At 39.1% G+C, this 72,089-nt stretch overlaps 2 protein-coding genes across 4 annotated transcripts; both read right to left on the bottom strand.

The window, feature by feature from the left end:
• Positions 1–24,746: 24,746 nt before the first annotated feature.
• Positions 24,747–46,830, bottom strand: LOC143025216 (uncharacterized). Of its 3 annotated transcripts, XM_076184676.1 has the most exons (5): positions 46,425–46,830; positions 42,915–42,980; positions 38,980–39,100; positions 36,858–36,938; positions 24,747–24,930 (listed from the first exon to the last, which is right to left on the bottom strand). In XM_076184676.1, the coding sequence occupies exons 1-5, from the start codon at positions 46,580–46,582 to the stop codon at positions 24,835–24,837; spliced, it is 522 nt and encodes a 173-aa protein (XP_076040791.1). In that variant the 5' UTR covers positions 46,583–46,830; the 3' UTR covers positions 24,747–24,834. The 3 variants fall into 3 exon arrangements, with proteins under 3 accessions (XP_076040791.1, XP_076040792.1, XP_076040793.1); XM_076184677.1 differs by lacking the exon at positions 42,915–42,980; XM_076184678.1 differs by lacking the exon at positions 36,858–36,938.
• Positions 25,469–27,071, bottom strand: LOC143025304 (uncharacterized). Its single transcript, XM_076184778.1, has 2 exons — positions 25,747–27,071; positions 25,469–25,699 (listed from the first exon to the last, which is right to left on the bottom strand). Exons 1-2 carry the CDS (start codon positions 27,069–27,071, stop codon positions 25,609–25,611), a joined length of 1,416 nt encoding a protein of 471 aa, XP_076040893.1. The 3' UTR covers positions 25,469–25,608.
• Positions 46,831–72,089: the final 25,259 nt, after the last annotated feature.

A 72,089-nucleotide genomic window follows, 5' to 3' on the forward strand; every position in this document is an offset into this window, starting at 1 on the left:
GGTATGAATCAAACTTCACGCTATTAAGTTTCTTACTATTATGTTATTAATGTAATAGACTTATAGTTGAATTATTTGAACTATTTTCTTTAAAATGTGTGATTTTCATGTAATATGATCAAAGAGAAGTTACGTTTTTATCCTCCGTAATATTACGGACCACAGCTACGATTCGTCCTGCCCGCTATCTATGATCATTGGTGGTATGGATCAAGCTACACTAAGTTTGTTACTGTTGCGTTATTAGTGTAATAGATTGCATATAGTTGAATTCAAAATATTTTCTTTAAATTGTGTGATTTTCATGTAATTTGACGGTATTCGTAGCTGTGGTGGGTAATTTTACAGAGGATGAAAACGTAATTCTTTGATTAATTTTCATGGAAATCCCACATTCTAAAGAAAATAGGTCAAATAATGCAACCATATGATAAATTCTTATATAAAATTGTGCCTGTCAGTAAAAACCGTCATTGTTTACGTTTGATCGGCGATTAGTTAGACCGCACGTTTCGGCCCGATTTTCCCTTCAAAATGCAATATCTAGAGAACTAGGACAGCTAGGTGGATAATTCAAATTGCATTGTACTCAAAGCGACTTACTGCATCCCATGAGAACTACTTCAGCTCAAATATCAGGAATTCCATTTTCGTGTTGACCTAGCTAACCTGGTCTCGTCATCGGATAATCATGCAAATGTGAGTGCATTCAGAACTGAACATTTTCGTTGTTGAATGAGAAAAATCGGTTGGGATTTAGCAAAATTACAAAAATGAATTATATATTTTTTATTTTGGTCGGTGAAATCAGACCACCTCCATGGACGGTCTGCCCTGCCAATACCCCTATAAAACAACAAACATGTTACGGGAATTGTGGGAAATAAAACCAACAGTAGCAGTTTATTCCCGGAATTCTCTATTCTCTTAAAAACACAAGATTACAAATGAAGGTAAATTTTTAGTTTCGACCATGGGCGCAATATAGTAATAGAAAATTAATTATTAATTTTGTAAATTATAATGTATCAACGTAATATGCAATTTTGTGAGCGGAAATAAAAAACTAAAAAATTGCTGAAACGGATTTCGTAAGTAACGGAGTCGTGTCGGACGAATGATACGCCATGTTTGTTATGATAGATGCAGACGTCGAAGAAATGAAAGGGTGATAAATTCGTCTAACCTAATCTAACCTGTGTTTAATAAATCATTACCTGCAAATTAAATGTCATTCGGCTCGTCCTCGTTGTCGTCGTCGTGAGAGACGTTGGCGTCCCGATCCTATGCTACCGACTTCTTTTGTTAGCATATTACATTGATACATTTTAATTTATAAAATTAATAATTAATCTTATATTGCTATATTGCGCCCATGATCGAAACTAAAAAAATACCCAAATGACTACAGTCTGAGTGGAGCGAGACTAGACCAATACAAAATGGCTGTCTGTGTTGTGGACGCTATCACGTCATAGCCATGAATGCGGTGGCATGGACCCGAAAACTGTCGAAGTTTTCGCAATTTTCTTGTCAAGATACATGCACCTTGGTTATAACTTGGTTGTAACTTTTGTTAAGCCTATGCACTGTCGCCGTCGGCAGGCTAGCTACAAAACGTGTCAAAATAGTACGTCACTATCCGAGGCATTTTTTTGCACTGAAGCCACACATAAAGCGCACCGCACGATAAGGCGCACCACCCGATTTTGGCCGATTTTAAGGATTTTGCCCGCGCCTTATGGTCCGAAAAATACGGTACAGTTGACAGACACTATACGTATAAATAAGGCGCTCACTTGTGTTAATTATATGAAAAATACATACCAAGGCTTTTCCCCCTTCCAAGGGAGGTAGCCAAAAAGGGAAAGGCATAAAAACACCCACCCATTTCACCCCTAAATACACTCCACACCCCTCCCACCCTCCCTCTCATCTGAGCACCTTCTGGATGACGGGTCATCCCTGCACTCTGCCCACCGCCCTGGGTCAGAAGCAGTGTTGCAAGACATAGCACATCACAGCTAGGCCGCTTCATTTAATCGGCGACCCCCCCCTCTCCGTACCCCCTTGCATATAAGGAGAGGACGGGGAGAAATCCCTTCGGGCTGCGTCAAAATTTACTCACGCATACTACCCCCCCCCCCACACCCCGCCCATTCCTCCTCATGCAATCACAACATCATCCATATACAACCATTCTCCACTCACCTCTGTCTTCCGTCCTCTCCCTTCCTTCCTCAACAGACATTCCCCTCTTCCCCAAAGCCCCCTTCACCCCATCCATCCACCTCATCCTAGGACGTCCCCTCATGTTCACTCCCTCCACATATGCCTTCCATACCTCTTTTACTAGTCTTTCTTCACTCATTCTTTCCATGTGTCCAAACCATCCTAATATTCTTTCATCAACCCTATCTCCCAAATCCTTTTTCACCCCTGTTCTCCTCATTTCTCACTCTATCCAGCCTAGTAACCCCCACCATACTTCTCGGACACCTCATCTCAAACACATTCAAACTCCTTCTCTCTTCTTCTCTTATGTTCCACGTTTCTGCCCCATACAGTGCTGTTGGCACAATCACTCCTTCATACAGTCTCCTCTTCGCATCCATTCCCAAATGTCTATTCCTCATTACACTCTTTAATCCACCAAGGCATTTACTCGCTTCTCTCAATCTACATTCTACCTCCACCTTCACTCCACCTTTTCCTGCTACACTTGCACCCAAGTATCTAAAACTATCCACTTCCTCCAGTTGCTCTCCCTTAATGTTCACTTCCAGTCTACTGCCACTTTCACCCCTTGTACATCTCATCACCTTACTTTTACTTAAAGAAAATGGAGAAAAGTGGGAGGTGAGCCAGCTGTTGTTTGCGGACGACACTGCGCTTGTAGTAGAATCAGAGGAGTAATTGAGGAAGTTGGTGACAGTTTGGTAGAGTGTGTGAAAGAAGAAAGCTGAAGATAATTGTGGGTAAAAGTAAGGTGATGAGATGTACAAGGGGTGAAAGTGGCAGCAGACTGGAAGTGAGCATTAAGGGAGAGCGACTGGAGGAAGTGGATAGTTTTAGATACTTCGGTGCGAATATGGCAGGAAAGGGTGGAGTGGAGGTGGAGGTAGAATGTAGATTGAGAGAAGCAAGTAAATGCCTTGGTGGATTAAAAAGTGAAATGAGAAATAGACATTTGGGAATGGATGCTAAGAGGAGATTGTATAAAGGAGTGATTGTGCCAACAGCACTGCATGGGTCAGAAACATGGAACATAGAGAGGAAGAGAGAAGGAGTTTGAATGTGTTTGAGATGAGGTGTCTGAGAAGTATGATAGGGGTTATTAGTCTGGATAGAGTGAGAAATGAGGAGGCGAGGAGGAGAACAGGGGTGGAAAGGGAGTTGAGAGATAGGGTTGATGAAAGAGTATTAGGATGGTTTGGACACATGGAAAGAATAAGTAAAGGAAGACTAGTAAAAGAGGTATGGAAGGCAGATGTGGAGGGAATGAACATGAGGGGGCGACCTAGGATGAGATGGATGGATGGGGTGAGAGGGGCTTTGGGGAAGAGGGGAATGTCTGTTGAGGAAGGATGGGAGAGGACAGAAGACAGGGGTGAATGGAGAAGGGTTGTATATGGATGATATTGTGATGCATGAGGTGGAATGGGTGGAGGGATGGGGGGTGAGGTAGTATGTGTGAGAAAAATTTGACGCAGCCCGAAGGGATTTCTCCCCATGTCCTTTTCTGCATGGGGGGACGGGTGGGGTCGCCGATTTAATGAAGTGGCCTTACTGTGGATGTGCTGTGTCTTGCGACACTGCCTCTGACCCAGGGCAGTGGACAGGATGCAGGGAAGACCCATCATCCAGGAGGTGCCAAGATAAGAGGGAGGGTGGAGGGGAGTGGAGTGTATTTCGGGTTGGAATGGGTGGGAATGGTTTTTATGCCTTTTTCTTTTTGGCTACCTTCCTTGTAAGGGGGGAAAAAGCCTTTGGTATATGTATGTATGCACAAGGGATAGCCAAAGTCAAAGGCATAAATCCACTCCCACCCATTTCATCCCCACATACTCCACTCCCATTCACAACCCCTCCCTCCCTCCCTTCATCTTTTCTTGGCTCCTCATGGATGATGGGTCATCCCTGCATCTCACCCACTGCCCTGGGTCAGAAACAATGTAGCAAGACACAGCACATCCACAGTAGGGCCACTTTATTTAATCGGCAACACCCCCTCATCCAGAAAAAGAGAAGACAGGGGAAAATCCCTTTGGGCTGCATCAAGATATCATTCACACATACTCCCTCACCCCCCACCCACTCCTTTCCATGCATCGCAGCATCATCCATACACAACCATTCTCTACTCACCCTTTGTCTTCTACCTTCCTTCCCCATCAGACATTCCCCTCTTTCCCAATGCTCCTTTTACCCCATCCATTTTATCATCCTTGGTCGCCCCTTCAGGTTCACTCCTTCCACAACTCTTTTACTAATCTTTCTTCACTCATTCTTTCCATGTGTCCAACAAACCATCCCAACACTCTTTCATCCATCCCAGCTCTCCTTGTTTCTCACTCTATCCAGCCTTGTCACCCCTACCATATTTCTCAGGTGTTTCATCTCAAACACATTTAAAGTCTTTCTCTCTTATGTTCCATGTTCCTGCCCCACACAATGCTGTCAGCAAAATCACCCCTTTGTACAATCTCCTCTTAGCATCCATTCCCATAAGTCTATTCAGGTAGCAGTACATTGCCAAAAACATATACTTTCTTGAAAATCTTCATGCACGAGACCCATCCTACACTGACGAGGGGTCACAGATGCAGATATATTCAACTGTGAATAATTTTTTGATGCTCCACCTCCATTTTATGTTATGACACATGCAAAAAACAAAAAATCGATATTGAGCCTATGCCAGCATTTGAGCTAAACACTGTGCCAACAATTTATGGGTTAAGCTGTTAGTAGACAATATCAAACATATGTTAAAGCAACTTGGTGCCTCCCCACACACACACACACACAAAGAATAGGTCTTAAAAAAAAAAAAACTTTAACAATGCATAATGTTAATTGTTACTGACCCCATCTCCCAACTCCTTTTCCACCCCACTCTCCTCATCTCCTCGTTTCTCAAGCCCATACAGTTTCGTAAAACTAAGAATACTTGGAGTAAAAGAAACACTTAATTGAAGATGCTACATACAGTATATATCAAAGTTTCAAAACAACTAATGAATTGATTTATCCACTGGTGTCTCCTTTAGCTGCTCACACAGTTCAAGCAGCTGAGTCGTTCCCGTAACTTCTGGAGACGCTGCAGATGATTCTCCCTGGAAAAAGAATTTTTTTTAAGAACTTTGCTCAAGAGTTTTGTCATAACAAATGAAATCTTAAAGAAATGTGGAACAGATGAAACAGTTCAAAAATGGCAAGACTGGGACAAAGCAGACTAGTAGATTTACATGTGAGCAGAAACAACTATGCAAGTTTTAGCAATAAAAATACAAACTATATGGCTCTATAAAAAAAAAAAAAAAAATCACCACTCTCAACACTACGCCAACTGCGCAATAATGACTATTTTTAGTACCAACACTGTCAGACAAGAACCTTTGAGTGACTTATGGGATGAACCAATGAACATGACTAGCTTCTAAAGAGAGAACCAGGAACACATTGACAGATTGCACTATTAACCTCTTCAATACAAGTCGAATACTCATGCACAGCTGCCTGACTGATATACGATGATACATCACAATGCACTCATTATAAAATATAAAGTTATGGCTGTAATACTTGTTCTCTTCTACCCTGAAAACAAGATCAAGTCTGTCTACAGAATACATGGGGTCACTCAGTTACAATTACAAAATAAATATAATCAGGACCCTGACACCAGTATCCTCATATACATTCTCATGCCTCATGATGCCAACACCAGAGTCATCATATGCTAACTGTTAATCTCGTTAACACTGGCACACTTTACAGGATCTTATCCCAGGAAACACATTGGTATTTTATACATAAGAGGCTCCCAAGTACACTCCATAGTAGAGGCTTTCATTTGAATGGAGTTTGCACTAAAGTTAGACAAGAATATATCTTAGCCAAACCCTGCATGAGTGTCTGAAATTATTCTGTACAAATCTTCCAAGTCCACCATGGCCAACATTTCCAAACAAGTCATTACTTTCGCATGACAATTATCATCATCATCTGGCAATCAAAATATGTTCTCAAGAACTACCTTTAACCATTACCTGCATCACTTTACCAGTAACTACAAACACTCCCACTTGGTATACACCTGTTATTACTACTTTGGCTACCTCTCTTGTAAGGGGGAAAAAGCTCCTGAACTACTTACAGCTGGTGAAGTGACTGTGTTGACCACTGGGTCTCGATGCGTCCAGGGTCCCTGACGTATTGATGGGAAGTCTGTGTGTTGATATTTGCGGAGACGCTCCACTGGGTACCCTTATCGCCCACGCATGCATCTACTCGACCCATTTTGCAACTAGCTCCTCCCCATTCAGGTCATGGGTGTTTATATACTCCTCTCCTCCATTTACTGAAACCATAGGTCTAAATAGTAATATGCCATGAGTAGAAAAAAAAATAATGACATTAATAATAAATCCAGAAACAAATTGTCAAGATTGTATATTCTAGTTACATTTTCTTTAGAAATATGTCTCAGTCATAATCAAATTGTAAATAGATTTCTTGGTTTGCTCAATTACTATGCTGCAGGACAAGTGGGGTGCAGGGCAATGTTCCCTCTAAGCTGTGTGCATGTGCATGCACACACGTTTTACAAATAGTACATAAAGGAAAAAATGTGCGCATACATGATTTTCAAGATGAAATTGAAATTTTCTAATTAAAGAAATTGTATAATTTCATAACAGTGTAAAACAAAAGAAAGTTGATTTGGAGAATTTATCAATTTCATAAAATCACATGTCTTGAGATCCTTTGTATTGTGTTCTGCAGTCAGTATGGTGACCCACATAAGAACACACTTACTTTGCAAAGAAGGCAAAATTTGCAGACAACCAAATTTCTGTGCTCACTCACAGCAAACAATTAAGAGGGAACATTGGTGTGCGGGCAGGGTTTTAGAAGTGAATTCTCTGCAAATGTCATTAAATATAAAATCTAATTCAGGCTAACACCAGACAATTTTATTAAGCTAAGAAGAACTCCAGCTCTTCAAAGGGAAGAAAATTACTTTTTTCAATAATGCAGGTAACAGTGTTTTTGTTACAAGGGATTAGGGGGAGAGCTGTTACTGTACCAGGAGTATGAGGGTCTTAGGTTTGCCACTGCTACAGGCGTGGGGCCCTCATGCTTTACAAAGTTCCTGAGGTTAAACTCCAATGTAAAAGAGGCTAACCTGTTGCAAAAGTCAAACTTACAGTACTCTGCTTTGATGCAAGGTGATCGATGCCTCCGAGGTTTTAGGTACACCACCATGCCAGGGTTGTTGTTGGGAAAGTTGATCAAATCCTTCGCGCTATAATCTCTGCAATAAAACAAAAAATGTCTGCAGTGGATGATATAAAGAAAAATGGGATCGCATGAAGAATTATCACCCCAGTCTTCGACAGGGTGACAATTCTTCATGTGGGCCATCCTGGGTTTACGATTCTTCGGTTGTAAAGTTGATAACAATAAGCATAACCCTCATTCAACCTAACCTAACGAAATTTTTATTCCACTGTTGATATTTGGCATACTGGGGTGACAATTCTTCATGTGCCCCCAAAAATGTAACATTTGCAAAACTTGGTTGTCCATATTAGATGGAGGCTGACTGGATGCCTCATGACCATGGGTCTTCTGCAAGAGAGACCAGGGCCAATGGACTAATTGATTGATTACAAAGGCGGAGCATGCCGACAGGAGACCTTTTGATCCATATCTAGGTCGGATGAAAAAAAAAAAAAAAAAAAATCATATTAATAATAAATTAAAACTATAATAATGTAAAAATAACAAATAAAATACATAAATAAATGCATAGGTATAGTTGAATAACAAACAAAAAGGTAAATAGTAAATGATTATAAATTGACATATAACTAATAATAAATGAAAATCAGACAGACAAATGATAAAACAAAAACAAATAATATAACAAATTATAATCATTACAGCATCTTACTTAGGTATTTATCTAAATGATTCTTAAAGCTTCGAACTGAACTACATTGCACTACCTGTGCAGGAAGTTTATTCCATTCATTAACTACACGGTTGGCAAAGTTGTTTCTACCTACTTCCAAATTGAATCTATTTCCGGACAGTTTGAGACCATTGTTTCTTGTCTGATTCTCATTCAATGTGAAAATTTGGTCACTTTTGATGTCAATTCCCTTTAAAATCTTAAAGACCTGTATCAAGTCACCTCTGAGTCTACGCTTTTTTAGGGAAAACAGATTCATGTGCTTAAATTCGATTTTCGTATGATTTATTTTTGATATTTGGAATCAGTTTTGTGGCTCGCCGTTGTACTTTTTCCAGTCTGTCAATGTCTTTAATGAGATTCGGTGACCATACGGAAACAGCATATTCCAAATGTGGACGAACAAACGATTTATATAGCTTGTTAATGAGTGATGGACTTTTGAAATCAAAAGATCGCACAATCAATCCCAGAATCTTATTTGCTTTCTCAGAGGCTGAAATACACTGCTTGGATGATTTGAGGTCGTTACTGATAATTACGCAGAGATCTTTTTCACTATCCACTTTTGTTAACGAATTTCCAAATAACTTGTAATCGTACTTACTGTTATTTTTACCTATGTGCATTACCTTGCATTTACTTGTGTTAAATTTCATTAGCCACTTTTCAGACCATTGCTGTAATTGATCTAAATCTTCTTGAATATCTAATTGGTTTGAGTGATCATTTGCCACTCCGCACAGTTTTGTATCATCAGCAAATTTGGAAACAGTAGATTTTAGTCCATTGTCTATATCATTTATATATACTATGAATAGAAGTGGCCCAAGAACGGAACCCTGAGGAACTCCACTTGCAACATTTTTCCATCCAGAGGTTTTTCCATTTAAAACAACTCTGTTTTCGACCTTTCAACCAATTACTAGTCCAACCTAATAGGCTACCACTTATTCCATGCAAAGCTAATTTAGTAAGTAGTCTTTCGTGTGGGACGGTATCAAAAGCTTTTGCAAAGTCTAGATATATTAAATCTATATTGTTTCTTTTGTCATAATTCGAGATAACTGTGTTGTAGAATTCGAGTAAGTTAGTCACGCAAGGACGTTTCCGTCTGAAACCATGCTGGCTATCATTTATCAAACGGTTACTTTCTAAATGATATTCGATATCATCTCTGATGATAGTTTCCATTATTTTTCCTACGATCGAAGTCAAACTTATAGGCCTATAGTTATTTGGTTTCTTTTTGTCACCTTTTTTGAATATGGGAGTAACGTTAGCTAGCTTCCATTCTCTTGGGACATCTCCGGATATGATGGATTTCTTGAAAATAATTTCTAATGGAACAACAATCTCATTTTTCATTTCCTTTAAGATTCTTGGATGCCTACCGTCAGGCCCTGGTGTTTTATTAACTTTGAGTTTGTCTATACACCTTTTAATTTTTTCTTTTGTTATATTTACCGTAGTAAGTTTACCCCAGACTTTTCACAGGTTTCAGTTTGGAATTCACTTTGAGGTGTTTCGTTTACGAATACCGAGCTAAAATAATTGTTTAAGATATTACACATTCCTTCATTTGAATATTCAAGTTGACCGTCAGCAGATAATAGTGGACCAATGTGATTCCTAACAACCTTTTTATCTCTAATGTAACTATATTATTCTTTGGGATTCTCTTTGGATTTCTCAGCGATGTTCATTTCGTATTGTCGTTTTCTTTTTCTTATTGTCTTTTTTAAATCTCTCTGTATTGATACATAACTTTCATAGTCATTAGATGCACCCGAGCACTTATATTTCTTATAAGTCTGTCTCTTTTTAGCAATACTTTTTTCAGTTTCTTTGTCGAGCCACTTTGGGCGAGCCTGATTTGGGGGACGTCTGTCCTTAAAAGGAATGTAAGTTTGAATCATCTTAGTGAGCGTATTTTGAAATATTTCCCACATCTGATCTACAGGCCTTTCGTTTAATTTTGCCTCCCAATCTGTAAGCTGAAGCTCCTGAAGTAGTTCTATGAACTGAGCTTTACTGAAATCGGGTATTTTAGAAGCACAAGTATCTATTCTAAAATGGTTTAGGAGTTTGAATCTGACTAAATTGTGATCGCTATTTGCAACAGATTCACCGACTTCTACATCAGTTACCATGCTTTCGCGGCTAGTGATCAATAAATCGAGCAAGTTTCCATATCTTGTGGGCTCTTTTACATGCTGAATTAAGTAATTGTCACCAAGAAAATCAATCAAGCGACTACCTATATGGCCATGTTCAAGGGTCATCCAATCAATGTCAGTAAAATTGAAATCACCCATTATCAATAAATCCCGGTTGCAGAAACTAGACAGTTTGTCGTCTGCTAATGATAATGTCTTTGGCCTATATATTACACCTATATTCATTTTTTGTCCATTTGTTAGGGTTAACTCAATTATAGATGCAACAAAAAAAAAAAAAGTGCTGTTGTTTTTATAGAAATGTTTTTTTTTATAAAAAAAAATCTAATATATATAATATATATATATTTTTAAATAAAACTTGCTATAAAAAAAAACGTTTTTATGCATCACTAATCTCAATACAATGTACACATGACGCTCATCAATGTGGAATTTATGAGAGTAATTTCAAAGCAATGAACAAAAAAGGTAATAACCATTGCTGCCGTGAAAAGGCAGAACGCATTAACTCCAAAATCCTTGTTTTGAGAAAATCGATATTTAATATTCCAGTGCTTATTATTTCTTTTCTATTTATATCTGGAGCCTATAATTTTGCTGACTTAAATTTTAACACTTATTTTATTGCTCTATGATAATATATTCCTTGTATCGAGTTATACATTGTCACACTAGTCACACAATGCATGATAACTATTTCATGATAGGAGATAATGCGTTGTGGCTTGCAATTATTCTTTTTTAAGAATTTCAAATTGATTTGGCAAAATGTTTTTTTTTTCTGCTGAGAGTGCAAAACAATATTGTAAATTATGGCAAATGAATAGTTTATTGTTTTTATTGCGTTTAGTAATTTCAAAATAATACATTATTTTTTTGAACAGTAAATTTGGCCATGATAAAGGACCTAAAAGAGAACTTCTGAAATAGAAACGATTGGTTTTTCCTTTTTATAGTGCTGGTGCATACAATTATTTCACTGAAAACATGGATTGGATAGACTAAATTCAGACATAACTCCAAATAGAAAATAATTCCTGTCACAAAATAAAGCTGTTTTAGTGATAGTGCATACAATTATTTCACTAAAAACACGAGTTGCATAGACTAAATTTAGACATAACTCCGAATATAAAATAATTCCTGTCACAAAAAAAGCAATACAAATTAATGTTTTGTTTTTACATTCTTCATATACTTATGAGAGAAAGACATGATATTCCTGCACATTATGCTAAACTGCAATTTTACAAATTGAAAAAAAAATGATAATACTTAATCACACCAAAATAACAAATTCCTACGTTTGTTGCACAAAAAACAAAAATAAGTGCTGCACTGTATTATTCAAATACTCAATAGATTCCACCATACTCGTACATAGATATCTAAAAAAAAAAAAGATAAGGTCACATCAATTATTATGTCTATTTTGTGTCAGCATTATTGAGCAAATCTTTGCTATTAGGATTTTCTGGCATTTTTAACCAGAACTCTCGTCTGTTTGGAGGCATCTTGCATACCAGTTTCTCAAGTATTTTCTTCTTCTTTGTTGAAGATATACCTCTGGGACAATTTTTCAGAGGAGTCTCTAGCAGTTCACTTGATATATCAACATTTCTTTTCAGAAAATTATGGTATATTGTCAGCACCCTCCTGGGACCTTGTTTTTCTTTTATTGTTGATTTCTGGAATGTTGTGGAAGTTTTCCTTCTTGTTAATGTCAAGAATAGATAGTCTCTTGACAGAACTTTCAATAGCATTTTTCAAATCTTCAAAGTCATACATGTCCCCTTTTCGTCTAAGGACTCGTTCAATATGGCCATGGATACCATCAGCTGCCATGAATGTATGACCTGAAGTTAAGTACTTAAAACTGACACTGTTGATTTGGTTCTCACTGTTGATTAGAATTGCAATGGCATTATAAAGGCACCAATTTTTGTTTTGTGCTGCACAATTATCTGTCCAGAAAACAAATTCTTGGCCATCTCTCTCTTTCTTGATAAGGGACAAAAATGTATTGGCAACATGTTCCTTATTCCTGCCCGCAGTTGACTCGTCCCACAACACAGCATAATGTTTTTCTCTTGCTGTAAAGATTCTTCCTTCCTTCACTTCTTTTTCTTTCATGCTGGCAAATGTTTCATTGAAAACGATCAATCGAGGTGTAAATATGCAGCTTTTTAATCCATTGATCATTGGCAGCAGTAAGACTTTCTGCATATCAACAGCATAAACTCTGCTGACAGAGCTCCATGCTTTTAAACTGTCTTCTTTATAGGCGTGACGAGCTTCTTGAGCCTTTGCAATGTGGTTTTCTTGTGCCATTTTTAAACTGTCAGTAATTTCATCCTCTTTGAGGTGTTTATAGGCTGCACATGTGTCACAAATATCTTCCTTTGGTTCTCCAAAACCTATGTTTTCTTGTTTGAATACCTTACGGTATGTTCCGTATGTGCAGTAGCTAGGATTATGTACTAAAAAGTCATCATACATATCCTTTAATGATGTTTCACATGAGATGCACCCCCCGATTGCCGCATGTTCCCTTCTATAGTGAGATATTTGTGGGTTATATTTCTGTATGTGCTCCACAATTATAGAGTGATCCTTTTTATTAGCGGGGATGTGTCGACCCCTCTTGTCTGGCTGTACTGTGGACATCCCACCAGTTGAACTTCTTGCTTTTTTCACAAGTTCAACAATGACTCGGTTACTGCTGTATCCGAGAGTACGAACGAAGAATGTCTGGCAAACCCGTATTTCCTTTCCAGAGCTTTCAAGGAAAGTATAAATAAGGGAACAAGTTTTTTCGGATTGCTCTGATGTAGAATCTACATCTGATGGCCTCTTTCTTTGGACTGTTTTTTTTTTACAAATTCTAGAAAGAAGCCATTGTTTTTGTATGTCATGAGTCATGTTCCAAAACATGTCATAGATGTTTTCTCTGTCCTCATTAAGAAATTGTGTTCTGCATTTCTTTCTGCAACTGTCTCCACAAGGTGAGAGAAGTGGATGTTTGTTTCTTTGATTGTCCAGCCTTTCTGCAGAGGTTCTAGGTCTTTTTCTTGGATTGATATCCTTGACAGGTTATTATATACTAATACGGCATTGTAGAGGATTTCATGTTTCAACTTGCTGCAGTGTGCAGTCTGGTAGCGTGAATGATCGTGTTGACTTCATGGCATAACGCATCAAGTTTATGACATAAAGCATCAACTCCCTCAAGCACACACAATATTTACAAGCAAGACGCATCATGTCCATACAAGGAAGGAGTTAATGCTTTCTGACACGTAAATATCGATACAGTGCGTTTTGCCTTAAAATGCTTGAAAAACGCCGTGGAGTTAATGCACTCTGCCACTTGAGATATCTGTATCATGACAAGATAGACGTAAACCACTGTCATAGACATTTTCGTCTCATTCTGCTGATTCCGTAGGTATCAAAATTGGAAAAATCGCGTTTTTGGAGTTAATGCGTTCTGCCTTTTCACGGCAGATTGGAAGGGGCCAAAATAATTGTCAACACCCCCTAAACAAACAAAAATAATTTAAAAATAAATTATTTTCGACACAAAATGTGGAACTGTTACATCTACGAGTATGCCAAAGATAAGAATATGTGAACCTGCAGTTGTGGAACGGCGTGTGTTGGGGGGGGGGGTGTCGCCTTTACATGCAGCCTTTAGTTTGATTTTCTTTATTATTATTTTTAACATTTATAAGCAGAACAAAACTGAGATGGGCTGCAGGGCATGTGGCACGTATGGAGGACCATAGAACTCCAAAAACGAGTTATGATGGGTAGAATGCCTGGAAAGAAGAATTATATTGAACATATACATATCCATCACTATGGAATGAATTAGTCAAAACTTACAAGAATGTTAAAATGGATCTTGTGTCATTACTTTTCATTCATTTGACCAACTGTTTGTCAAACATTCCCACGGTCAAACATCACTTCAAATATGTTTGACGAATCATTTGACATTCACACGGTCAAATGTCACTTCAGACACGTTTGTCAAATGTGTTTGACTAAACGTGTCAACTAAACGTATCGATGTGAAATGTTTGTGTTGATTGATTGATTATAAGCGTTAAATCTGGTGTCGTAACTACTAGGTTATTGACACCGAAAGTAAACTCAATATATATCAACTACTGGATAAAATAAAATATGTCCTATATATTAAAATCAGATCAAGTTAGAGAAACCAACATCTTCAATGAAATTGAAAAGAGAGTCTTCGTCCAAGTCTTTTCCCAAAATGAAACTCAAATTAAAACTCCCAGCCCTGTCCCTGTTAAAATGTCTCTCTCTCTGTTCCACCAAGCTAGGACATTCGACCAGCAAATGTCTAACCGTTAGTGTCACCAAACAATCGCTGCAAAAAGGCTGGTAGTTACCACTCATTAAAAAGCCATGAGAGAAGTTCGTGTGTCCAATTCGGAGGCGACACACTGACACTTCTCTTCTACGACAGCTGGATAAATATATCCATGGATTAACAGAGTCTGTGATTTCTCTCATCTTATTAAATTCGATCAAAGACCATGAGAACTGCCAGGAAGATTTTTATTGCATTCTTAATTTCAGGCTGATAGTCGGTATCTGGAAGGGCCTTGTTAATAGGATGTTTTAATGATCCTTCTTTGGCTAACCTGTCAGCCTCCTCGTTGCCTATTATACCGACATGGGACGGAACCCAACAAAACCTAATTAATTTTCTTTTACGACTTAGTAAAAACATCCATTCTAAAATTTCTGAAACTAATGGATGGGTAGGATTATAAGAACTCAAGGCTTCCAACACACTCTTAGAATCGCTAAAAACTGTGAAACTAATACCGGCATGGTTTACTATTATTTTTAAAGCCATTAGAATTCCATGCAGCTCAGCTGTAAAAATTGAAGCAGAGCTAGGCAATGCTCCACTGCAATTAAAACTGGGAAAAACAACTCCAAATCCAACGCCAGCATTGGATTTGGAGTCATCTGTATATATACAAACTGAATTTCTGTGATCTTCAAAGTGGGTGAGAAATATCTGTTTGATCACAGGCTCCGGTATTCCAGTCTTAGATACTTCTAAGCAGCTGCAGTGATCTACATATGGTAGCCTCCAAGGAGGAAATGCTGAATGCTTTACTGGAAGAACTTGAAATTGGGGTAAACCTAATTCTTCTAAAACATGTCTTACTCTAAGCCCAAAGGGAAGTGGACATGAAGATTTATTATTAAAAATATTAAAATTGCCATTAAAAATAATTTTAAAACTTAAGGAGTTAGGAAGTCTTTGAACTCTAGTCCAGTACTTAATCATCTGGGACTGCCTCATTAAAACTAGGGGTAATTCCCCAGCATCAACAAGGAGACTTGGAATTGGTGAGGACTTGAATGCTCCTGTAGCAATCCTCACCCCAGCATGATGAACAGCATTCAGTCTCTAGCTTTGTGCTTCTTGCTGACGAGTATATTTCAGATCCATATAAAAGTTTAGGTAAAACCAGTGCCTTATGCAACTGAAGTAGGTGCTTACGATCAGCCCCCCATTTGGTACAGGAAATAACTTTGAGAACATCCAAAACTTTCATGCATTTTATCTTAAGGTTTTTAATATGCGGCTCCCAAGAAGATAGTTTTGGATCAAATAGCAGACCCAAAAATTTTGCCTCCACGCATGAAATTCTCTGACCATATAGGTATAAATCTGGGTCAGGATGGTGACCTCTAATGCGGCAGAAATGCATCACTACTGTTTTTGATGGTGAAAAACGAAATCCATGCTCAGAGGCCCATCTAGCTACTTTATCAATTGTCAACTGTAGTTTCCGCTCTGCTACAGACATTCTAGATGCTGCAAATGACAAGGACAAATCGTCAACAAAAAGCGTAAACATTACTTCAGGCGGAATAACGGAAGCAATACCATTGATACTAAGGGCAAACAGGGTTACGCTTAACACACTACCCTGAGGAACTCCTTCTTCTTGTACCGTTAATTTGGATAGAGTATTACCTACTCTAACTTTAAAAAGACTATTCTTTAAAAAAGCTTTGATAAAAAGTGGCAATTCACCTCTCAACCCAATGTTATGAAGAACTTTTAAAATGCCATACCTCCAAGCAGTATCATATGCCTTTTCAAGATCAAAAAAGACAGTGATATGATGCTGCTTGGATAAAAAAGCATTGCAGATCGAATCTTCCAATCGAATCAGTACATCAGTACAAGAGTGCATTCTACGGAATCCACACTGAGCAGAAGAGATCACCCCTCTCCGTTCTAGAAACCAAACCAACCTGGCATTGACCATCTTCTCCATTAATTTACAGAGACAAGATGTCAATGCAATCGGTCGATAACTCGAAGGGATGGAGGAATCTTTACCAGGCTTCAGGAAGGGTAAAATTAAAGCTATTTCCCAAACATCAGGAAAATCGCTATCCTTAAAAATTCTATTTAAAACATCCAAGATAAAAACTTTAGTATTATATGACGAGTTCTTTATCATATCATATATAATTTCGTCAAGTCCAGGAGAAGAGTTTTTACTTTTAGATAAGGCTGATAAGAATTCTTTCATGGAAAAGGGTATATTGTATGATTCACTTACATTAGCAGTGAAATCAAGACAACGAGCTTCCTCATTTGAGCGTAATTGATAATACGGTGAGTCAGGGTTTTTGCTAGATACTTTGGCAAAATGCCTTGCAAAAGCTTCACTTACAGTTTTTGGATCTGAAACAAATAATCCGTTAATTTTCAAAACAGGAGGAGGGGAAGGTTTGAATTTCCCAGCTATCTTCTTGATCTTGGCCCAAACCAACGTCATTGGAGTTTTCCATGTGATACTAGAGAGAAACAGTATCCAACATTCTCTGCGAGCTTTCTTTATATGCCATCTAAATTGGGCTCGGGCTTTCTTGAAGCATATAAGGTAAACGGTGCACCTATGCCTACGATATCTGGTGAAAGCAGCCCTCATTGCTTTATGTCTTATAGTACACTGTATATTCCACCAGGGAACAGGCTTCCGACGAAATTTTCCACTGGTCTTGGGAATTGAATGATTTGCTGCATTTATTAAAATACTATTCAAATAAGAAATAGCTTCACTAACTGTTGGCAAGTCATTTACATCTGCCTCTATATTGCTTAGTTCTTTAAAAAGAGGCCAATCTGCCCTATCAGTACACCAACGGGGAGCTCTAGCAACAGGTACTGAATTCCCATTTGAAATGATGATTGGGAAATGATCACTTCCAAAGAGATCATCAAGCACATCCCACTCAAAATCCATGAAAGCATTAGGACTCGCAAGGGATAGGTCAATGCAAGAAAAGGTCCCTGTTTGGATATGAAAATGAGTAGGTTTATTAGTATTAAGAACAGTAAGATCTATATTCTCAATGATTTGCTGAAGCTGTTCCCCTTTTGCATTTGATGTCACATCACCCCAAGACTGGTGCCTACTATTCATATCTCCCAAAATTAAAAACGGTTGGGGGAGCTGATTGCATAAACTAGTAAAGTCACTACTAGAAAATTCTCTATTAGGCGAGAGATAGAGAGAGCAAATGTTATATACTCTAGTTATATTAATCTGAATTGCTACTGCTTCCAAAGGAGTATTCAAGGGTAATATTTTATGAGGAATATCATTTCTGACAAGAAGAGCGCTTCCACCATGGCTTCCTTGTAAAGGGTTGATAGGAGAGTGATGCATAAAGTACTCTCTAGGACTAAATATTTGGTTTTCTCCAAACATGGTCTCTTGTAAGGCTATGCATATTGGTGAATGAGAATATATTAGATGTTTAAGCTCTTCATATTTAGCTCTATACCCTTGACAATTCCACTGCAAAATGGCAGAGAATTTATCTTATTTTATTTGGAAGACTCTTTAGTCTTCCTTGGACCAGGATTTTTTACATTTTGATCTTTTTCTGGTGCCTTCTTGTTCTTAATTGGCACCTTTATGTTCCGCCTTGAGTTACTTAATGTTCTTTGTTCTTTAGGAACTTTTACCACAGATTTTGGTATGACTTCAGTATTCCCAGCTGAGACAGATGACTTCTCACCCTGGACCACTGTGCCATCCAAGGTAGGTTTGTTAGATAAAACTGAAGTCTTAGGCTGAGCTAGAGCACAACCTAGGGCAGAATTATTGGCCTGCACTGGAGCGCAAGCCATTATAGAAGTCTCAGCTTGCTCCGGAGGGCAAACCGAGACAGAAGCTCCAGACCGCACAGGAACGGTAGCCGGAGCAGAAGTCCCAGCCTGCTCCAGATCACATGCCGAGACAGAAGTCCCAGCCCGGACCGGGGTCCCAGCAAGCACCAAAGCACTTGCCGAGACAGAAGTCTCCACCTGAGATACAGGACAGGTAGAGACTAGGGAATGTTTGGAGGATTTGGGATCCTCCAAATCCATTTCATCATCCAACAAGTTTAACGTATTTTTAAGACAGATTTTTGATGAAAGAGATTCTTCTCTTTCATCACTCAAGCGTCTCTTCATAAGTCTATTATTTGCAGGAGTAATTTCGGAGTTTTTAGGAATGGTCAATTTTGAATTAAGGCTCTTCTCATGTGTAGATACGTCATCTGATGTGTTGGGCATTCTATTATTCAAGGGCTTATGCTTATTAATGATGGAGGAGAAACTTACCCCTGGTCGAATGAACATAGCGTTTACTCGTTGTCTAGCCTCTTTAAAGCTCAAGTGTTCTTTTGCTCTTAGTATCTGAACTTCTTTTTCAAAAGTAAATTTATCACATTTCTTTGAGCTTGCGGGGTGATCTTCACCACAGTTGATGCAGTGTGGAGAATTAGAGCATTCACCATGAGCTTCTAAACCACAATTTTCACAGACTGCATTTTCACCTTTAATTTTTCTCCTACAAGTCCCAATCACATGACCAAATTTTTGGCAATAGAAGCACCTTCGACATGATGGAATATATGGTCTAACATTTAGTCGAAGCCACGCAGCCATTATCATGTTAGGTAGCTTCAGGAGATCAAATGTTAGAACGTACATGGGCAAGGGTGTTAATACACCACCTATGTTCTTCTTCATTTGTTTCACATCTACTACTCCCTGGTCTTTTAGCTCCATTTGGATTTTTTCTTCAGAATATCTAAGTAATTCTGTAGATCTTATCACGCCTTTAACTTGGTTCAGTCTCTTATTGTATAAACAATCTATTTCTTGACCATCTAGCGACGAGATATTTTGGACTTTAGTGCTATCATCAGGTGATGCAACTTCTACCAGTAAACTGCCATCATTCATGTAAGAAATCTTTGGTTCGATGCTACATTTCATCTTGATTTCGCGATTGACAGAAAACATGTCAAGGTCCCTCATTTGTTGTCCTTCTCTCATTTTCAGAATCAAAAACTTGGCATAGTTGTTGGGTTCAAATTTTCCTGGCGTTATCTCAATTTTTCCTGAATTGCCTTTCCCTGTCCTCCTGATCCTAGACCTAGTGTCAGTATTTGATAGAGTAGGGAAATAAGGCTCTAATGTCATAACATTAGAGGTCTTGGAAGAGTCTAAAACTGTGTTCCTATTCAAACCAGAGTCGTCAACAGAAGGGGGTGTATTGTTCTCCATAAGAACGGGTTTTCAAATATTCGACCAAGTAGCCTTCCACCCACCAAAAATCCCATGATTCGGAGCCCAACAAGGGAGGGATGTGGCTTGTCATGTCATGTAACCATCCCTAGAAGCTACTACCCGGCTATACACATGATCCCCAGCACCTAAGGCGTCCTCAGTCCGTCGAGATCGGACCCAGTGCTGGGAACCATGTTTGACATAAGACTTTCCCCTCGCTCGCGCACGTCGGGTACTCGAATTCTAAGGGTGGAGAGGCATGTCAGTCCTCTCCACCCTCCAACAAATCCAAAGAGCAGTCCAAGCCATAGTCGAAAAGGGAGCAGGAGTCGTACACCGTAAATCAATTCAGAAAGAAGAAGAGGAGAAAAGGAATAAAAATTAGGAGGAGGTGAAAGGTCCTAACAAAATTTGTTGAGCAAGCAACTGAAGTCCAAAAATAAAGCATCAGACTCCAGTTGCTTGCCCCTAAGCCCCTCCACTGCGGCAAAGAGTTAGGAATTGGAGGGGAAAAATGTTTGTGTACAAATCGACATGTCGAAGGGAGATATTCACGTATAAAAGGACCATTCACACGGTCAAACGGTTTGTCAAACATTCCCACATTCAAACATAACTTCAAACACGTTTGACAACCATTCACACGGTCAAACACACACTTTTGACAAACATGTTGGCCCGCAAATAATCAACGACGTTGCTATATGAAGGATATCTTTCTACAATTTTTTTTTTTTTTTATCCGTTCAGAAGAGTCACGATATTTCTTTGTGGTTGAGATGAAGTACCAGCCAAGTATTGATCGACTTTGACTTCATTATAGTTTTGTTCATTCTTCAGACAGTCGAAAAAATTCCAAATATTAGGGCGATGTCCAGTAACCTGTCTCAAATGTCCTACGCCATAATACTATCAACATCCCGGAATATTATGTGAGGGATTATGAACAACAGGATGATATTGACTATGGCATTTTGATTTGTGGGATTTTGATATATGGTTACAAATTTTAATTGTTCAAATCTCCAAACAACAAATTATCTTTCCATCATATGCTGTTGAATATGTCCTCAGAGACGTCTAGATGTCTACAACGGAAGTCATATTGTCGTTATTCAAATGGAGGTTGGAGGTACATTTGCTATTGTGTTTGCGAATTTTGATGATTAACATTATATCATCTTGATACTTGGTATCTTTATAATTACTTTTGTCGATTAATTTGCAAAATTAGGTTCTTTAAAGAAGAAGGAATAAAATGAAGACATTGTATTTGATGTAGATACTCTGCAGTAAATGAAATGCGCCAAAAAGGGTGAGTTTGGACAAGAAATATTTACATTTTGGTGGAAATATGTTGTTGTCAGAAATATAATTATGTGTAACAATTGCTTAATCATACAACTGTGCTCATGCATAGATGGCAAAAACGCTAATTCTTAGATTCTCACATTGGGAAAGACGTCATTAATCCCACAATGCACCGCACTCCATTGCCGTCATTATTTTCATGACGTCGATAGAAAACGCTATTTTTGTATATATACATTTTAAGTTTCCTGATTATCTCCATCGAGTTTTTGGTCCTCAAAATACAGAAATATGTTTTCATCGCCAAAAGTCAAGGAAAAAGTTGCCTACGCGCGATGACCATACACAAGGACCGAAAAATCTTCCCGCGCTCTGATGCCGACGTTATGACGTCACGTCGCATCAAAATCCATCATATTTTCTATATTTTTAAAACATCTTTCTCTCCACGTGTTTAAAAAATTCTCAGAATGTTTCGTTCAACACAATTGTCAAAATTCATCGTCTTTTCTATATTTTTAAAACGTTTCTATCTCCATGTATTTGAGGATTTTCTCAGAATGTTTCGCTCAGTTTTAATAAGAACACAATTGTCAAAATTCATCGTCTTTTCTATATTCTTAAAACATTTTTCTCTACACGGCTTTCTCAGAATGTTTCGTTCAGTGTTAAGTAAGGCCAGGTGCTGACCTGAAAATTTCGCCCCTTGATACCATGACATCTTGGTTTCCCATTCACGTCGTCTTAAACTAGGCAAAAACACCGTCGATTTCCATCTTCACACTAGGCCAAAATACCGTCGATTTCCTCCTTCACAAAGGGCAAAAATACTGTCGATTTCCATCTACACACTAGACAAAAATACCGTCGATTTCCATCTACACACTAGGCAAAACTGCCGTCGATTTCCATCTTCACACTTGACAAAAATGCCGTCGATTTCCTCCTTCACACAGGGCAAAAATGCCGTTGATTTCTATGTTCACACTAGGCAAAAATACAGTTGATTTCCATGTTCACACTAGGCAAAACTGCCGTCGATTTCCATCTTCACACTAGGCAAAAATGCCGTCGATTTTCTCCTTCACACAGGGCAAAAATGCCGTCGATTTTCATCTTCACACTAGGCAAAAATACCGTCAATTTCCATCTACACACTAGGCAAAACTGCCGTCGATTTTCTCCACAGGGCAAAAATGCCGTTGATTTCCATGTTCACACTAGGCAAAAATACCGTTGATTTCCTTCTTCACACTAGGCAAAAATGCCGTTGATTTCCATGTTCACACTAGGCAAAAATACCATTGATTTCCTTCTTCACACTAGGCAAAAATGCCGTCGATTTCCATCTACACACTAAGCAAAATTACCGTCGATTTCCATCTTCACACTAGGTAAAATGCCGTCAATTTTGGTTTTCTATGTCTGGCAGAAAAATCGTTTATTTTTTGTTTTATTCGCGATGCCCATACACAAGGACAGAAAAATCTTCCCGCACTCTGATGCCGACGCATCAAAATCCATCATATTTTCTATATTTTAAAACATCTTTCCACGTGTTTAAACATTTCTCAAAATGTTTCGTTCAACAAAATTGTCAAAATTCATCGTCTCTTCTATATTTTTAAAATGTTTCTGTCTACATGGATTTTCTCAGAATGTTTGGCTCAGTTTTAATAAGAACACAATTGTCAAAATTCATCGTCTTTTCTTAAAACATTTTTCTCTACATGGCATTCTCAGAATGTTTCGTTCAGTGTTACGTAAGGCCACGTGCTGACCTGAAAATTTCGCTCCCTGATACCATGACAACATCTTGATTTCGCTTTCATGTCGTTTTAAACTAGGCAAAAACACCGTCGATTTCCATCTTCACACTAGGCCAAAATACCGTCAATTTCCATCTTCACACAAGGCAAAAATGCCGTCTATTTCCTCCTTCACACAGGGCAAATATACCGTCGATTTCCATCCACACACTAGGCAAAAATGCCGTCGATTTTCTCCTTCACACAGAGCAAAAAGCCGTCGATTTTCATCTTCACACTAGGCAAAAATACCGTCGATTTCCTCCTTCACACTAGGCAAAAATGCCGTCGATTTCCATCTACACACTAAGCAAAATTACCGTCGATTTTCATGTACACACTAGGCAAAAATGTCGTCGATTTCCATCTTCACACTAGGCAAAATGCCGTCGATTTTGGTTTTCTATGTCGATGTCTTCCTTCACATTTGGCAGAAAAATCGTTTATTTTTTGTTCTATTCGCGTCTTATATATATATATATATATATATATATATATATATATATATATATATATATATTATTGGAAAAGGATCCGTTTTCCTCATCCAAACAAATAATTCTTACTTTAGTTAAACTAATTCAAAAGAGAAAGTTCAATCTTACCTTCTTCTTGATATTTTAGATGTAAATTTTTAGAAAAGGCGGATTTTCGAGAGACCGGTTTTAACTCGGTCGAGTTATACTTACGTCCCTTTCGCCTTATTAAGTTTATCCGTTTTAAAGAGAGGTTTCTCTTTACAGTTGGGAGTAAATGTTCCTCAGAAATTGATTTTCTGTAGTTTCAGTTGACACAAATTCTAAGCGTCCTGACTTGACGAAAACTATTATTTGAGTGAATCCGGTCGCAGGCCACACGCAATATCTATAATTTTCGCAACCATTGTTTACTTTTCACCGACCAGAATTTTCGGTATTTATTTCAAATGTTTAAATTTTTCAATAGACTACAAATTATCAGTAGCAATTGATCATTAACATTATTAATTATTCAGATTTTATCCAATAATTTAAATATACATAATTTATTACTTTAATTAAATTAAACTTCTAGAGTTCAATAAACGAGTTCAATATGACGTCACCTTTTACGTAATTTCTAATAAAGTATTTAGAAAGTATTGATGAAAATCTTTGAAAAGGAAAACAATAATCAATAATGAAAGTCATGGCGAGATCGCATTGGCATCAGATTTTTGCAGATTTTTTATTTGGCTAATTCTTGTTTCTGTCTCTCATATCTCATGTTTATGAATTCTGTAAAGAATGGAGGCGAGAGTTATGGACTGCGGAAACTTCCCGCCTTCTCCTTCAGAGGTTATCTATCACACTGGGCTATTTTTCCTACGACATTCCATTCTACCTCCATTTGATTAACTAGAACATGACCTCGCTTATTAAAGAAATCATTTCATCAACATGTCTAACATGCGTGTAGCTTTACAATCTTAATTACATCACTCAGTTTTGCCATTTATAACGGAAAGTTTATTTGATATTTGGAGGTTTCAAATATATGTATATATATATATATTGCAACCGAAGTCGTTTTTACTCGGACGAACTTTCAACGGTCGGCGTTAGTGAATCCCAGTGTGATAATACATTAAGTGCTCGCTTACCTGAGATGTGGCTGGCGGCTTCTCGTCTTTGTAACCGTCAGAGACAGAGAGTATCGTGACAGTCAAGGTGATGACAGAAAAGATGACTTCCCAGGGGTGCGTGGTGCACAGTCGCCCATGACGCCACATCCCCAACTGAACGACGCCCCAGCTTTGGGCTGCAAAAGATAAAACAAATAATGATGTTGATAACAACAACAACAATAATTATAGTAATAGTAATAATAATAATAATAATAATAACAATAATAATAATAATAATGATGTAGTCCAGGCAATATAGCACATTTTAGGGCCCAACTTGGAACAAATTGCAACAGAATTGTTTTCACGACAGGACATGCCTGCCCATGAGGAGTCTAGAACATCATACTAAAAGTCCTAAGAAATCCACGTTGAGGAAATATGTCTAATTTGCATAAATCCAATATGGCCGCCAATTTTCGATAATTTGCCATATCTCCGCATTTAGATGTAATAATTGAGTCATTTAAAGTGCTAAAATGGGGTTTTTTAACACAAGAATTCACGTGGAATAGGTTACATTTTTATTGGATTAAGAATTTATAGCCAAAAATCCAATATGCTGGAAAGAATGTCTATTTTTAAAATGTATTTGCTTAACATTTTATATTTTCGGTGCATTTTTTTAACCTAGGGCCTACTGAAATGTAGGAAAACACGATTGTAGCCAGAGATAAGTTTATTATCATACTCATGAACAACAGTAAGCCTATGTTTCAACAACAGATCATCAACATTAATTTCAAGAGTGTCAATTCCAGTTGTGCCACTTTGCGGTATCCGGCTTAAGCGTCGTCGTCTACATTATCTGATCAATCTGGCACCTGTGAGTTAGAACAACTTGTACCACGACATTCTCTACACACGGCAGTGCAATGGAGACCATATATTTGGCATGTGCACCTCTTTGTTTTGCAGTTTTTTGGAGACCATATATTTGGCATGTGCACCTCCTTGTTTTGCAGTTTTTCTTGCAGCTACAACAGATGACATCCAGTATCTCCGGTGGTGCTGCGGGCTGATCTGTCTGTATAGGCATGTACCTTCTGTCCACAATGTGCCATCCCCAATCTTGTGGCTTCATGTTGACACATGTTCCTTTCCACTCCATTACCTGGTAATAGACACGGAGGCTATGGAATCTTGCAGCTGCTGATGTTGGGGGTACAGTTTGTGGTTCCACGGAAGATGTGCTCTTGGAAATCTCGTCACAGAACCGCTTGTATCTTAAGCTGTCCAGTCCTTCCTCTCTGGTACCACCGTACAGTGATACCAGAGCTTTCTCTCCTGCAGCAGTTATGTCCTCCGGTGTTTGCTCTGATTTGTGGAACATCTCTGATTGCTCACGAAACAGGGAATCAGTCTTCACCTTCTTCACTGCCAAACCTTTTCCCAATCCAAACGGGCGACTAGTGGTATCGCAGCCAAGAACAGCATGGACAAAGAGCAGATGGTCGCAAATCTGAGGACCCAGCGACTCTTTCGACTGCTTTATGCACCATACCCTTCTCGATTTGGTGGCTTGCTTTGACTCTGATACCAGAAACAGTTCATTTGCGGTCATATCAGCGTGATACAACAGTAGGACCAACAAATCTGTGTCGTCACCAATGAGAACCGTATCTCTTGTTCTGGCAAAGGCAAGGGCTGTTTGAACAATGAGGACATCAGCATCATGCTTTGCGTGTTCTGTGCTGCATCCAGCCCTTTCTAGTTTGTCGCTGAGAAAATGTATGAAGCGCTGTTTGTTTGTCTTGTTGTTCAGGAAGTCCTCCTTCTTGGATTGGATGATCATATCACCACCAAAGTTTACGGTCAAACTAGAGCAGGTTCCTGTTCTTCTTTGTTGTGTGGCATCTTTAGTTGTGGGTTCATCTCTGTAGCCATCAAAAACAATGACAGCAGCTCCATATTTCTGTGTCACATATCTGACATAAATCTGACACACACTATCATATGTGGAACCTCTTGGCCAGGGAATCCGATGGAGTAGCGCGCCGCCATCAAGGACACATTGGACTTGGTCTCCACTCGGCTCACGTTGTTCATCTATAGACTTCCACAGAACATCAGCAAGGACTGCCTTATTGGCCTGCAAGGGAAGGGATGACGAGTCAAATAAGGCAGGAGGGTGGCTACAGAGTTTGAACTTAAATAACGTTGACAAGTCTTCGCACCGTTCACCTACAATTACCAGTCGCTGGAACACCAATTGTGGATCCACTACTACAGATTCCCCTCTGACTTTGACAGTTGATCTGGATGCAAGTGTCATTGCTTCATCGGCTTTTCAGAAGGTGAATTCTTCCACAGATTATTTCCCTGCCATGCTCACAAGAATCTTGTCTCCAATTTCTTTTGCTTGGTCAACATTGACTCCGTCCTGAGCGGCCATGCCATTAGCAATGTTGTGAAGTGAGGTAATCTCCTTGAATGGATCTCTTTCCTTCAGATAGCTGATAAGATCGAGGGTGTCCTTGACATCTCTGGCCTGTCTAGCCTTCGAAATATCTTTGTGCTGGTCGCTGGTTTCGTAGGAGACCCCGCTGAACTTCTGCATTGCATTGTTGATGTTTGCGCATGCTGGCATTGGATAGGACCCACAGTAAGCGCCGAGTCTCTGTCATCCTTTTTCCTCGAGTTAGGCCCCCAAGCGTCTTTATTCTTCTCATCAAAACCTGTTCGATGATCAGATCTGTGGAGAGCCCTGCCCAGTATCTATCACTACGCCGCACAACGTGGTATCCCTCTTGGAACTTCTTATACACATCCGGATGCGTATTTGGTAGTTTGGTCATCATTTGCAGGTATACATAAGCAGACTTTGTATACTGTCGGTGTCCAGAAGCGGCAAGGTAGGGAAGCATATCGTGCACACATTGGAGGAGTAAGCTCCAGTTCCCTGTTCTTTCAGCTTTAATAAATTTCCGCAAGATGTCCACCATGTTGAGATACTGCAACCAGAGTTTTGCTGTTGGCATAGTCATCATATCCTTTTTGTTGTCAAGTTCAGTCTGGATTCTTTGCAACACTTTTGCAGAACAAACTTCTTCCACTGAGAGGGAAGAGGACATTGCTCTGTCATACACTTCACTTGCTGTAGTTATGTCAGTCGTCACTATATCTGAAGGAATATCTTGTGGTTCTACATTATCTGTCTCAGTATCAGCAGTTGCCACTTGTGGTTCCTGAACTGTGTCTTTGGTTGGCACAGGCACATTGTAGGCATCAGCAACCAAAATGGTGTTCAGTGCAGCATCTACCAGCGTATGTCCCCGCACTGCTCTGGAAACAGCTTTGCCTGTCATCATGTGGGGCACTGCGTTTCCAGCATATACCACTTCGAGCAACTCTTGCAGTCCCGAGCCTGCCATTAAGTGACCTATGCTCCCAAGAAAGCTCATCTGCATGTGAAATCCCCCAAGCCTGAGGACTATGCGCTTGAGATCACTGTCATTTGATTGAGACCTATATTATAATCGTTAAAGCTTTCCAGTACAAGGGTTGGTCGAATGTGAGGACTGGAATAACGTCGTATAGTTGAGCTTGGGTAGACACAAACTTCATTGTAGAGTAGATACATGAAGCTTGACTGGGATCAAGGTCAATCATTGGAAGGAATGTCACAGAAGCTTTTCCTGGCTGTTGACCTCCATGCAGGAACTGCATCATACCAAACCAGGAGTGCCTTGGAGAGTGGGAGGTAACGATGTCTTCCACAGTATATCTAACTCTGATGTTGGATCCTCTTCTGTCGTGCGAACCAGTGGATTGTAGACGATAGGTTCTAATGCTGGAGGAATTTTGAAGTACTGAATGTTAATGCGACCAATGGCAGCAATCTCTTCATCCGTCACACGGACTTTGGGGACAGCCTTGCTTGTTTTTGTCGCCCTGGCTGTTCAACTTATACATGTATGGGGTGGTGCGAGAGGTGAATGCAAGGGTAGTGGGAAAGGGATTGGAGATGGTTAAAGAAAATGGAGAAAAGTGGGAGGTGAGCCAGCTGTTGTTTGCAGACGACACTGCGCTTGTGGCAGGATCAGAAGAGGGATTGAGGAAGTTGGTGGCAGAGTTTGGGAGAGTATGTGATAGAAGAAAGCTAAAGATAAATGTGGGTAAAAGTAAGGTGATGAGATGTACAAGGGGTGAAAGTGGCAGTAAACTGGAAGTGAGCATTAAGGGAGAGCGACTGGAGGAAGTGGATAGTTTTAGATACTTGGGTGCAAATGTGGCAGGAAAAGGTGGAGTGAAGGTGGAGATAGAATGTAGATTGAGAGAAGTAAGTAAATGCCTTGGTGGATTAAAGAGTGTAATGAGGAATAGACACTTGGGAATGGATGTGAAGAGGAGACTGTATGAAGGAGTGATTGTGCCAACAGCACTGTATGGGGCAGAAACATGGAACATAAGAGAAGAAGAGAGAAGGAGTTCGAAGGTGTTTGAGATGAAGTGTCTGAGAAGTATGGTGGGGGTTACTAGGCTAGATAGAGTGAGAAATGAGGAGGTGAGGAGGAGAACAGGGGTGGAAAAGGAGCTGGGAGATAGGGTTGATGAAAGAATATTAGGATGGTTTGGACACATGGAAAGAATGAATGAAGAAAGACTAGTAAAAGAGGTATGGAAGGCAGATGTGGAGGGAGTGAACATGAGGGGACGTCCTAGGATGAGGTGGATGGATGAGGTGGATGGATGGGGTGAAGGGGGCTTTGGGGAAGAGGGGAATGTCTGTTGAGGAAGGACGGGAGAGGACAGAAGACAGGGGTGAATGGAGAATGGTTGTATATGGATGATGTTGTGATTGTATGAGGTGGAATGGGCGGGGTGGGGTGGGGGGTGAGGTAGTATGTGTGAGCAAAAGTTGACGCAGCCCGAAGGGATTTCTCCCCATCCTCTCCTTTTATGCAAGGGGGGACGGAGAGGGGGGGTCGCCGATTTAATGAAGCGGCCTTACTGTGGATGTGCTGTGTCTTGCGACACTGCTTCTGACCTAGGGCAGTGGGCAAGTTGCAGGGATGACCCGTCATCCAGGAGGTGCTCAGATAAGAGGGAGGGTGGGAGGGGTGTGGAGTGTATTCAGGGATGAAATGGGTGGGAATGATTTTATGCCTTTCCCTTTTTGGCTACCTCCCTTGTAAGGGGGAAAAAGCCATGGTATATGTATGATGTACTAAAACACTAGTACATGTGCACTAGTACTACTATATTAGTACACTAATATACTAGTTCTAGTACACTGGTAAATTATAATGTTTAACTAATACAAGTATACAAGAAAATTAGTACACCAGTATTAATACACGAGAACACTAGTACTAATACCCTAGTACACTCTGAGTAGTTCACTAATACTAGTACACTAGCACTAATACACTAGTAACAGTTACTAATGCTAGTACTAGTACTACTACATTAGTACTAGTATATTAGTACAAGTACACTAGTATTGTTACACTAGCACTGGTATATTAGTATAAGTTTACTGGTACAATAGTACTAATACACTAGTTCATGTAAAACTAATAGACAGCTCGTACATGTGTAATAAACACATATAAAACTTAGAAACGAATATGTGAATATACGCAGGGGAAAAAAAAAGAAACTACGAGAAAGATATAATAGACAAATACAAGGATCAACCAAGTCTGCCACTCTTTTTTTCTTGTTCCTGCAGGTGACAGTGACCCGCATCCGCACATTAAGCAATTATCGTGATGTCAACAATCGACTTGACCTCTCACCTCTCACCTGACCCCCAGAAGATGCGATGCTCACACGTGACCCCGATTCCTACGTGAGGTCGGAGTTAGCAGGCGTCGTGTCACATCTCATTGCAAATATACATATACATATATATATATATATATATATATATATATACACATATATATTATATATATATCATACTAACATGTAACAAAAATAGATATATAAAATAGAAATAATTCTTTCCGTAAAGGGAGAGCAATTCCCCATAAGCTTTGCTTCATGCTCTCCCTTTTCAACAAGTAATTTTGTAAAAATTTTGTATATGTATAAATTGTATTTCATTTTGTTGAAAACTCCTTTACAGATATGTAAATGATAAATTAAAAGACAAACACAAAATAGTGAAACTGTGTGAAAGAGATAAAGAATATATAGATGACATAGAAATGGCTTAAGTTATGATCAGACATTTCAGGTCTGTTTTTACAATTGAAAGCTCACAAATTTGGGAAGAGGGACAACGAGAAATATCCCCAAAATGAAAGAAATAAATTAAAGGTCACGCAGAAAGAAATGAGACAAAATATAAAACCTAGATGTTAGGAAATCACATGGACCGGATGGAATTGCAAATTGGATATTGAAAGAGTGTACAGCTAAACTAACGGACAAATTATACAAGATAATAGATTTCTCACTCAAAGAAGGAAAGGTACTACAAGATTGGAAAATGCAAACATTGTACCAATATATAAAGGAGGAAACAAAGAAAATCCTACAAACTTCAGACCGGTATCCCTTACAAGCACAGTAACAAAAATATGTGAAAAGGTTATTAGGAACAAATGGATCAAACACTTGGAAGAGAATAAAATACTAAACCCTAAACAATTTGGCTTTACAAGTGGAAGATTGTGTATCACACACTTAATATGGTTTTACTCAAGATTAATTTCTTAGCATTTCCCACTGCAGCTATCTTTTCCTCCCTATCCTCCTTCACATTAAGCAACTCCCTAAAATATTCTGCCCATCTTCCCCTTACTGCCTTCTCCTCCATTATCATCTCTCCATCTGCACCTTTTACCTTTTCTTCTCTACTTGATTCGCCTCCTCTTCCTCTCTTAATTTCTTTCCAAAACATCTTTTTATTACTTTCAAAATTTTCTGTCATACTCTTACCCCATTTTACATCTGCTCTCCTCTTTGCCTCCTTTACCTTTTTCTTTACTTCTCTTTTCTTTTCCCTGTACTTGTAGCTTGTTAAGTGTAGTTGGGAAGGCTTATGGGAAGATCTTGATTGAGAGGATTAGGAGAGGAACAGAGGGAGTAATTGGTGAGGAACAGTGTGGGTTTAGGACAGGTAGAGGTTGTGTAGATCAGATTTTTGTGGTAAGACAGATATGTGAGAAAGCTATAGGAAAGGGGAAGGATGTTTTCTGGGCCTTTATGGATCTGGAAAAGGCTTATGACAGGGTAGACAGAAAGGCACTGTGGGAGGTTATGCAGATATACGGGATAGGAGGAAAGCTTCTAGGAGCTGTCAAGAGTTTTTATGAGAGTAGTAGAGCTTGTGTCAGGATTAGAAATGGAGAGAGTGAGTGCTTTGAGGTAAAGGTGGGACTTCGTCAGGGATGCGTTATGTCACCCCGGCTGTTCAACTTATACATGGATGGAGTGGTGCAAGAGGTGAATGCAAGGGTAGTGGGTCAGGGATTGCAGATGGTTAAGGAAAATGGAGAAAAGTGGGAGGTGAGCCAGCTGTTGTTTGCAGACGACACTGCGCTTGTGGCAGGATCGGAGGAGGGATTGAGGAAGTTGGTGACAGTTTGGGAGAGTGTGTGATGGAAGAAAGCTGAAGATAAATGTGGGTAAAAGTAAGGTGATGAGATGTACAAGGGCTGGAAGTGGCAGTAATCTGGAAGTGAGCATTAAGGGAAAGGAACTGGAGGAAGTGGATAGTTTTAGATATTTGGGTGCAAATGTGGCAGGAAAAGGTGGAGTGAAGGTGGAGGTAGAATGTAGATTGAGAGAAGCGAGTAAATGCCTTGGTGGTTTAAAAAGTGTAATGAGGAATAGAAATTTGGGAATAGATGCTAAGAGGAGACTGTATGAAGGAGTGATTGTGACAACAGCACTGTATGGAGCAGAAACATGGAACATAAGAGAGAAAGAGAGAAGGAGTTTGAATGTGTTTGAGATGAAGTGTCTGAGAAGTATGATGGGGGTTACTAAGCTAGATAGAGTGAGAAATGAGGAGGTGAGGAGGAGAACAGGGGTGGAAAGGGAGCTGGGAGATAGGGTTGATGAAAGAGTATTAGGATGGTTTGGACACATGGAAAGAATGAGTGAAGAAAGACTAGTAAAGGAGGTATGGAAGGCAGATGTGGAGGGAGTGAACATGAGGGGACGCCCTAGGATGAGATGGATGGATGGGGTGAAGGGGGCTTTGGGGAAGAGGGGAATGTCTGTTGAGGAAGGACGGGAGAGGACAGAAGACAGGGGTGAATGGAGAATGGTTGTATATGGAAAATGTTGTGATGCATGAGGTGGAATGGACGGGGGAATGGGGGGTGAGGTAGTGTGTGTGAACAAAACTTTTGACGCAGCCCGAAGGAATTTCTCCTCGCCCTCTCTTCTATATGGGGGGACGGAGAGGGGGGGTCGCCGATTTAATGAAGCGGCCTTGCTGTGGATGTGCTGTGTCTTGCGACACTGCTTCTGACCCAGGGCAGTGGACAGGGTGCAGGGATGACCCGTCATCTAGGAGGTGCTAAGATGGGAGGGAGGGTGGAGGAGTGTGGAGTGTTTTCGGGGATGGAATGGGTGGGAATGATTTTATGCCTTTTCCTTTTTGGCTACCTCCCTGGTAAGGGGTAAAAAGCCTTGGTATAATGTATGTACTCAAGATTAAAAGAAATAATACAAGAAAGAGATGGCTGGGCTGATTGTGCCTTCTTAGACTTGCAGAAGGCTTTTGACAAAGTACCACATAAAAAGCTAATAAGAAAAATTGAAATAATAGGAGGAATACAAGGTAAGCTACTGGAATGGATGAGAGATTTCTCGAGTGGGAGAAAAATGAGAGTGGTACTTAGAGACAAGAACTCGAACTGGGAAGATATGATAAGTGGCATCCCACAGGGCTCTGTATTGGCTCCTTTAATGTTTCCCATTTATATAAATGATATGGATGAGGGAGTGAGGTATTACATGAACCTCTTTGCTGATGATGCCAAATTACTTAAGAGAGCAAGCACAGAAGAAGACTGCAGATTGCTATAAGTAGACCTGGATAAAATATGGAAATGGAGTCAGAAGTGTGAAGTGAACTTTAACATTAAGAAATGCAGTACAATGGAATTTGGAAAAAGCAAAAATAGAATATCAGGTCAATATAAAATTGGTACCAAGGAAGTCAAACAAGTCGACTCAGAAAGGGACCTAGGAGTAATTATCTCGAGTGACTTGACACCTGATAAACATGTCAATAAACTAGTTGGAGAAACTTTAAACTTATTAAGATCAATGAGAGTGGCCTTTGACTACATGGATGAAGAAATGGAGAAAATATTAATTACATTGATAAGACCTAAATTAGAGTATGCTGCGACACTATGGGCACCTAGTAAAGAAAGAAAGAAAAAAAAAGAAAAAAAAAAACAGCAACAAAAATGGCACCTACACTTTTAATTTTGACATATGAACAAAGATTGGATAAGTTACATCTATCAACACTGGAACAGAGAAGAGAATGAGGTGATTTAATTATCTACAGAATTATGAAAGGGAGGAAATTCTAGACAACTTATTAAAATGGGAAAAGAGAAACAGGACATGAAAAGCTAAAGAAGGACAGTTACAGAAGAGATTTGAAAAAGAATAGCTTCCCACATGGACTGATGTCTGGAACAAACTAAATGGGGAAACAGTGAGTGCCAAAAATATACAAGATTTTAAGAATAAACTGGATGTGGAGAGATAAAAAATGGGTCACAACAAGCATAGCTCTCGTCCCGTAAAATACAAATAGGTAAATACAACTATTATACCAATACCTAGTACACAAGTACTTTAGCAATTTGAATCTAAGTTGTGATCACTATTTGCAATGGTTTCACCAACTTCTATATCGACAATTGTCATACTCTCGTGGCTAGTGATCAACAGATCGAGTAAATTTCCATGCCTTCTGGGTCTTTTACATATAGAAAACTTAAGTAAATATTAACGAGTAAAAATAACATCCGTCTTGGTTATATGAATAGAATTTCCATGTAAAGCCAAACAAATAAGAATGCATGTTACCAATATACCTTTACAATTAATATTTTTCTGCCTATCATGGTAACACATTAACTTAGTTTGGTTTGCAAGGGATTGTTGGTAATCTACTTTTATTCATTTTTTTATTTTATTTGTTTATTATATTTATTTATTATTATTATTATTTTTTTTTTTTTGAGTAGTGGGATCCCCTTGAAAAGAAGAACGCTGGTTGTCGCTTTTAACTTCTATATCTCCTTTCCATAAAACGAAATATACTAGAATAGTATGGGGTGAAGTGTTACATCCTGGGCAGTTGTCCACAATCCGGTCATCCAGCCTCTTCTGGTAGCTTAGAAGGGTTGCTGGGTGGTGGCTGCACCGCAGTCTGGTCAGGTGGACTGTGTCCTTTCGTGGGAGAGAGGATTCAGAGGGATGGCTATCAGGGGGTCTGGCATGTAGCAGTGTGTTGTCCTTTAGTGTGTTAATGGAGTAGTGAGTGATATGATCATGAATATGTTTCCGGAGGCTGGTATTTGGTGGTTTTGGAGGAAGAGAAGAGAGTATTTGTGTGTGATATAGATATTTGGGTGTTTTTTTTTTTATATTTCTTGGTGTGTGTGGGTGTTCTGCTATATAGTGTAGTGGGTGTGCTGTGTTTGTGGAGGCTGCAGCAAGTGTTTGCGTGTCTCTCTTGTCAAGGTGATCTTTGACTTTGAGGACTTTTGTTTCATAGTGTAGGTGGTCTGTAGGTGTTGTATATGTGCAGCCTGTAATTGTTTTTAATGCTTTGTTTTGTATGGTGGAATAAAAAGTGTAATGAGGAATAGAAATTTGGGAATGGATGCTAAGAGGAGACTGTATGAAGGAGTGATTGTGACAACAGCACTGTATGGAGCAGAAACATGGAACATAAGAGAGGAAGAGAGAAGGAGTTTGAATGTGTTTGAGATGAAGTGTCTGAGAAGTATGATGGGGGTTACTAGGCTAGATAGAGTGAGAAATGAGGAGGTGAGGAGGAGAACAGGGGTGGAAAGGGAGTTGGGAGATAGGGTTGATGAAAGAGTATTAGGATGGTTTGGACACATGGAAAGAATGAGTGAAGAAAGACTAGTAAAGAAGGTATGGAAGGCAGATGTGGAGGGAGTGAACATGAGGGGACGTCCTAGGATGAGATGGATGGATGGGATGAAGGGGGCTTTGGGGAAGAGGGAATGTCTGTTGAGGAAGGACGGGAGAGGACAGAAGACAGAGGTGAATGGAGAATGGTTGTATATGGAAAATGTTGTGATGCATGAGGTAGTATGTGTGAGCAAAATTTTGATGCAGCCCGAAGGGATTTCTCCCCGTCCTCTCCTTTATATGGGGGGACGGAGAGGGGGGTCGCCGATTTAATGAAGCGGCCTTGCTGTGGATGTGCTGCGTCTTGCGACACTGCTTCTGACCCAGGGCAGTGGACAGGGTGCAGGGATGACCCGTCATCTAGGAGGTGCTAAGATGGGAGGGAGGGTGGAGGGGTGTGGAGTGTTTTCGGGGATGGAATGGGTGGGAATGATTTTATGCCTTTTCCTTTTTGGCTACCTCCCTAGTAGGGGGGAAAAAGCCTTGGTATATGTATGTATGTATCTTTTAGTGTTATTGTGCATGTCTTTGTTATATATTTTGTTTGTTACTTTGTGGAGGGGGATAGCATCAAAAGCTTTACCAATGTCTAATGTTATAAGAAGTGTTCTGTGATGGGGCCTATCTGAATTGATGCCATCTAATATTCTTTGTGTGAGATTTATTAGAAGAGTGTGGAGTGTAGTGGCCTAAAACTGTGTTGTGATTCAGCAAGGAGAATATGTAGTATGAGGGAGTTGGGAGATATGGTTGATGAATGAGTATTGAATCTATTTTTCCTTATAAAAAAGTAGTTTTAAGATTCATTTAGATAAGCACCTAAGAAATATGCTGTAATGACTGGCATTTTTATTTTATTTGTTATTATTAATGGTTTATTTCTAGTTATTCATTTATTGTCAATTATTCTTATTTTTGTTCATCATTTTTCATTATTTACTTATCTTATTCTTTTATCTACCTGTTTATTATCTATGTTTTCCACATCCAACCTAGTTATGGACCAAAAGGTCTCCTGCCGGCATGCTCTTCCTTTGTAATCCTTTGGTTTGGACACATGGACAGAATGAGTGAAGAAAGATTAGTAACAGAGGTGTGGAAGGAGTGAACATGAAGGGGCGACCAAGGATGAGATGGGTGGATGGGGTGAAAAGGGCATTGGGAAAGAGGGGAATGTCTGTTGAGGAAGGACAGGAGAGGACAGAAGATAGGGGTGAATGGAGAATGGTTGTGTATGGATGATGCTGTGATGCATGAAAGGGAGTGGGTGGGAGATGGGGGGGTGAGGGAGTATATGTGAAAAATAAATTGATGCAGCCTGAAGGGATTTCTCCCCATCTTCTCCATTCCTGCAGGAGGGGTCAGAGGGTCTTATTTTTTTTTTGCCAATTTAATGAAGCAGCCTTGCTGTGGATGTGCTGTGTCTTGCAACACTGCTTCTAACCCAGGGCAGTGGGCAAGTTGCAGGGATAACCTGTCTTCCAGGAGCAGCCAAGATAAGAGAAGAGGAAGGGGGGTGAATGGAAGTGGGGTATGTGCAAATGGAATAGGTGGGGGTGGATTTTATACCTTTGTTTTTGGCTACCTCCCTTGTACCATATACCATACCAAAGGCTTTTTCCCCCTTGTATGGGGGGTTACCCAAAAAGAAAAAGGCATAGAAACCACTCCCACCCATTCTATTTCCTATATATTCCACTCCCCTCCACCCTCCCTATTATCTTGGCACCTCCTGGAAGACGGGTCATCCCTGCATCCTGTCCACTGCCCTGGGTCAGAAGCAGTGTTGCAAGACACAGCACATCCACAACAAGGCTGCTTCATGAATTCGGCAACCCCCCCTCTCCGTCCCCTCAAGCAGAAAAGGAGAAGACGGGGAGAAATCCCTTTGGGCTGTGTCAAATTTTTCTCATACATACTTCCTCACCCCCCACCCCCACCCACTGCCCCTCATGCATCACAGCATCATCCATACACAACCCCTCTCCATTCACCCCTATCTTCTGTCCTCTCCCATCCTTCCTCCACAGACAATCCTCTCTTTTGTAATACCCCTTTAACCCCATCCATCCATCTCATCCTAGGTCAACCCCTCATATTCACTCCTTCCACACTTCTTTTACTAATCTTTCTTCACTCATTCTTTCCATGTGTCCAAACCATCCTAATACTCTTACATCCACCCTATCTCCCAGCTCCCTTTCCACCCCTGTTCTCCTCCTAACCTCCTCATTTCTCACTCTATCTAGCCTAGTAACCCCTATCATACTTCTCAGACATTTCATCTCAAACACATTCAAACTCCTCCTCTCTTCCTCTCTTATGTTCCATGTTTCTGCCCCTTTCAGTGCTGTTGGCACATTCGCTCCTTTATATTATAAGCTCACTTGTAAGGGGGGAAAAGCCTTTGGTATATATATGTGTCATCACAGACAAATCAAATAGTCAAAGAATTTTCAAATATCTTCACCTTCCAAAACAAGGCAGTGAACAAGTGGAACACATTACCAGTTGTTGTTGCCTTGTGTTGTTCATAACAAAAGAGGAACATGATCACCTTCACAGGCTCTCAACAGAGTTTCCACTTGCTATGTTGTGTTCTTGTCTGATGGCTACCTCAGTACCCCCTTCCTCCATGTTCTACCCTGTTAGAACCCTTACAGAATTGTTGGTCCAAGGATTGCAGTAGAAATAATAAGCCATACCAACTATCAAGGAGCTAACTCCGCACCCCCACCCACATGGAACCTGAGGAGAAAGAAGTGATATGGCAGAACTATTTGGGAGGCTGTGCACATAAGACAGACAGACAAATATGAATTCAAATCTAAATATGATCATTGAAATTAAGGATATAGATTAATTTGCAACTGTACATGATTTTGAGAATAGGTATTATGTCATATTGGAGAGTAGTAGATGGGACCCAACAAGTGTTGTTATTTTCCTACATACTACAGTTAGGTAAATGCATACATAACAGGACCCATGAGCATAGCTCATTTCTTGTGGGTAAATATACATGAGAGGTAATATATTATTTTTTTTAACATGTCTTTCTATACATAATATTTATCACTCACCTTGAATTTGCTTGTATTAACAAAGTGTGTCCAGGGTTGAACATCTTCTCTTCTCTTCTGCAGCCACTCCTTTGCAGCTGGAGATGCCATCTGCAGCTGCACAGGCAACTGCATTATCAAACTGAAATAAATATATCAAATGTTATCAGCTAAATCTATCAAATCTATCTCAAATGACCATTAGCTGGAAGAATTGAAACTAAGGTCACATCCACTCACAAATACCCATTATCTTCTGTCCCAATCTCATCTGTATCCACATTATCCTTGATGTTAACTTATGTCAGCCACTGAGCAACAAATGATGGCATAATTTTTTGCCAAAGCACACAAAAGCTACACCAGTAGTGTGTGCAAAAACAATACATGAATTTAAAAATAGTTTAGATAAAATGAGATATGAAGACGGGACACCACGAGCATAGCTCCCCTTCCCGTAAAATACAACTAGGTAAATACAAAATAATTCAAATTATATAGTGAACCACAACAGCCATTCTGAACAACAAAAGTTGCATTGAGACATATTTCTATAGCCAGAATGATATAACACACTATACATACTGTACATATACTGTCAAGGGCTTTTCCCCCCTTACAAGGGAGGTGGCCAAACTCAAAGACATAAATCCACTCCCACCCATTTCATTCCCCCATACTTCACTCCCACTCACCACCCCTCCCTCCCTTGCTCTTTTCTTGGTTCCTCCTGGATGATGGGTCATCCCTGCAGCTCGCCCACTGCCCTCCCTGGGTCAAAAGCAATGCAGCAAGGCCGCTTCATTTAATTAGTGACCCCCGTCTTCATCCCCTCATGCAGACAAAGAGAAGATGGGGAGAAATCCCTTTAGGCTGCATCAAAATATCATTTCCACATACTTCCTCACCCACACCCATCCCCCACCCTCCCTTCCATGCATCACGGCATCATCCATAGATAATTGTATACTACAATTAGGTAAATACAACTCTTCTCCACTCACCCCTATCTTCTATCTTCTTTATCCTTCCTCAACAGACATTCCCCTCTTTCCAATGCCCCTTTTACCCCATCCATCCATCACATCCTAGGTCGACCGCTCATGTTCACTCCTTCCACACCTCTTTCACTAATCTTCCTTCACTCATTCTTTCCATGTGTCCAAACCATCCCAACACTCATAAACCCCATCTCCCAACTCCCGTTTCACCTCACTTCTCACTTTATCTAGCCTAATAACCCCTAACATACTTCTCAGGCATTTCATCTCAAACTCATTTATACTTTTCCTATCTTATATTCCATGTTTCTGCCTTATAAAGTGCTGTTGGCACAATCACTCCTTCATACAATCTCCTCTTAGCATCCATTCCCAAATGTCTATTTCTCATTGCACTTTTTAATCCACCAAGGCATTTACTTGCTTCTCTCAATCTACATTCTACCTCCACCTCTGTTCCTCCCTTTCCTGCCATATTTGCACCCAAATATCTAAAGCTATCCACTGCCACCAGTCTCACTTCCAATTTGCTGCTATCCTCTCCCATTGTACATTTCATCACCTTGTATTTACCCACATTTATCTTCAACTTCCTTCTTTCACACACCTTCTCAAACTGTTACTAACTCCCTCCTCTGATCCTGCTACAAGCAGTGTCGTCAGCAAACAACAACTGGCTTATCTCCCACTTTTCTCCATTTTCTTTAACCATCTTCAACCCCTGACCCACTACCCTTGCATTTACCTCTCACACCACCCCATCCATGTATAGATTGAACAGCCAGGGTGACAGAACACATCTCTGACCAAGTCCCACCTTTACCTCAAACCACTCACTCTCTTCATTTCTAATCCTAACACACACCCTACTCCTCTCGTAAAAACTCTTGACTGCTCTTAACAGCTTTCTTCCTATCTCATATGTCTGTAATACCTCCCACAGTGCCTTCCCGTCTACCCTGTCATAAGCCTTCTCCAGATCCATAAAAGCCCAAAAAAACATCCTTACCTTTTCCTATACCTTTCTCACATATCTGTCTTACCACAAAAATCTGATATACGCAACCCCTACCTGTCCTAAACTCACACTGTTCCTCACCAATTACTCCCTCTCCTAATCCTCTCAATCAAGACCCTCCCATAGGACTTCCCAACTACACTTAACAAACTGATCCCTTTGAAACTACTACACTCACACTTGTCCCCTTTTCCCGTGTAAAGTGGAACTATACAGGCAACTCTCCAGTCCTCTGGCACTCTACCCTCTCTTAATCAAATATTAAATAACCTCACCAGCCAGTCCACCATCTCTCTACCTCCTTTTTTCAGACATTCAGCATGACATCCATCCAACCCAGGTGCCTTACCTGCTCTCATCATCTCAACAACTGCCTTCACTTCATCTTTCCTTATTTCTCCTCCATTTTCTCCACTCATCACGGTCATTTTCTTAGCGCTTCCCACTGCAACTACCTTTCCCTATCCTCCTTCACATTTAACAACTCCCTAAAATATTCTTTATTTTGTATTTTATTTTGTATTTTTAGTTTTACCATAGATTTTTATTTTGATGTTTCAATTTGTAGTTTCACCATAAATAAATAGTTTTTCAATATATAAATAAAATATATAACTTTCAAAATTATTCTGAAATTACCTCAGCGGTGACGGTGTTTGGGGAACACTTCCGTAAAGGTGATTGGCTGTACAATACCGACTACCGATATGATTCCAGGAGACGAAACATCAAAGAAGCTTAGACAGAGGTACCTATGGAAGTGGCTAACAGCTACCAAGGGTATAACGAAGAAGACTTTCCAAGAGGATAAGGTGTTGGCAGCTAGACTAAGGGACGAGTACAGTAAAATGTTCCCTGGGTTGTACGCTGACATCAAGACCTTTAATGTTTAAGTGTCAATACGCAAGTTCCAAGGGAAGGCGATCGCCTTCAAATTAACTCTAGAGAACGATAAACAATTCAAATACAGTGATGACATGTTTGACGGATTGGAGTGTTCGGACGATATGATAGAGGAGGATTCAGAGGCGCTCACGCGGCATTACTTCCCAGGATATAAGAAATTCGTTAAACATGGTGCAAAGTCTGATCACAGGAACTTCCAGATGCATTTCTTAGACAGACTTTTCAAAACATCAAAAAGAACTGTTATTCACAACAAATATGCTATAAGAAAGGTAAAAGCTGTGATTAAACATAAAAATGAAACGAAAAAGAAAATTACAGAGGATTACAGAGGCAGAGCATGCCGACAGGAGACCTTTTGGTCCATAACTAGGTCGGATGCGAAAAAATATAATAATGATAAATAAATAAAAAATATAATACTATAAATAATGATAAATAAAATAAATGTATAGGTATAATTAAATGATAAACAGGTAAATAGTAAATAATAATAAATTGACAGATAACTAATGATAAATGAAAATCAAGCAAATAGTAAACAGACAATAACAAACAAACAGATAATATAAAATAAATGGCAGTCATTACAGCATCTTGCTTAGGTGTTTATCTAAACAAATCTTAAAAGCTTCGAACTAAACTACATTGCACTGCCTCAGCAGGAAGTTTATTCCAGTCAACTACACAGTTGGCGAAGCTGTTTCTACCCACTTCCAAATCAAATTTATTTCCTGAGAGTTTGAAACCATTGCTTCTTGTCGTATTCTTATTCACTGTTAAAATTTTGTCACTTTTGATGTCAATTCCCTTTAGAATCTTAAAGACCTGCATCAAGTTACATCTGAGTCTACGCTTTTTTTTTAGGGAAAACAGATTCAGGTGTTTTAGTCGATTTTCGTATGATTTATTTTTGATATTTGGAATCAGTTTTGAGGCTCGCCGTTGTACTTTTTCCAAATTATCGTACACAACGCTCAATCTAACCTCAAACCAAGAACATAACTCTTTCAAAATGATTCTGAAATTACCTCAGTGGTGGCGGTGTTTGGGAGACACTTCTGTAAGGGATTCTCTGATTATCTATACCGGAACCACTAAAGAAAACGGAGAAATAGTAACAAAACGACCACACAATGTAGTATATAAGTTGTTCATGAATATTTTTTTAATTGAGCACGGAGTAATCAATATTCCTGAAGACATATTCAAACTAATAGAAGAAGCTATCAAGATCATTATGCCAGACTACGACACCGTCTACACATCAACCACTGGAGATTCATTGGAGGATATTAAGGATTAGATTTTGGACAAACTAAGGAAGGAAAATAAGGAACTACACGAGAAGTTGGATCAGATCTTCACCATGATGAAGAGGATGAGAGATGAAGACAGCGACGAAGAACATAGGTCGCCCAAATGTAGGTTTCACGCAGAAAAATACTGAGGTAGAATCTGACGAAGGCAAACCATCTACTAAGAAATAAAAGGCATCTGTGGATTGTATGGCCCGCAAACAAAGCGACCAAGTGCCACAGGACAAGCAACCTGCCGAAGGTAGTTGCAGCAAAGCCACTGCTTGTATATAAAAAATTGAAATTACTCTGCTTATCATGTATGGGGTCACATTTTCATATTTCTTCACTACAACCAAAGTAAACAAATTTATAGCATTCAATCAGCAATACATGTATCTACAGGTAGGTATGGGCCTAATATTACAATATTTGCATTCCTACATAGCATGGGTGCAAGCACTTGTTATACAAGGGAGTAAGGGGCTTCAGCCCATCCCCTAAAATTGAGAAAAGTATTACTATTGTATGTATGCAGTTACTCACACACCCAAAAAATTATGTGTTTGCATCCTTGCTAAATGGCCATATAAATATTAACAGTATTTTGCAAGAAAATGCAAAGGAAATGAATTGGGAGGAATTGACAATAAAAGGTGGAGAGGAACTCTAGGCAATGTCCTACTGGATTTGACCACTGATTATACATTGACACAATGGGTTAAAGAAAACACTAGATATGGACACAATGAAGAACCATAGAGACTAGATATTCACTTCTGAGCCAGGAAGAGTGACCACCTACTAATAGAGTTCGAGCTTAAGGAACAAAATGATGCGAGAAGAAATGAGAAGCACAGAGAAGGAAGATTAATGTATAACAAAACTACATACATATACCAAGGCTTTTCCCCCTTACAAGGGAGGTAGCCAAAAAGGAAAAGGCATAAAATCATTCCCATCCATTCCATCCCTGAATACACTCCACACCCCTCCATCCTCCCTCTTAACTTAGCACTTCCTGGATGACGGGTCATCCCTGCACCTTGTCCACTGCCCTGGGTCAGAAGCAGTGTCGCAAGACACAGCACATCCACAGAAAGGCCGCTTCATTAAATCGGCGACCCCCCTTGCATAAAAGGAGAAGACGGGGAGGAATCCCTTCGGGCTGCGTCAAATTTTGCTCACACATACTACCTCACCCCCATCCCCCTGTCAATTCCACCTCATGCATCACATCATCATTCATATGCAGGTAGTCGTCGACTTACGACCTATGCAACTTACGACTGATCGACTTTACAACCACGAGATAGTGCAATAATATTTAACATTTAATAGAGTAATAGAACTGCAATGTTATGCTTGGCAGCGCAGAACAATTACTCCGCATGCCGCGAGACGCGAGTACGATAGTTTTGGCAGGCTGCCGACACCGTCAGCATCCCACCCAGCTAAATATTCTTTCAATTTTTTTCTTTGAAGTAAAATGTTTCCTAATTTTGCATTGCATTTTGTATTTCTATATGTTTTGCAATTAACAAAATGTAACAATAAAACTTTTTTCTTTATGCCTAGGCTAGTTTGTTGTCGATAACGATATGTTCGGTACAGTACGTAAGCGAAAAAAATGTGTTTTGAAATAAAATAAAATCTTAATTTTGCCTTGCATTTTTTATTTTTATATGTTTTGCAATTAATAAAATGTAACAGTAAAACTTTCTTATGCCTAGTCTGTTATCGATAACAATATGTTCGGTTCAGCATGTTGTATTTTTATGTTTTGCGATTAATAGAATGTAACAGTAAACTTTGTTTATGCCTAGTCTGTTGTCGATAACAATATTTTCGGTACAGTACGTAAACGAAATGAATGTGTTTTGAAATAATACAAAAAATTCCTAATTTTGCCTTACTATGATTTTAATGTAACCAACAAAAAGTATTAGTAGGTCAAAGATGACAGGACTTTATTCAGTATGCATAGGCCTTGGCTATGTTTCCTAACGAAAATTAGAAGAAAAAAAATTAATATTAAACAACGTAGCTCAAAGATAATAAGATTTTATTCAGTATGCATACATTTCCTAAAGAAAGTCTGATGGTAAAATAATATTAAAGTTAAAAAATACAGTATTAAATATCATAGGTTAAAGAGGATAGGATTTTATTCAGTATGCTTAGGCCTAGGCTACGTTTCCCAAAGAAAATCAGATAAAACTACAAAAAGGTTAAAAAATACTGTACAACATAGTTCAAAGATGCTAAGATTATTTCAATATGCTAACTATAATATACAATATATATATATATATATATATATATTTACAGTAACAAAAATATTTAAAGGGTAATATATACTGTATATATATAAAGACCGACTTGCGTCCAGATCGACTTATGACCTGTTTGTCGGAACCGAACTCGGTCGTAAGTCGACGACTACCTGTACAACCATTCTCCATTCACCCGTCTTCTGTCCTCTCCCGTCCTTCCTCTACAGGCATTCCCCTCTTCCCCAAAGCCCCCTTCACCCCATCCATCCATCTCATCCTAGGACGTCCCTTCATGTTCACTCTCTCCACATCTGCCTTCCATACCTCTTTTACTAGTCTTTCTTCACTCATTCTTTCCATGTGTCCAAACCATCCTAATACTCTTTCATCAACCCTATCTCCCAAGTCCCTTTCCACCCCCATTCTTCCCCTCACCCCCTCATTTCTCACTCTATCTAGTCTAGTAACCCCCATCATACTTCTCAAACACCTCATCTCAAACACATTCAAACTCCTTCTCTCTTATGTTCCATGTTTCTGCCCCATACAGTGCTGTTGGCACAATCACTCCTTCATACAGTCTCCTCTTAGCATCCATTCCCAAATGTCTATTCCTCAGGAAAAGGTGGAGTGAAGGTGGAGGTAGAATATAGATTGAGAGAAGCGAGTAAATGCCTTGGTGGATTGAAGAGTATAACAAAACTGACTTTGTAAAACTTGGAAAAAAATTCAAAATGCTAGCTGGGAAAATTTTCAAATGATGAAACAAAGATGGAAGAGAAATGGAACATTTTTTTGAGAAAAATATAAGGAGGGATCAAAGAAACTTGTACCTAAGCAGAAACAACAAAAGGGCTTACATAAAGTGTTGATATAATAAAAAGTGTAGTGATGCTAAAGATTGAAGAGATAAAGCCTGGAAAAATGGAAAAAAAAAGACAAAAAAGTGACTAAATGGCAAACATACATCACACTGAGAAATGAATCTGGGTGTTGATATTTGAGGAGACGCTCCACTGGGTACCCTGATCGCCCACGCATGTACTCGACCCATTTTGCAACTAGCTCCTCCCCATTCAGGTCATGGGTGTTTATATACTCCTCTCCTCCATTTACTGAAACCATAGATCTAATTAGTAATATGCCATGAGTAGACAAAAAAAAAATAATGATAATAATAATAAATCAACAAACAAATTGTCAAGGTTGTATATTCTAGATACATTTCCTTTAAAAATATGTCTCAGTCATAATCAAATTGTAAATAGATTTCTTTGCTTGCTCAATTACTATGCTGCAAGTGGGGTGCAGGGCAATGTTCCCTCTAAGCTGTGTGCATGTGCATGCACACACGTTTTACAAATAGTACACAAAGGAAAATATATGTGCACACAAGGTTTTCAAGATGAAATTGAAAATTTCTAATTAAAGAAATTAACTGTATAATTTCATAACAATTTAAAACAAAAGAAAGGTGATTTTGAGAATTTGTCCATTTCATAAAATCATGTCTTGAGATCCTTTGTATTGTGTTCTGCAGTCAGTATGGTGACCCAAATAAGTACACACATACTTTGCAAAGAAGGCAAAATTTGCACACAACCAAATTTCTGTGCTCACTCACAGCAAAGAATTAAGAGGGAACATTGGTGTGCGGGCAGGCTTTTAGAAGTGAATTCTCTGCGAATGTCATTAAATATAAAATCTTTAATTCAGGCTAACACCAGTAAATTTGATTAAGCTAAGAAGAACTCCAGCTCTTCAAAGGGAAGAAAATTACTTTTTCAATAATGTAGGTAACAGTGTTTTTGTTACAAGGGATTAGGGGGGAGAGCTGTTACTGTTCCAGGAGTATGAGGGTCTTAGGTTTGCCACTGCTACAGGTTCCTGAGTTTAAGCTCCAATGTAAAAAGAGGCTACTACCTGTTGCAAAAGTCAAACTTACAGTACCCTACCTTGATGCAAGGTGATCAATGCCTCCGAGGTTTTAGGTACAACACCACGCCAGGGTTGTCGTTGGCAAAGTTGATCAAATCCTTCTCAATATGATCTCTGCAATAAAACAAAAACTGTCTGCAGTGGATAACATAAAGAAAAATGGGATCACATGAAGAATTGTCACCCCAGTCTTTGACAGGGTGACAATTCTTCATGTGGGCCATTCTGGGTTTACGATTATTCAGTTGTACAAGTTGATAACAATAAGCACAACTCTCAATCAACCTAAACTAACAATCTTTATTCCACTGTTGATATTTGGCATACTGGGGTGACAATTCTTCAGGTGGAATCTCATGGGGTGACAATTCTTCATGTGGGCGTTCTGGGGTGACAATTCTTCATGGGCCCTGAAAAATGTAACGTTTGCAAAACTTGTTGGTCCATATTGGATGGAGGCTGTTAATGGCTGCCTCATGACCATGGGTCTTCTGCAAGAGAGAGAGAGACCAATTGATTGATCTCAATACGATGTACACAGGACCCCCATCAATGTGGAATTTATGAGAGTAATTTCAAAGCAACGAACAAAAAAAAAGGTAATAACCATTGGAAGGTGCCAAAATAGTTCTCAACACCCTCTAAACGATCAAAAATCATTTAAAAGAAACTATTTTTGACACAAAATGTGGACTGTTACATCTATGAGTATGCAAAATATAAGAATATGTGAACTGCAGTTGTGGAACAGCATGTGTTGGGAGGGGGGTGTCATCTTTACATACAGCCTTTAGTTTAATTTTCTTCATTATTTTTTTAACATTTATAAGCAGAGCAAAACTGAGATGGGCTGGACATGTGGCACTTATGGAGGACCATAGAACTCTAAAACGAGTAATGATGGGTAGAATGCCTGGAAAGAAGAATTATCTTTAACATAAACATATACATATTCATCACTATGCAATGAATTAGTCAAAACTTACAAGAATGTTAAAATGGATCTTGTACCATTACTTTTCATTCATTCACAACCACCTGCCTTAAATCTAACTGAATCTTTCCCTTTGTATCCAGCTAAATTAAATAACTCCCACAACATAGTAACAGCAAGGAAAATATCCCTTGTACGAGAGGATGTATATTTGTATGGTTTAGACCAGCCTACTGCTCACCACAATGCATATGTCCTGGGGGCATTCAGTCAGAGCTCATTATGAGATAAAATGGGAGGACTGTAAACATATACGACAGCAGTCTGCGCAATACTCCCCATGTTGTGTTCACTATGGATACAACTCTCTGGCACCAGTTTACAGGGCCCCAACAAGGGGAGGGGCGGGGAGTAATGCCCTGAGGTAGGATGTTTGGGGGGGGGGCACTTTTGGTGAAAAGAAGGTAAAGCAAATTCCCACTACCGTAATGCACTTTCAATGCAGGATTTATTTATCATGAGTTGTGAGTATAAACATTGTTTTGTGGATGAATCTTACACGTGAGTCGTACTAGTGACCATCAGATGTGGAAGGTGGTGGTGGTGTGTGTGGGGGTGTGTGGGGGTGGGGGTGGGGGTTCAGCTCTTTTCAACTCGCCCCAGGGTGGCACTTACCCATGTTGGTAAATTGCCAGTTTATAGTAAACATAAATCGTACAGTTTCTGTTTGAAAGGCCTACACCCTTCCATGAGCTGCCTATGGGTGACTTGACCACTTTGGAAATTTATAATGGTTTACAACTGTGTGTGTGTGTATTTACCTAGTTGTATTTACCTAGTTGTATTTTGCGGGCAGGGGAGCTATGCTCTTGATGTCCCGCCATTGTATCTCGTAGTGTCTAGTTTGTTTTTAAACTCATGAATGGTTTTCTCGCATACTATTTCATTATCCAGTTTGTTCCAAGTGTCCAAAACTCTATGTGGAAAACTGTTTTTCTTCAGTTCTCTTCTATAGCTATGTTTTTTATTTTCTTTCCATGTCCTCTTGTGTTTCTTTTGTCCCAGTTAAGTAAGTTCTCTCTATCAAGTATCTCTCTGCCTTTCATGATTCTGTAGATGGTCAATAGGTCACCTCTCTTCTTTGCTCCAGTGTCGGTAACTCCAGTTTAGCCAATCTCTCCTCATATGATAGGTTTGCAAGTGCAGGTGCCATTTTTGTTGCTGCTCTCTGGATTCTTTCCATTTTCTTTATATTCTTTTTGGTACTGGGTGACCACAATGTCACCACATATTCTAGTCTAGGCCTTATCAATGTAACCAATATTTTTTTTATCATGTCTTCGTCCAAGTATGCAAATGTCACTTTTATTGATTTTAGAAGTGTTATATATTTTTTGTTAGTTTGTGGAGGGGGGATAGTATCAAAAGTTTTACTAATGTCTAATGTTATAAGAAGTGTTCTGTGATGGGACCTATCTAAATTGATGCCATTCTTTGTGTGAGATTTATTAGAAGAATGTTTGTGGAGTGTAGTGGCCTAAATCTGTGTTGTGATTCAGCAAGGGGAATATGTGGTGTGAGGGAGTTGGGAGATAGGGCTGATGAAAGAGTATTGAATCTATTTTTCCCAATAAAAAAGAAGACCCAGGGGTAATTTGATAGAGATGTTTAAGATTCAAAGGAAATTAACATCACGAGTGACAATATTTTCACCCTGAATACGAATAAGTCATGATGTAATGGTCTCAAATTGTCAGGAATATGATTTAATTTGGAAGTGGGTACAAACAATTTCACCAACCGTGTAGTAAATAAATGGGACAAACTTCGTGCCGAGACATTGCAATGTAGTACGGCTTGAAGTTTTAAGATTTACTTAGATAACCACCTAAGAAATATACTGTAATGCCTGGCTTTTTTTTATTTTATTTGTTATCATTAACAGTTTATTTTTTGTTATTAATTTCTTATCAATTATTTTTATTTTTGTATATCATTTTTCATTATTTACTCATTTTATTCTTTTATCTACCTGTTTGTCTATTTATTACAAAGGATTACAAAGGCGGAGCATGCCGACAGGAGACCTTTTGATCCATATCTAGGTCGGATGCGAAAAAAAATCATATTAATAATAAAATAATAAATAAAAACTATGATAATGTAAATAACAAATAAAATACATAAATAAATGCATAGGTATAGTTAAATAATAAACAAGCAGGTAAATAGTAAATAATAATTAATTGACATATAACTAATAATAAATAAAAATCAGACAGACAAATGATAACAAAACAAAAACAAATAATATAAGATAAATTATAATCATTACAGCATCTTACTTAGGTATTTATCTAAATGATTCTTAAAGCTTTGAACTGAACTACATTGCACTACCTGTGCAGGAAGTTTATTCCATTCATTAACTACACGGTTGGCAAAGTTGTTTCTACCTACTTCCAAATTGAATCTATTTCCGGACAGTTTGAGACCATTGTTTCTTGTCTGATTCTCATTCAATGTAAAAATGTGGTCACTTTTGATGTTGTCAATTCCCTTTAGAATTTTAAAGACCTGTATCAAGTCACCTCTGAGTCTACGCTTTTTTAGGGAAAACAGATTCATATGTTTTAGTCGATTTTCGTATGATTTATTTTTGATATTTGGAATCAGTTTTGTGGCTCGCCGTTGTACTTTTTCCAATCTGTCAATGTCTTTAATGAGATTCGGTGACCATACGGAAACAGCATATTCCAAATGTGGACGAACTAACGATTTATATAGCTTGTTAATGAGTGATGGACTTTTGAAATCAAAAGATCGTGCAATCAGTCCTAGAATCTTATTTGCTTTCTCAGAGGCTGAAATACACTGCTTGGATGATTTGAGGTCGTTACTGATAATTACGCCGAGATCTTTTTCACTATCCACTTTTGTTAACGAATTTCCAAATAACTTGTAATCGTACTTACTGTTATTTTTAACTATGTGCATTACCTTGCATTTACTTGTGTTAAATTTCATTAGCCACTTTTCAGACCATTGCTGTAATCTATCTAAATCTTCTTGAATATCTAATTGGTTTGAGTGATCATTTGCCACTCCGCACAGTTTTGTATCATCAGCAAATTTGGAAACAGTAGATTTTAGTCCAATGTCTATATCATTTATATATACTATGAATAGAAGTGGCCCAAGAACGGAACCCTGAGGAACTCCACTTGCAACACTTTTCCATCCAGAAGTTTTTACATTTAAAACAACTCTCTGTTTTCGACCATTCAACCAATTACTAGTCCAACCTAATAGGCTACCACTTATTCCATGCAAAGCTAATTTAGTAAGTAGTCTTTCGTGTGGGACGGTATCAAAAGCTTTTGCAAAGTCTAGATATATTAAATCTATATTGTTTCTTTTGTCATAATTCGAGATAACTGTGTTGTAGAATTCGAGTAAGTTAGTCACGCAAGAACGTTTCCGTCTGAAACCATGCTGGCTATCATTTATCAAACGGTTACTTTCTAAATGATGTTCGATAGCATCTCCTGCTTGCATGCTCGTCCATTGTAATCCTTTGGTTTGGACACATGGAATGAAAGAATGAGTGAAGAAAGATTAGTAACAGAGATGTGGAGGGCAGAGGTGGAAGGAGTGAACATGGAGGGGCAACCAAGGATGAGATGGATGGATGGGGTGAAAGGGGCATTGGGAAAGAGGGGAATGTCTGTTGAGGAAGAATGGGAGAGGACAGAAGATAGGGGTGAATGGAGAATGGTTGTGTATGGATGATGCTGTGATGCATGGAAGGGAGTGGGTGGGAGATGGGGGTGAGGGAGTAGAGTATGTGTGAAAAATAAATTGATGCAGCCTGAAGGGATTTCTCCCCATCTTCTCCATTCCTGCAGGAGGGGTCAGAGGGGGGGGGTTGCCGATTTAATGAAGCAGCCTTGCTGTGGATGTGCTGCGTCTTGCAACACTGCTTCTAACCCAGGGCAGTGGACAGGATGCAGGGATAACCTGTCATCCAGGAGGAGGCAAGATAAGAGGGAGTAAGGGGGGGGGTGAATGGGACTGGAGTAAGTGTGGATGGAATAGGTGGGGGTGGATTTTATGCCTTTGTTTTTGGCTACCTCCCTTGTAAGGGGGGAAAAGCCTTTGATATATATACATGTCATCACAGACACATCAAATAGTCAAAGAATTTTTTAAAATGTTCAGCTTCCTAAACAAAGCAGAGAACAAGTGGAACACATTACCAGTTGCTGTTGCCTTGTGTTAATCATAACAAAATAGCAATAGAGGAACATGATCACCATCACAGGCTCTCAACAGAGTTTCCACTTGCTATGTTGTGTTCTTGTGTGATGGCTACCTCAGTACCCCCTTCCTCTATGCTCCATCCTGTTAAAACACTGAACAGAATTGTTGGTCCAAGGACTGCAGTAGAAATACTCTTATAAGGCATACCAACTATCAAGGAGCTAACTCCCCACCCCCACCCACATGGAACCAGGGAGAAGAAAGAACTGATATGGCAGAACTACTTGGGAGGCTGTGCACACAAGACTGACAGACAAACATGAATTAAAAAATATGAATATTGAAATTAAGGATATAGATTAAGTTGGAACTGTACATGGTTTTGAGAATAGGTAATATGTCATATTGGAGAGTAGGAGATGGGACCCAACAAGCATTGCTATTTTCCTACATACTATGGTTAGGGAAATGCATACATAACAGGACCCCATGAGCATAGCTCATTTCTTGTGGGTAAATACACATGAGAGAGGTAATATATTATTTTTTTAACACGCCTTTCTATACAAAATATTTCTCACTCACCTTGAATTTGCTTATATTAACAAAGTGTGTCCAGGATTGAACGTCATTGTCTCTTCTCTTCTGCAGCCATTCCTTTGCAGCTGGAGATGCCATCTGCAGCTGCAGAGGCAATTGCATTATCAAACTGAAATAAATATATCAAATGTTATTGGCTATATCTATCAAATCTATCTCAAATGACCATTAGCTGGAAGAATTAAAACTAAGGTCACATCCACTCACATATACCCATTATCTTCCGTCCCAATCTCATTTGTATCCACATTATCCTTGATGTTAACTTATGTCAACCACTGACCAACAAATACAATAGCATAATTTTTTGCCAAAGCACACAAAAGCTACATCAAAAAATAATTCAAATCATATAGTGAACCACAACAGCCATTCTGAACAACAAAAATTGCATTGACACATATTTCTGTAGCCAGAATGATATAACACATCAACACAAAATACATACCGTACATATATCAGGGGCTTTTCCCCCCTCACAAGGGAGGTGGGCCAAAGTCAAAGGTATAGATCCACTCCCATCCATTTCATCCCCACATACTTCACTTCCATTCACCACCCCTCCCTTGCTCTTTTCTTGGTTCCTCCTGGATGATGGGTCATCTCTGCATCTCGCCCACTGCCCTGGGTCAAAAGCAATGCAGCAAGACACAGCACCTCCACAGCAAGGCCGCTTCATTTAATTAGCGACCCCCGTCTCTGTCCCCTCATGCAGAAAAAGAGAAGATGGGGAGACATCCCTTTGGGCTGCATCAAAATATCATTTGCACATACTTCCTCACCCACACCCATCCCCTACCCACTCCCTTCCATGCATCACAGCATCATCCATATACAATTGCAAACTACAATTAGGTAAATACAACTATTCTCCACTTACCCCTGCCATCTGTCTTCTCCCATCCTTCCTCAACAGACATTCCCCTCTTTCCCAATGCCCCCTTTTACCCCATCCATCCATCTCATCATTGGTTGCTCTCTTATGTTCACTCCTTCCACTCTGCCTTCCACACTTCTCTTACTAATCTTTCTTCACTCATTCTTTCCATGTGTCCAAACCATCCCAATACTCCTACATCAACCCTACTTCCCAACTCCCTTTCCACCCCCGTTCTCCTCCTAACCTCGTTTCTCACTCTATCCAGCCTAGTAACCCTAGATCTCATCTCAAACACATTCAGACTACTCTTATGTTCCATGTTTCTGCCCCATACAGTGCTGTTGGCACAATCACTCCTTCATACAATCTCCTCTCAGCATCCATTCCAAAATGTCTATTTCTCATCACACTTTTTAATCCCCCATGGAATTTACTTCCTTCTCTCAATCTACATACTATCTCCACCTCCATTCCTCCCTTTCCTGCCACATTCACACCCAAGTACCTAAAACTATCCACTTTCTCCATTCTCTCTCCGTTAATACTCACCTCTAGTCTGCTGCCAATTTCTCCCCTTGTACATCTCATTACTGTACCTTATATTTACCCACATTTATCTTTAACTTCCTTCTTTCACACGCCTTCCCAAACTCTGTAACTAACTTCCTCAATCCCTCCTATGATCCTGCTACAATTGCAGTGCCATCAACAAACAACAACTGGCTTACTTCCCACTTTCCTCCATTTTCTTTAACCATCTCCAATCCCCAGCCCACTACCCTTGCATTTACCTCTCACACCACCCCATCCATGTATAGATTGAACAGCCAAGGTGACAGAACACATACCTGACAAAGTCCCACCTTTACCTCAAACCACTCACTCACCAACCTATTTCCGATTCTAACACAAGTTCTGCTACTCTCGTAAAAACTCTTGACTGCTCTTAAAAGCTTTTCTCCTATCTCATGTATCTGCAATATTTCCCACAGTGCCTTCCTGTTTACCGTCATAAGCCTTTCCCAAATCCATATAAGCCCAAAAAAAAAACATCCTTACCTTATCCTAAAGCTTTCTCACATCTCTCTTACCACAAAAATCTGATCCACTCAACTACCTGTCCTAAACCCACACTGTTCCTCACCAATTACTCTCTCTCTCTTCCTTTCCTAATCCTCTCAATCAAGATCCTCCCATAAGCCTTCCCAACTACACTTAACAAACTGATCCCTCTGAAACTACTACACTCACACATGTCCCCTTTTTCCCTTGTAAAGTGGAACTATACAGACACTCCTCCAGTCCTCTGGCACTCTACCCTCTCTTAAACAAGCATTAAATAACGTCAACACCCAGTCCACCATCACTGTACCTCCTTTTTGTTTTAGACATTCTCCATGATACCCTTGTAACCCAGGTGCCTTACCTGCTCTCGTCATATCAACAACTGCCTTCACCTCCTCTTTCCTTATTTCTCCTCCATTTTCTTCATTCACCACTGTCATTTTCTTAGCGCTTACCACGGCATCCACCTTTCCCTCCTTTACCTTTAGCAACTCTCTAAAATACTCTACCCATCTTCCTCTTATTGCCTTCTCTTCCATTATCATCTCTCCATCTGCACATTTTACCTTTTCCTCTCTATTTGATTTCCCTTCTCTTCCTGTCTTAATTTCTTTGCAAAACATCTTTTTGTTACTTTCAAAATTTTCTGTTGCTCTTACCTCATTTCACATCTGCTCTCCTCTTTGCCTCCTTTATCTTATGCTTTACTTGTCTTCTCATTTCTTTGCACCTCTCATATGATTCTCTCGTCCTATTTGTAACCAATCTGTGAAAGCTCGCTTCTTCTCTTCTACAACCTTCTTTGTTTCTTCATCGCACCACTCACTACCCTTCCTTCTATTTCTCCCATCCTCCTTTTTCCACACACCATCTTTGCACACCTTGCAACTTCCTCCTCCACTCCTAGTTCTACTCTATCCTTCACTCCCTTCCACTCCTCTCTCAGTTTCTTTTTGTACTCCTTCTCCCTTTCTTTCTCATTTAAGCAGTTCACTTTAAACACCTCCCAACCTTCTGTCTTTTTTCTTTTTCTCCATCTGTCCTCCACTCTCAACTTAAAAATCTTCCACCAAAAAATTATCTGATATTCCCCTATTCTCTCCCCTTTGAATATGTACTGTATATCCTTAACTCGGTGCTGGTTTAGTATGTGGCCTACAACATTTTTTCTCTGGTACAGTATGTGGCCTACCTATTCAATGCACCAAGGAATGCACCCAGCTCTACAAGTTAGGGTGTCAGACTTATTATTTAGTAGGGAAGAAGAAATAGTAGAGGAAATAGAAGTAGAAAGTTCCCTAGGATGAAGTGATCATGCTACCATTACTTTCACATGCAATACAAAGAACATATTCTTGTACAAGAGAACAGACTTTAAAGAGTTGAGAAATAAAAGTTGGACATCAAATGGGAGCAATACTTGGGTAAACCAAATATTGAGGAAATGTTGATTTTTTTTTTCTAGAATTAAACTTACAGATACTATAAACAAATGTGTGCCAATCAAAGTAGTAAAAGACACATTTTGTCAGAGAAAAAGAACAAATCCCAGATGAAGGAACTACTAATGAATAGGATGCTTTCACCAAAAATAAGAAAAAACGCCTTGGTCACGACTAATACAACTAAAAACCTGTGTAAATACAACTTGTCAGGAATTTCAACAGGTTGAGAAAGAATACAGGTGTACAACCAGGTGAGGAATGAAACAAGAAAACAGAAAAAATAGAGAACAGCTAATTGAAAGGCAAAAGAAAATCCAAATAATTTTGGAAATATGTACAAGAAAAGTTAACAAAAAGAATTGGTATACCAGAACTACACATGAATAGTGATAGTAGTATGAACAAAACTAAGATGGATAAGGAAAAGGCAGACATACTGGCTAATCAGTTCAACAAAGTATTCACAGAGGAACCAGACGGAGATGTGCTAAATCTTTCATTTAAACATGTGCCTGAAATGTCATATATGGAGTTCTCATTACAGAACATTAAAAATGCCATGAAAAAAAAAATCACCTGGACCGGACGGAATATATCCTAGGATAATGAAGGAAGGAGGAGAGCAACTGGGATAACCTCTTAAAATAGTATTTGAAAAGTCTTACAGTACAATACTGTACAATTACTGATGGACTGGAAAATTGCAAATAAACTGCCATATTTAAACAAGGAAGCAGTTGTGACCCGACAAACTACAGACCAATAAGTCTCACAAGTATTGTGCATAAACTAATGGAATCACTAGTCAGAGAGAAAGTTATGAAAAGCATGAAATCAAATAAACTATTTAGTAACAGGCAATTTGGATTCTTACCAGAGTGATCTACAGTTCTTCAATTAATAAGGGTATTGGACAGCTGAGAATGCTGCAGTGGACATAATCTATAAATCAGAATGGCATGATGTGGAAAGTGGTGTCACTCAGGGATATGTGATGGGACCATTATTGTTCGTCCTTTAAATAAATGATTTACCTGAAGTTCTAAGAGATGGAAGTGAAATATAATTGTATGCAGAGAATACAAAAATTTACTGGTGAATTAAAACCCTGAAGGACATTGCTGCTTGATAAAAAAAAAATGTAAATTCATGCACACTGGAAATTGCAGTGGAAGAAACTATGGATATAACATGAATGAAAAGATGACAAAAATAGTACAGAGAAGGATATAGGGGTAATAATCGATAGTAAACTCCAGTTCTCACATCATCTTGCAGAAAAGATAAATAAAGCTAATAGACTTGTAGGACTTATCAGAAGAACCTTTGTCTCTTTGGATGAAGAAATTTTTAGGTTTCTCTTTTAGGTGGCGCTACTCGGCCCCCAAAACAGAAACTGTGAGGAGAGACTGAGGAAACCCTCGTGCATGTACACGTGCACGAGGCGATACAATTGAATCACTTAATATCCTGACAGGAGTCTACGATGAGGACGTATGCCATGACATTTTGGAACTATGGGAAAATGGACATCCTATGAAAATAGTAAAGACCAAAACTGGATAAAAGGAAGAACTCATTTTGTAGCACCAAACAAATGGAATGCACTACCTAAGTATGTCACAGACTCAAAATCAGTTATAAAATTTGAGAGTAAGTTTGATAAAGCATGGGACAACCAATACTTAATAACTTCAATATAAAAATATAATTAAATAATAGATCGCCGTCCAGAAACTATGTACCTGCCTAACTTACCTTTCGGATCCAGTGTACAACGTAACAACAGCCAATGTTGATTACAAGTAGGCGGTGCAGGTTACTACAACCGCACTTACAATCTCAGACTGCTAAGCACACTGTTAGTTCATTGGCTCAAAAAAAGCACAACTTAATGTAAATCATCACAGTAAACGCACAAACATTATTTACAACGTATCCAAAGCGACCGCTGACACAACCTTTCAATTACACCGCTCAAGTCATACTGACGACTGACGAGCACGTCGAGCAGTCGAGCACATAGGCAGCTGCACATATCCTACATACAACTCTCAATCTCAAATCAATTTTCACTTTGCTCGTAGCACTGTTTCTATTGCGAATGAAATCAGCGTGATTGACACCCAGACCTCCATCGTTTGTCTGTCTTGCCCACTTGTGTCTCATCTCGCGGTGTCCTTTCTGTCTGGATTCTTTTTCTTCTTCCGTTTTGAAATCGACACGTCGCTGATGTGCAGACACGTAGGACTCACAGTTTCGCTTACCAATTACACTGGGCAACAAAGATATTGTTACAGTAGAGCAAATAAGTGTTTCTATGTGATTTTGATATGGTAAATTGATATCTATAATTGAATTTGCTCTGTCACGTCTAGATTTTGTGTAACATGCAAATTATACTTAGATTTTCCGTAAGAAGCAAATCACTTATCTTACTCTTCCCATCCACATCTAACGAATTTGTAAAATAAAATTTACTCCTAGTTGTCGCTATCTTACAGGCAAGTAGGACGTTTATTGAAACTCTGCTGTTTTAAGCAAGTAATCAGGCTGGGATAGTTGTTGTATTTTTGTAGCATTTATTTTGTACCAAAGCGTATTTCTATCTTATTATGCATTCAATTTTTTTCAGATATTGTATGGTACTTCAAATGGCATCAAAGTCGAGTTTGTGTAAATCACCCGAACAACTTCTGCTATGTCTGTGGACAATATACACTGAAGCAACAACGTAGAAACATAACAACAAAGCTTAAACTTGCCTATAAGTACTATTTTGACTGTAAATTAGGAGACAAAGACAAGGACTGGGCACCACATATTTGTTGTGCACCGTGCAATGCCATTTTAATAGCTTGGGTAGATGGTAAAAGAAAAGTTATGCCGTTCTCAGTCCCCATGGTTTGGCGTGAGCCAAAAAATCACGTCAATGATTGTTATTTTGGTTTAACAAAGGTTGCTGGTTTCTGAAAGAAAAACAAATCAAAGATCACGTACCCAAACTGTGAATCAGCAATGAAACCAGTACCACATGATGAAGCAAACCCGCCACCACTTCCATCAGCAACGATGACAGCAGTTCCTCTGAAGATTCTACTAGTGATATAGCAACAGAAAAAGATGGCATATATATATTCCAGATGCAGATAGTTACCCATATTTGGTAAGTCAAGGATGGAATCTTCTCCAGCCAAACACCTAAATTTCTCATTTCTGTCATCGCCATCTGCAGTTTTCATCATTTTACTCTCAGGAGAATAGCGTTTGTTTCTGCCACGATATCAATAGTCTAATGCAACAAATTGGCTGTCTCTATGCTGTGAAACAAAGGAGACTTTTCACTGACTCTAAAAAAGCTAGCATTAAAGCTGTCTTACTACACGGCAATGAAAAACCTTTAATACCTGTAGCACATGGCACTGGCCTTAAAATCTTATGAATCCATGGAACTGCTGCTAAGGATTACCAATAAGGAGCACATATGGAATACTTGTGGCGACCTTGAAGTTGCATCATTACTTCTTGGGGGGTCGCAATTGGGCTACACAAAGCATATGCTTTTTGTGCCAATGGAACAGCAGAGATTACAAGAAACATGATAGGCCATCTAGAACTGAGGATGTTGTTGGTAAACATAATGTGAAGCATGCAGCCCTTATCGACGCTTAGAAAGTACATCTTCCACCACTTCACATTAAGAAGAATTTTGTAAAGGGTATGGATCATCAAGGTAGTGGTTTCCAATATTTAAAGGATAAATTCAGAGGAATATTCACAGATGCTAAGATGTCATCCGTGACTCATCGTTTCCATGTAGCCAAAATGAGATGGAACTGAGTGCATGGGCATCGTTTGTTGAAGTTGTAAGAAATCTTCTTGGAAACCATAAAGCTGGAAACTATTGTGAACTAACAGAGAATATACTGAAATCTTATGAACAAATGTGATGCAGAATATCTTTGAAAATACATTTTTTTACATTCTCATTTTGACTTCTTCCCGGCCAACCTTGGTGCTGTAAGCGACGAGCATGGTGAACACTTCCACCATCAGATCTTCGTTATGGAAAGCAGATATCAACGTAATTTTAATCCAAATATGATGGGAGATTACTGTTGGTTCCTGCAGAAGGAGAGTTCGTCATCCTATAAACGACAAATAAAGAGGAAACGCCAAAGTTTCACTTGAGAACAGGTCTCTTTGCCATAACAACCATCCACTGTGGGTGGATGGTTGGGTGCCGGGGTGGTAACTCCCGTCAGGGGAAATCCACTGTCTGTCTTAAGTCAGAAAAAAATAGGAAACCCATGTTAACATAATTATTTAAGTATACCTAAATAAAATTCACTTGGAAAAGTAGCTTGGACTACTGAGCGAGTGGGAAAAAAAATGAAAAATAGGGGTTGTCAGTTACAGAAAATATGGACGTGATAGTGAAATTTAGACATCAGATATGAAATCAGCATCATTAATTTAGTAGGAATCAGTAGATCACGTGTCTGTAACAGGAAAAAAGTTGAAATTTGTTGCCAAGTGTTATTTGCGAGCAATAGCCCATAACCTAGCTTTATAATTTTAAGTAAACCAATTTATAGTTCTAAGTTTAGTTTAAACTAATTTGTCATTTTCAATAGTTCTGTCATTAAAGAATTTCTATTCTTGATGAATACTACGAAAAAAAATTCTTCATCCTAAATAAGGGTTATGAAAGTAATTATTTCATTATCAAAAATAAAAGTATACTAAATCAAGGATGAAAACACAACCTAGATATATATTTCAAATTAGAATATTTATATTTTTCGATTAATTGTATATCGATGAATTGAGCGTGTCGATGAATTGTTGTCGGTGAATTCGCCGGATCCCAATATATATATTATTATTTCCATTATCTTCTATTTCTTATCGTTAAGGGAATTTTCATTACAAATAGTTTGATCTTTTAATAACTGTCGTCAAACTTGCGTAGCATCTAGGTGCAGACTTGCAAATCCAGTATAGCCGACTGGCTAGCCTCCATGAGGGTTATCAATCACACTGGGCTATTTTTCCTCCGACATCCTCCTACCTCCAACCTCCAACATTTGAATATAACTAGAATTATGACTTTGCTTATTACAGAAACCTAGACATCCCTAAGAACAATTCAACAGTATGTCTAACATCCATATCTAGGTTTACACAATCTCTTAGTTCATCCTTCATCTTTGCTAGATGTAACGGAAATATCATTTGAATATTTGAGAATTTTAATTTTGTAACCGAAGTCGTTTTTGACTCGAACGAGCTCTCAACGGTCGTCGGCGCCCAGTGTGATAAGAACATAAGAACGAAGGAGATTGCAAGAGACCATGTGGCAGTTCCATGTCCATTACCACCTGTAATCCCCGTGCATAAAGTTGTCTAACAGTTTCTTAAAACAACTTAATTTAATTTTGTCCAGTTTAAATCCATTACTGCGAGTCCTGACCTGTTGTCTTGATATGATGACCTTGCCTGTGTCGAATCCATGACAGAGTCCCATAAGGTCATAATCCCATTGGTAAAAATCCCACGCCAATTAACCTAGGCCTATATTCATTAATAAATTTATCAAATGAAATTATACTTTAACATATAGTTAATACTATCAACATCCTGGAATATTATGTGTGGGATTATGAACAATGGGATAGTATTGACTATGGCATTTTGATTCGTGGGCTTTTGATATATGGTTACAAAATTAAATTTTTCAAATCTCCAAACAACAAATTATCTCTCCGTCATATGCTGTTGAATATGTCCTTAGAGACGTCTAGATGTCTGCAACGGAAGTCATATTGTCGTTATTCAAATGGAGGTTGGAGGTACGAGTACATTTGCTATTGTGTTTGCGAATTTTGATGATTAACATTATATCATCTTGATACTTGATATCTTTATAATTACTTTTGTCGAATAATTTGTAATATTAGGTTCTTTAAGGAAGAAGGAATCAAATGAAGACATTGTATTTAATGTAGATACTTTGCAGTACACGGAATGCGCCAAAAAGGGTGAGTTTGGACAAGAAATATTTACATTTTGGTGGAAATATGTTGTTGTCAGAAATATAATCTATGTGTAACAACTGCTTAATCATACAACTGTGCTCATGCATAGATGACAAAAAGAAAAAGAAAAACACTAATTTTTAGATTCTCACATTGGGAAAGACGTCATTAATCCCACAATGCACCGCGCTCCATTGCTGTCATTATTTTCGTGACGTCGATAGAAAACGGCATTTATATATATATATATATAATATATATATATCAAGTTTCCTGATTATCTCCATCGAGTTTTTGGTCCTCAAAATACAGAAATATGTCTTCATCGCCAAAAGTCAAGGAAAAAGTTGCCTACGCGCGATAACCATACACAAGGACCGAAAAATCTTCCCGCGCTCTGATGCCGACGTTATGACGTCACGTCGCATCAAAATCCATCATATTTTCTATATTTTTAAAACATCTTTCTTTCCACGTATTTAAAAAAATTCTCAGAATGTTTCGTTCCACACAATTGTCATGTATTTAATGATTTTCTCAGAATGTTTCGCTCAGTTTTAATAAGAACACAATTGTCAAAATTCATTGTCTTTTCTTCTTAAAACATTTTTCTTTACACGGCTTTCTCAGAATGTTTCGTTCGGTGTTACGTAAGGCCACGTGCTGACCTGAAAATTTCGCTCCCTGATATCATGACATCTTGATTTCCCTTTCACGTCGTCTTAAACTAGGCAAAAACACCGTCGGTTTCCATCTTCAAACTAGGCAAAAACACCGTCGATTTCCATCTTCACACTAGGCCAAAATACCGTCGATTTCCATCTTTACACAAGGTACAAATGCCGTCGATTTCCTCCTTCACACAGGGCAAAAATACCGTCGATTTCCATCTACACACTAGGCAAAAATACCGTCGATCACTATCTTCACACTAGGAAAAAAAGCCGTTGATTTTCTCCTTCACACAGGGCAAAAGGCAGTAGATTTTCATCTTCACACTAGGCAAAATTACCGTCGTTTTCCTCCTTCACACCAGGCAAAAATGCCGTCGATTTCCATCTACACACTAAGTAAAATTACCGTCGATTTTCATGTACACACTAGGCAAAAATGCCGTCAATTTCCATCTTCACACTAGGCAGAATGCCGTCGATTTTGGTTTGTTGTATAAAAGACGTCAGGCACCGTTGGATGTGTTGATTGGTTTGACGCATGTAAACGTGGAATTTGGTGCATAGATAGATGGAGGTTAGTTATTATTATTATTAGATGTTAGTGGGTCAATGTGACCCTGGTGACGTCATATGCGGTTTCCGGTGGGCGTGACTAGGTCGTTGGCCTGATGACGTCACGTGTAAGGGGTGGAGCTTAGGAGTGACGTTTTCTCTGTGTTGATTGGTGCGTTGTATAAAAGAGGTACATGCGTCACCGTTGGATGTGTTGATTGGTTTGACCTATGTAAGGGTCGAACTTGATTGGTGCATGTAGTAGATGTCTTTTAGACAAATTTGCCACATTCAGTGCTGCTGCTGCGTCGGTCATTGACCATGACGTCATTTGTGGTTTCCTGTGGGCGTGGCTAGGTCGTTGGCCTGATGACGTCACGTAAGTAAGGGGTGGAGCTTAGGAGTGACGTTTTATGTGTTGATTGGTGCGTTGTATAAGAGAGGTTGTACATGCGGCATCGTTAGATGTGTTGATTGATTTGACGCATGTAAAGGTCGAATTTGGTGCATAGATAGATGGAGGTTAGTTATTATTATCATTAGATTCCTTTTAGATAAAATTTGCCACGATCAGTGCTGCTGCTGCGTCGGTCATTGACCCTGATGACGTCATTTGCTGTTTCCGGTGGGCGTGGCTAGGTCGTTGGCCTGATGACGTCACGTGTAAGGGGTGGAGCTTAGGAGTGACGTTTTATGTGTTGATTGGTGCGTTGTATAAAAGAGGTTGTACATGCGGCACCGTTGGATGTGTTGATTGGTTTGACGCATGTAAAGGTCGAATTTGATTGGTGCATAGGTAGAACTGATTGCATACGTATACAAAACCACTATGGGCCATACTTCGCTCCACTCTGTGGAGTACCGCAGGGAAGCGTATTAAGCCCAACACTCTACAACATTTATTTAGAAGACCTCCCTTCCATGATCACAGAATTTGCCACGAGGCAAAAATGTTATTCCAGGACTTATTCCAAGCTCTGCAAACTAATCATCGATAAATTGGAGAAACCTACAGCAGAGGCTTTCAAGGCCAGCCTCATCCACGAGTGCCGAATAAGCTTCGAAATTCACTCGGAGGCCATACCCAGGCAGGAGTCCGAACATCAGAAGGAAAGGGAAATGTTAATGTCGGCAGAAGAACGTGCCAGCCAAGAGCTCCAAACGCTAATCAAGCGAAAAGATTATGTCTTTATAACCTGTACACTCTTTCTCCAATTTGGGTTGCATTCCACGGGCCGGGGATTCCGACTTCTTCTGGCGTTCGTACCAGTCGCTGGGAGTCAGAATCACCAGGGGCCTACTTTTGCGGTCCTTTGAAGAAACTTGTGGTGGCTCTCTTGCGGCTATGTCCCTGTAGGACATTTTCACGGGCTCTTGAGGCGTACTTTCTTCTGAAACATGATTTCTTTGCTCTTTTCTATTTTCTTTCGTTATTTGATCATTTTCTTCTTCTGTTTCTGTCTCATTTCTCTCTTTTTCTTCAGTGTTTTCATTTTTCATGGTATTCTTTTCTCTTTCTGTATTTCTACTTTCTATACAATTTCTTTGATTTTCAATATTTCTCTTTTCCATATTCATTTCATTATCTTTTTCTTTTGTATTTTCTTTGTTTCTTATTTCCATATTTTCTTCCTTATTTTCAATAGTTTTTCTTAATTCATTATTTTCTATAACTTTCCTGTTGTTTCCGTTATTGTATAATGTATTATTTTCATTACTTATTTGTCTATCATCTTCACAGCGGTTTGGAGTGTTTAGAGACTGGCTTTCCAGCGCCTCTGGTCTTGACGGTTGGCCGTCCTTGCCATCGAGAAAATTGACCAAGTCTTCTTGAAGAGGCTCCATGTATGTCTCCACGCTGTATAATTTGTATTTGTAAATTTTTACAAAAATTTCGCCATTTTGAGCTCTTACAAATTTTGTCCTTTCGACAAATTTATCGCCCTCGTCCCAGCCAGTTATATCAGTGCCGAAAACGCCCTTTTGATTGGAGAAAATAATTGGAGAAGCCATCAAACGTACCCAATTAGCAGGAACCACCGGGCCCCTGAGCAAGCATATTCTAGTGTGAAGAACACAAAGAAGATGAACATGAACATAAACCCCGGGGTATTACCCTGGGTGAACAGAATCGCGTGTTACTACATAGCCATTTCTTTTTTTAATCTGGTAATAAATATTGATGGTGAAAAGTTCTGAAGACAAATATAACTGAAGAAATGTCTTCCAGTCAAAGTCTGGAAAAATATTGTTTTTCTACATTCATGGTTAATTACGACAGTTGTTTATATTTGTTACCAGAATTCAGGTTTTCACCCGAGAAAATGCCAAGTAACTTTTTTCACCCGAATGTACTTTTCTTTCCCTTAGAAAAAGGATAGCCAAATCATCCCTCCCTCTTATCACAGCATGTAGGGCACAACTCATCATGATGTTCCCACGATCCTTCTAAGGTCAACTGTAGTGCAGCGAGTCAAAGCTCTTTCATAGTATGGCCCTTCAGGCGAATCTCAATCACGTTACTTGGTTCGACGTGCATCATGTTCCAGTTAAGTACACATGTGTACACGTGTACGCATTGCATGACGTACACGTGTGCGTCCGGGATGTTACAAACAAAAAATCACTACATACACCTGTATAAGGCGGAACCTTCTCAATGCTATATGTCTGGGTTTTATGCAGCGGAGGGACTCTGCCCGACGTAGGCACTGAAACGTCCGCAAAGGGACGACGGTGGTCTGCAACAACAATATGCAACACAGGAGGCAAGAGGCCACGGAATGCATGCAAACGACCCTCATGCAAGAACAAAGTCTTTCAGCATTGCATGGTCCGACTCGCCACACAGAAACACACAAAGCGGCACAGTGGAATGGTACGACAGAGCACAGCGTAACCTAAGCTGACCTAACCTCACCTGACTTGACCTCACCTGACTTCACCTAACCTAATTTGGTCTGACCTTACCTAATCTAGTTTGACCTAAGTTGACCTAATCTAACCTAACCTGATCTGACCTGACCTAACTTAATATGAAAAAGGTGAGAAGCTTACGCCAGGAGCCATTTAGCTGCGGCCAAGAAGAAAATGATGGTGAAGAAGAAGAAGAAGAAGAAGAAGAAGAAGAAGAAGAAGAAGAAGAAGAAGAAGAAGAAGAAGAAGAAGAAGAAGGAAAGACAGAAGAATAGGGAGAAGAAAAAGAAGAAGAAAAATGAAAAAGAAGAGAAGAAGAATAAGAACATAAGAACATAAGAATGAAGGAGACTGTAAGAGACCTTAAAGCCTACACAAGGCAGCAGCTCCATATCCATCACCACCTGTCATCCCCATCCATAAAGTTGTGTAACCGTTTCTTAAAACAACTGATAGTTTCAGCGCTCACTAACTACATGGTTACCAAGTCTGTTCCATTCGTTAACCACTCTATTAGTAAACAAATTCTTGCCCATTTCCCTCTTAAATCTAAATTTGTCCTGTTTAAATCCATTACTGCGAGTCCAGCCCTGTTGTTTTAATATGATGACCTTGTTTACATCACCTTTGTTAAAGCCTTTGACCTACTTGAACACCTCTATTAGATCACCCCGCACTCTGTGTCTTTCCAGAGAGTGTGACTTAAGGTGCCTAAGCCTCTCCTCGCAAGGCAAATTTCTGAGTCCATGTATCATTTTGGTCATTCTTCTCTGTACTGATTATAGTAAATTTATGTTCATTCTATAGGACGGAGACCAAAACTGTACCGCATAGTCACGGATGGGTCTAACTATCGCTAGACAGAGTTTGATAATTACCTCTGCACTCCTATTCGTTATCGTCCTAGCAATGAAACCTAATGCTTTGTTAGCTTTATTCCTGGCGCTAATGCACTCTTTCCTAGTTTTAAGGTCCGGACTCACTAGAACTCCCAAGTCTCTCTCGCATTCAGTTTTCTCTAAAAACGTGTTATCTAAGCTGTATCTATTTTCGGGGTTGTGTAGCCATGCGTTTAACACGCTACACTTAGAGATATTGAAGGTCATTTGCCATTTCACCGACCATATGAACAATTTGTTAAGATCATCTCGAAGAATCTCTGCGTCGTCTCCTGACCTAATTAGGCGTCCTATTTTAGTGTCATCCGCGAACTTACTGAAGAAGAAGAAGAAGAAGAAGAAGAAGAAGAAGAAGAAGAAGAAGAAGAAGAAGAAGAAGAAGAAAATGAAGAAGAAGGAGGAGAAGAAGAAGAAAAAGAAGAAGAAGAAGGAGAAGAAGGAGAAGAAGGAGAAGAAGGAGAAGAAGGAGAAGAAGAAGAAGAAGAAGGAGAAGGAGAAGGAGAAGGATGATGATGATGATGATGATGATGATGATGATGATGATGATGATGATGATGATGATGATGATGATGATGATGACGACGACGACGACGACGACGACGACGTTGATGATGATGATGATGATGATGACGACGACGACGACGACGACGTTGATGATGATGATGATGATGAAGGAGAAGAAGGAGGAAAAGAAGAAGAAAACACCTTCCACACTATGGTCAAGGTTTCTATGTTAAATTCATGAAGTACAGCCGAATTAAAGATTAAGAATTTGCTTACAGAGTTCTTTTATATCTATGTACTAAAAAACAATTTGTTGTTGTGGAAATGGTCGGAATGGCGCGGCGGTTCTGCCGAAAAGAGGGCATCGCCGGGGTATTGTTGGCCCAGTAACATGGCACCGTCCTCTACTGATAAACGCAGGCCCATGATTGGCTAAGAGAGTGGTGACGTCACGGAAACGGAGACGGCTGATTGGCCAAGAGGGGTGACATCACGGCAACGGAGACGACTGATTGGCTGAGAGCCAGACGACCGCAAACACCCGGGAAACCCTTTGGGAGCCCTTGGATAGTCACTAGGGGGAACCTCTGAGAGTCCCTGTGGGGATTCCCTAAGGAACCCTCTAGGAACTCCTGAGGAGCCCATGAAGAACCCCCTGGAACTTGAAGGGGAGCACTTGCGGAGCCCCTGGGTGGGGGGGAAGTGCACTCTGGAAACCTGGAAACTCGTGGGGAGCCACTGTGGAACCAGCCCACTTCATGGCAGTGGAATGGTGAGTCTGAGTTTGTTTGATTTTCTTATAATTCATTATATTCTCATTATTTCTTAATTTTGATTACATTTAATTCTATTTTGTTTGAGAATTTTTTTTTTTTTTTTTTTTCCCTTGGTATTCTTTTTTCTTATTTTCTACTTCTTTAATTTGGGCAGTTGGATAATTTCATGATATATTGTGATGATCATTCATTTTTCGAAACGTAGTTTATACTAATGCATTTCTTAGGTTGCATTTTCACTGTTTTATTTTCTAAGTTATTTTTTATTTTTCTATTTTGTGGTTTTTATATGGCTTGATTTTAATTTCGGTTTTATTTTGTCGTGATTCTACTTTATTTTATTACTTTTATATTTGTTGCTTGTTTTACTCTGTTTTACCAAATTCTATCTAATTTCAAATCATTTTATATAGTTTTTCATTTCAATGATTTTGTATATTTTTATACCATAATAGACATGTATTTTTTGTCTATTTTTTCATATTCGTCATATTTTACTTATTATTCATCTATTTTATGTTTTCTAATTTTGTTGGTTTTATACATATCTTTATGCCATATAATACCATAATTGGACACATTGTCCAAAACATAGCTTCCATGTAAAAATATAAATCATCATCATCATCATCAAATGAGATGAACAATTGTACCATAATTATTACAATACCATTGCCAATAAATTGACAAATATTTAACGCATTACGAAAGCTTTTTCGAAACGATTGACTTTTTCTTACCAGTACCAGTCAATTACCTACCAATTACCATAGTGCCAATTACCCTTTTGTCTGCTTATAAACGTTTTTCGATCATTTTTTCAAAAATTTCCTTTTCATTTTCTATTGTCTTTTTTCCACATTTTTTCTCTATTTTCTCATTCATTTAAAAAATTTCACTGTTTTTCCTTCCGTGGTTGCCAGCCACGCTGCCTCATTTCAATAATGTCGATAAGAAGATATCTTAATCGACTTGAAGTCAACTTTTTGTCGACAATTTCATTGATGCCCGAAAATATTTGGTTAACTACCCGTGTGCCTATTTTGGAATGCTTGGCCGCTTGATCCAGCTTTTGGCCAGCAGCATTTTCCAGTATAGCACATACAGCCTCTATTGCTGTTTCATCTCTTTTCTACAGCAGAGACTATATGCACGACGCTATACGGTGTGATGGGACGATTCCGTCCAGCGATAGGTTTGCTACAAACGTGCACAGAGCCACGTAATCCTTTCGCTTTATTAGCGTTTTGTGCTCTTGGTTTGCCCTTTCTTCTGCAGACAAGTGTTTTTCACTTCCCTTTTGGCTTTCGGACGCACCGGGAATGGCCTCCGCGTGGGTTTCGAACCTTGTTTGGCACTGATGGATGATGCTGGCTCTGAATGCTTCTGCAGTTGTCTTCTCCAAGTTTTCGATAAGCATTCTGCACAGCTTGGAATAGGTCCTTCCATAGAAGTTTTGCTTTATGGCAAATTCTGTGACCATGCAAGCAGCTTTTCCTGCTGTGGACGGGTGCTCGGCGATGAACGAATGAATCTATAAGGAGAGCTTTTCAAAATTCTTGGGCGACAGTTTGTTTAACAGATTCGAGAAATATCTCGGGTAAGACTTGTGAATATATTATTAAAAAAAAGTGACTCGATAGTTCCAGGTCATCAGTATTAGCAGAAAAATATAGTTTATTTTATACTAGAGATAGTTAACGCTATTCACCGATTTTATATTGAACAAACGATTTGACAGATTTATGCCATAATGTCGACAACACGAAACCGCCTGAAATTTCTAAGCCTTTGCGTTCTGTATTTCTTTTCGTTCAGATTCACCCCACACCAAAAAGGTATTAGTAGAAATATATGATTCATTTTACACTAGAAATGCTCAACGCTATTCACCGGATTTATATTGAACAGAGGAGTTAATAATTTTATGCCATAATGTCGACAATACAAAACCGCCTGCAATCCAAAATCCTTTGCGTTCTGTATATATGTTGTCATTATAATTTACCCCCATATTATGCATGTATCATCAGAAAATTATAATATATCTTATGCTAGAGAAACTAACGCTATTCACCGATTTTATATTAAACAGACGAATTTGTATATTCATATAATAATGTCGACAATACGAAACCACCTGGAATTCCAAATCCTTTACTTTCTATATTTTCGTTATCATTAAAATCCATCCCACGCCATCCCTTAACAACGAAATAATTATTAATGCTTTTATTTAATGCTCACAGATGTGCTGATGGATATTTTGTAGTGGTTTGGTTCGAACAAGCCAGGGAAAATGAAATTCACTTTGGTCTCTTATTCTAATCTCTTTGGTAAAACCACAAGTAATAGCCACTGGTTAGTGGATCTGATCAGTCGTAGCTGGACGGTGAGCCTAACGTCAGAGGCGGTGGCGGCTGATGACGGCGAGGCTCGATGGAACTGCTACAAGACTGGACGAGATGTTGTTGCTGCTGCCGTGGCTATTACCATTCTGTCCTGAAATAAATAAATAAATAATAACGACAGGTAAGTGAGAAGTGTGGGGGCAAGAGGGGGGGGGGAGGGGGTGAGAGGTGAAGGTAAAGGTTAGAAAGTGAAAGAAGTGAAGTGTAATAGTGTGGGGCGGACCCACTTGCATGGTATAATGATAGTTCATACGGTCATCCTGTCTATGCTATATAAAAAATTCCCTATCTAGCTAATCATATTTATGATGTGAAGGAAGGACTTATTTCTTCTTATGCATTTTGTATTAACTTTGAATGGCAAGATAGTATTAGTTGTTAATTTTATGTTTTAGTACAAGTCCTTCCTTCTTTGTGCACATAATAATATATATTTAAAAATTTACAGGAGTTAGGAGCAGGTGTGACTCTGTGCGGGCTTTGTGCCGTGAAAGTTAAGTAAGTATTATTTGGGTTTTCATTTAGTTATATTTAGTGACAAGTCATGTCATACCTGCTCCCAGTTGAATTATATATATATATATATATACGTATATTTATAGTTGTTTTTTTTGGGGGGGGGAGGTTACGTACGTAAGTGCTTAGCTAATGTGCCGTATGATTTATACTATTATTATGTTTTAAATGATACACACATATCCTGGGGGATATGTGTGTTTGTATGAGGAGATATG

The sequence above is a fragment of the Oratosquilla oratoria genome, chromosome 5 (assembly GCF_046742065.1).
Source record: "Oratosquilla oratoria isolate Oo_2021 chromosome 5, ASM4674206v1, whole genome shotgun sequence".
NCBI classification, from domain to species: domain Eukaryota; kingdom Metazoa; phylum Arthropoda; class Malacostraca; order Stomatopoda; family Squillidae; genus Oratosquilla; species Oratosquilla oratoria.

What these genes read in the sequence shown, in the direction of transcription:
- LOC143025216 (XM_076184676.1), bottom strand. Translation starts at nt 46,582, where the DNA reads ATGGTTTCAGTAAATGGAGGAGAGGAGTATATAAACACCCATGACCTG. An exon ending in CAAACACCGCCACCACTGAG is followed by an intron (nt 39,101 to 42,914) that starts GTAATTTCAGAA and finishes TATTTATTTCAG; the next exon opens with TTTGATAATGCAGTTGCCTG. An exon ending in AAAACATAGATAATAAACAG is followed by an intron (nt 24,931 to 36,857) that starts GTAGATAAAAGA and finishes TATCTTTTGCAG; the next exon opens with CCCAAAGCTGGGGCGTCGTT.
- LOC143025304 (XM_076184778.1), bottom strand. Translation starts at nt 27,071, where the DNA reads ATGACACTTGCATCCAGATCAACTGTCAAAGTCAGAGGGGAATCTGTA. An exon ending in AAAAACTGCAAAACAAGGAG is followed by an intron (nt 25,700 to 25,746) that starts GTGCACATGCCA and finishes CAAAACAAAGAG; the next exon opens with GTGCACATGCCAAATATATG.